This window comes from Telmatherina bonti (assembly GCF_933228915.1).
Source record: "Telmatherina bonti genome assembly, chromosome: 2".
Classification (NCBI taxonomy): Eukaryota; Metazoa; Chordata; class Actinopteri; order Atheriniformes; family Telmatherinidae; genus Telmatherina; species Telmatherina bonti.
In genome coordinates, this window is record NC_136620.1 from 42,097,329 (window position 1) to 42,158,276 (window position 60,948).

At 49.2% G+C, this 60,948-nt stretch overlaps 3 protein-coding genes across 3 annotated transcripts; 1 reads left to right on the forward strand and 2 right to left on the reverse strand.

Annotated features, from left to right (window-relative positions):
• Window positions 1–11,783: 11,783 nt before the first annotated feature.
• On the reverse strand, window positions 11,784–24,566 carry cotl1 (coactosin-like F-actin binding protein 1). The gene is made up of 4 exons (XM_079252699.1): window positions 24,208–24,566; window positions 23,539–23,621; window positions 13,795–13,952; window positions 11,784–13,654 (listed from the first exon to the last, which is right to left on the reverse strand). Exons 1-4 carry the CDS (start codon window positions 24,282–24,284, stop codon window positions 13,544–13,546), a joined length of 429 nt encoding a protein of 142 aa, XP_079108825.1. The 5' UTR covers window positions 24,285–24,566; the 3' UTR covers window positions 11,784–13,543.
• A 6,149-nt stretch (window positions 24,567–30,715) lies between these two features.
• klhl36 (kelch-like family member 36) lies at window positions 30,716–37,388 on the forward strand. Its single transcript, XM_079252215.1, has 8 exons — window positions 30,716–30,889; window positions 31,076–31,270; window positions 31,485–31,607; window positions 31,885–32,106; window positions 32,200–32,505; window positions 32,604–32,831; window positions 34,852–35,009; window positions 36,618–37,388. Exons 1-8 carry the CDS (start codon window positions 30,833–30,835, stop codon window positions 37,159–37,161), a joined length of 1,833 nt encoding a protein of 610 aa, XP_079108341.1. The 5' UTR covers window positions 30,716–30,832; the 3' UTR covers window positions 37,162–37,388.
• A 1,081-nt stretch (window positions 37,389–38,469) lies between these two features.
• On the reverse strand, window positions 38,470–60,202 carry LOC306765418 (aldo-keto reductase family 1 member B1; the record flags this gene model as incomplete). The annotated part of the gene is made up of 10 exons (XM_079252873.1): window positions 38,470–38,529; window positions 38,610–38,692; window positions 50,700–50,783; window positions 50,857–50,944; window positions 51,859–51,971; window positions 58,144–58,260; window positions 58,799–58,876; window positions 59,012–59,128; window positions 59,218–59,394; window positions 60,122–60,202. 10 exons carry the CDS (start codon window positions 60,200–60,202, stop codon window positions 38,496–38,498), a joined length of 972 nt encoding a protein of 323 aa, XP_079108999.1. The 3' UTR covers window positions 38,470–38,495.
• Between the last annotated feature and the right edge of the window lie 746 nt (window positions 60,203–60,948).

Consider the following 60,948-nt stretch of genomic DNA (forward strand, 5'->3'; position numbering starts at 1 on the left):
AGTATGGAACCAGGGGTCTGGAACCAGAGGTCTGGAACCTGAGGTCTGGAACCAGAGGTCTGGAACCTTGGGTCTGGAACCTGGAGTCTGGAACCAGAGGCTCGGAACCAGGGGCTTGGAACCAGAGTTCTGCAACCAGAGGTCTGGAACCAGGGGTTTGGAACCTGGAGTCTTAAAAAAGGAGTCTGGAACCGGGGGTCTGGAACCAGGGGTCTGGAACCAGGAGTCTGGAACCAGGAATCTGGAACAAGGGGTCTGGAACCAGAGGGCTTGAACCAGGGGTCTGAAACCAGAGGACTGGAACCAGGAGTCTGGAACCAGGAGTCTGGAACCAGAGGGCTGGAACCAGAGGTCTGGAACCACAGGTCTGGAACATGAGATCTGGAACCAGGAGTCCTGAACCAGGAGTCTGGAACATGGAGTATCAAATCAGAGGTCTGGAACAAGAGGTCTGGAACCTGGGGTCTGGAACCTGGGGTCTGGAACATGGAGTCTGGAACCAGAGGTCTGGAACCAGGAGTCTGGAACCAGAGGTCTGGAACCAGAGGTCTGGAACCTTGGGTCTGGAACCTGGAGTCTGGAACCAGAGGCTCGGAACCAGGGGCTTGGAACCAGAGGTCTGCAACCAGAGGTCTGGAACCAGGGGTTTGGAACCTGGAGTCTTAAAAAAGGAGTCTGGAACCGGGGGTCTGGAACCAGGGGTCTGGAACCAGGAGTCTGGAACCAGGAATCTGGAACAAGGGGTCTGGAACCAGAGGGCTTGAACCAGGGGTCTGAAACCAGAGGACTGGAACCAGGAGTCTGGAACCAGGAGTCTGGAACCAGAGGGCTGGAACCAGAGGTCTGGAACCACAGGTCTGGAACCAGAGATCTGGAACCAGGAGTCCTGAACCAGGAGTCTGGAACATGGAGTATCAAATCAGAGGTCTGGAACAAGAGGTCTGGAACCTGGGGTCTGGAACCTGGGGTCTGGAACATGGAGTCTGGAACCAGAGGTCTGGAACCAGGAGTCTGGAACCAGAGGTCTGGAACCAGAGGTCTGGAACCTGGGGTCCTGAACCTGGAGTCTAGAACCAGGAGTCTGGAACCAGAGGTCTGGAACCAGGGGTCTGGAACGAGGAGTCTGGAACCAGGAGTCTGGAACCAGAGGTCTGCAAACAGAGGTCTGGAACCAGGAGTCTGGAACCTGAGGTCTGGAACCAGGAGTCTGGAACCAGGAGTCTGAAACCAGAGATCTGGAACAAGGAGTCTGGAACCAGGAGTCTGGAACCTGAGGTCTGGAACCAGGATTCTGGAACCAGAGGGCTGGATCCAGGAGCGTGGAACCAGAGGTCTTGACCAAGAGGTCTGGAACCAGTGGTCTGGAACCTGGAGTCTGGAACCAGGAGTATGGAACCAGAGGTCTGGAACCAGAGGTCTGGAACCTTAGGTCTGGAACCTGGAGTCTGGAACCAGGGGTTCGGAACCAGGGGCTTGGAACCAGAGGTCTGGAACCACAGGTCTGGAACCAGACGTCTGGAACAAGGAGTATCAAACCAGAGGTCTGGAACAAGAGTTCTGGAACCAGGGGTCTGGAACCTGGAGTCTGGAACCAGGCGTCTGGAACCGGGGGTCTGGAACCAGGGGTTTGGAACCAGGGGTTTGGAACCAGGAGTCTGGAACCAGGAGTCTGGAACCAGGGGTCTGGAACCAGGGGTCTGGAACCAGAGGTCTGGAACCAGGAGTCTGGAACCAGGGGTCTGGAACCAGAGGGCTTGAACCAGGGGTCTGAAACCAGAGGTCTGAAACCAGAGGGCTGGAACCAGCAGTCTGGAACCAGGAGTCTGGAACCAGGAGTCTGGAACCAGGGGTCTGGAACCAGGGGTCTGGAACCAGAGGTCTGGAACCAGGAGTCTGGAACCAGGGGTCTGGAACCAGAGGGCTTGAACCAGGGGTCTGAAACCAGGGGTCTGAAACCAGAGGGCTGGAACCAGCAGTCTGGAACCAGGAGTCTGGAACAAGAGGGCTGGAACCAGAGGTCTGGAACCACAGGTCTGGAACCAGACGTCTGGAACCAGGAGTCCTGAACCAGGAGTCTGGAACCTGGAGTATCAAACCAGGCATCTTGAACCAGAGGTCTGGAACCTGGGGTCTGGAACCTGGAGTCTGGAACCAGGCGTCTTGAACCAGAGGTCTGGAACCTGGGGTCTGGAACATGGAGTCTGGAACCAGAGGTCTGGAACCAGAGGTCTGGAACCAGGAGTCTGAAACCAGAGATCTGGAACAAGGAGTCTGGAACCAGGACTCTGGAACCAGAGGTCTGGAACCAGGAGTCTGGATCCAGAGGGCTGGAACCAGAGGGCTGGAACCAGGAGCGTGGAACCAGAGGCCTTGACCAAGAGGTCTGGAACCAGGAGTCTGGAACCAGGACTATGGAACCAGAGGTCTGGAACCAGAGGTCTGGAACCTGGAGTCTGGAACCAGGGGTTCGGAACCAGGGGCTTGGAACCAGAGGTCTGGAACCAGAGGTCTGGAACCAGGGGTTCGGAACCAGAGGCCTGGAACCAGAGGTCTGGAACCAAAGGTCTGGAACCTGGGGACTGGAACCTGGAGTCTAAAACCTGGAGTCTGGAACCGGGGGTCTGTAACCAGGGGTCTGGAACCAGGAGTCTGGAAACAGGAGTCTGGAACCAGGGGTCTGGAACCGGGGGTCTGGAACCAGGGGTCTGGAACCAGGAGTCTGGAACCAGGAGTCTGGAACCAGGGGTCTGGAACCAGAGGGCTTGAACCAGGGGTCTGAAACCAGGGGTCTAAAACCAGAGGGCTGGAACCAGGAGTCTGGAACCAGGAGTCTGGAACAAGACGGCTGGAACCAGAGGTCTGGAACCAGAGGTCTGGAGCCAGACGTCTGGAACCAGGAGTCCTGAACCAGGAGTCTGGAACCAGGAGTATCAAACCAGAGGTCTGGAACAAGAGTTCTGGAACCAGGGGTCTGGAACCTGGAGTCTGGAACCAGGCGTCTTGAACCAGAGGTCTGGAACCTGGGGTCTGGAACATGGAGTCTGGAACCAGAGGTCTGGAACCAGGAGTATGGAAACAGAGGTCTGGAAACAGGAGTCTTGAACCAGGAGTATGGAACCAGGGGTCTGGAACCAGAGGTCTGGAACCTGAGGTCTGGAACCAGAGGTCTGGAACCTTGGGTCTGGAACCTGGAGTCTGGAACCAGAGGCTCGGAACCAGGGGCTTGGAACCAGAGGTCTGCAACCAGAGGTCTGGAACCAGGGGTTTCGAACCTGGAGTCTTAAAAAAGGAGTCTGGAACCGGGGGTCTGGAACCAGGGGTCTGGAACCAGGAGTCTGGAACCAGGAATCTGGAACAAGGGGTCTGGAACCAGAGGGCTTGAACCAGGGGTCTGAAACCAGAGGACTGGAACCAGGAGTCTGGAACCAGGAGTCTGGAACCAGAGGGCTGGAACCAGAGGTCTGGACCCACAGGTCTGGAACCAGAGATCTGGAACCAGGAGTCCTGAACCAGGAGTCTGGAACATGGAGTATCAAATCAGAGGTCTGGAACAAGAGGTCTGGAACCTGGGGTCTGGAACATGGAGTCTGGAACCAGAGGTCTGGAACCAGGAGTCTGGAACCAGAGGTCTGGAACCAGAGGTCTGGAACCTGGGGTCCTGAACCTGGAGTCTAGAACCAGGAGTCTGGAACCCGGGGTCTGGAACCAGGGGTCTGGAACGAGGAGTCTGGAACCAGGAGTCTGGAACCAGAGGTCTGGAACCAGGGGTCTGGAACGAGGAGTCTGGAACCAGGAGTCTGGAACCAGAGGTCTGGAAACAGAGGTCTGGAACCAGGAGTCTGGAACCTGAGGTCTGGAACCAGGAGTCTGGAACCAGGAGTCTGAAACCAGAGATCTGGAACAAGGAGTCTGGAACCAGGAGTCTGGAACCTGAGGTCTGGAACCAGGATTCTGGAACCAGAGGGCTGGAACCAGGAGCGTGGAACCAGAGGTCTTGACCAAGAGGTCTGGAACCAGGAGTATGGAACCTGGAGTCTGGAACCAGGAGTATGGAACCAGAGGTCTGGAACCAGAGGTCTGGAACCTTAGGTCTGGAACCTGGAGTCTGGAACCAGGGGTTCGGAACCAGGGGCTTGGAACCAGAGGTCTGGAAGCACAGGTCTGGAACCAGACGTCTGGAACCAGGGGTCTGGAACCAGAGGGCTTGAACCAGGGGTCTGAAACCAGGGGTCTGAAACCAGAGGGCTGGAACCAGCAGTCTGGAACCAGGAGTCTGGAACAAGAGGGCTGGAACCAGAGGTCTGGAACCACAGGTCTGGAACCAGACGTCTGGAACCAGGAGTCCTGAACCAGGAGTCTGGAACCTGGAGTATCAAACCAGGCATCTTGAACCAGAGGTCTGGAACCTGGGGTCTGGAACCTGGAGTCTAGAACCAGGCGTCTTGAACCAGAGGTCTGGAACCTGGGGTCTGGAACATGGAGTCTGGAACCAGAGGTCTGGAACCAGGAGTATGGAACCAGAGGTCTGGAAACAGGAGTCTTGAACCAGGAGTATGGAACCAGGGGTCTGGAACCAGAGGTCTGGAACCTGAGGTCTGGAACCAGAGGTCTGGAACCTTGGGTCTGGAACCTGGAGTCTGGAACCAGGGGCTCGGAACCAGGGGCTTGGAACCAGAGGTCTTCAACCAGAGGTCTGGAACCAGGGGTTTGGAACCTGGAGTCTAAAACCAGGAGTCTGGAACCAGAGGGCTTGAACCAGGGGTCTGAAACCAGAGGACTGGAACCAGGAGTCTGGAACCAGAGGTCTGGAACCACAGGTCTGGAACCAGAGATCTGGAACCAGGAGTCCTGAACCAGGAGTCTGGAACATGGAGCATCAAATCAGAGGTCTGGAACCAGAGGTCTGGAACCTGGGGTCTGGAACCTGGGGTCTGGAACATGGAGTCTGGAACCAGGAGTCTGGAACCAGGAGTCTGAAACCAGGAGTCTGGAACCACGAGTCTGGAACCAGAGGTCTGGAACCAGGAGTCTAGAACCAGGAGTCTGGACCCTGGGGTCTGGAACAAGGAGTCTGGAACCAGGAGTCTGGAACCTGAGGCGTGGAACCAGAGGTCTGGAACCAGGAGTATGGAACCAGAGGTCTGGAAACAGGAGTCTTGAACCAGGAGTATGTAACCAGGGGTCTGGAACCTGAGGTCTGGAACCAGATGTCTGGAACCTGGGGTCTGGAACCAGATGTTCTGAACCAGGGGCCTGGAACCAGAGGTCTGGTACCAGAGGTCTGGAGCCAGAGGTCTGGAACCAGAGGGCTGGAACCCGGAGTCTGGAACCTGGAGTGTGGAATCTGGAGTCTGGAACCAGAGGTCTGGAACCAGGAGTCTGGAACCAGGAGTCTTGAACCAGAGGGCTTTGAACCAGAGGGCTGGAACCAGAGGTCTGGAACCAGGGGTCTGGAACTATGAGTCTGGATCCTGTGGTCCTGAACCAGAGGTCTGGTACCAGGAGTCTGGAACCTGGAGTCTGGAACCAGAGGTCTGTGACCAGGAGTCTGGAACTATGAGTCTGGATCCTGTGATCTGGAACCAGAGGTCTGGAACCAGGAGTCTGTAACCAGAGGTCTGGAACCTGAGGGCTGGAACCAGGAGTCTGGAACCTGGAGTCTCAAACCTGGAGTCTGGAACCAGAGGTCTGGAACTATGAGTCTGGATCCTGTGGTCTGGAACCAGAGGTCTGGAACCAGCAGTCTGTAACCAGAGGTCTGGAACCTGAGGGCTGGAACCAGGAGTCTGGAACCTGGAGTCTCAAACCTGGAGTCTGGAACCAGAGGTCTGGAACCAGGGGTTCGGAACAAGAGGCCTGGAACCAGAGGTCTGGAACCAAAGGTCTGGAACCTGGGGACTGGAACCTGGAGTCTAAAACCTGGAGTCTGGAACCGGGGGTCTGTAACCAGGGGTCTGGAACCAGGAGTCTGGAAACAGGAGTCTGGAACCAGGGGTCTGGAACCTGAGGTCTGGAACCAGGAGTCTGGAAGCAGGAGTCTGAAACCAGAGATCTGGAACAAGGAGTCTGGAACCAGGAGTCTGGAACCTGAGGTCTGGAACCAGGATTCTGGAACCAGAGGGCTGGAACCAGGAGCGTGGAACCAGAGGTCTTGACCAAGAGGTCTGGAACCAGGAGTCTGGAACCTGGAGTCTGGAACCAGGAGTATGGAACCAGAGGTCTGGAACCAGAGGTCTGGAACCTTAGGTCTGGAACCTGGAGTCTGGAACCAGGGGTTCGGAACCAGGGGCTTGGAACCAGAGGTCTGGAACCACAGGTCTGGAACCAGACGTCTGGAACCAGGAGTATCAAACCAGAGGTCTGGAACAAGAGTTCTGGAACCAGGGGTCTGGAACCTGGAGTCTGGAACCAGGCGTGTGGAACCGGGGGTCTGGAACCAGGGGTTTGGAACCAGGAGTCTGGAACCAGGAGTCTGGAACCAGGGGTCTGGAACCAGGGGTCTGGAACCAGGGGTCTGGAACCAGAGGTCTGGAACCAGGAGTCTGGAACCAGGGGTCTGGAACCAGAGGGCTTGAACCAGGGGTCTGAAACCAGGGGTCTGAAACCAGAGGGCTGGAACCAGCAGTCTGGAACCAGGAGTCTGGAACAAGAGGGCTGGAACCAGAGGTCTGGAACCACAGGTCTGGAACCAGACGTCTGGAACCAGGAGTCCTGAACCAGGAGTCTGGAACCTGGAGTATCAAACCAGGCATCTTGAACCAGAGGTCTGGAACCTGGGGTCTGGAACCTGGAGTCTGGAACCAGGCGTCTTGAACCAGAGGTCTGGAACCTGGGGTCTGGAACATGGAGTCTGGAACCAGAGGTCTGGAACCAGAGGTCTGGAACCAGGAGTCTGGAACCAGGAGTCTAGACCCTGGGGTCTGGAACCAGGAGTCTGAAACCAGAGATCTGGAACAAGGAGTCTGGAACCAGGACTCTGGAACCAGAGGTCTGGAACCAGGAGTCTGGATCCAGAGGGCTGGAACCAGAGGGCTGGAACCAGGAGCGTGGAACCAGAGGCCTTGACCAAGAGGTCTGGAACCAGGAGTCTGGAACCTGGAGTCTGGAACCAGGACTATGGAACCAGAGGTCTGGAACCAGAGGTCTGGAACCTTAGGTCTGGAACCTGGAGTCTGGAACCAGGGGTTCGGAACCAGGGGCTTGGAACCAGAGGTCTGGAACCAGAGGTCTGGAACCAGGGGTTCGGAACCAGAGGCCTGGAACCAGAGGTCTGGAACCAAAGGTCTGGAACCTGGGGACTGGAACCTGGAGTCTAAAACCTGGAGTCTGGAACCGGGGGTCTGTAACCAGGGGTCTGGAACCAGGAGTCTGGAAACAGGAGTCTGGAACCAGGGGTCTGGAACCGGGGGTCTGGAACCAGGGGTCTGGAACCAGGAGTCTGGAACCAGGAGTCTGGAACCAGGGGTCTGGAACCAGAGGGCTTGAACCAGGGGTCTGAAACCAGGGGTCTGAAACCAGAGGGCTGGAACCAGGAGTCTGGAACCAGGAGTCTGGAACAAGAGGGCTGGAACCAGAGGTCTGGAACCACAGGTCTGGAACCAGACGTCTGGAACCAGGAGTCCTGAACCAGGAGTCTGGAACCAGGAGTATCAAACCAGAGGTCTGGAACAAGAGTTCTGGAACCAGGGGTCTGGAACCTGGAGTCTGGAACCAGGCGTCTTGAACCAGAGGTCTGGAACCTGGGTTCTGGAACATGGAGTCTGGAACCAGAGGTCTGGAACCAGGAGTATGGAACCAGAGGTCTGGAAACAGGAGTCTTGAACCAGGAGTATGGAACCAGGGGTCTGGAACCAGAGGTCTGGAACCTGAGGTCTGGAACCAGAGGTCTGGAACCTGGAGTCTGGAACCAGAGGCTCGGAACCAGGGGCTTGGAACCAGAGGTCTGCAACCAGAGGTCTGGAACTAGGGGTTTGGAACCTGGAGTCTTAAAAAAGGAGTCTGGAACCGGGGGTCTGGAACCAGGGGTCTGGAACCAGGAGTCTGGAACCAGGAATCTGGAACAAGGGGTCTGGAACCAGAGGGCTTGAACCAGGGGTCTGAAACCAGAGGACTGGAACCAGGAGTCTGGAACCAGGAGTCTGGAACCAGAGGGCTGTAACCAGAGGTCTGGAACCACAGGTCTGGAACCAGAGATCTGGAACCAGGAGTCCTGAACCAGGAGTCTGGAACATGGAGTATCAAATCAGAGGTCTGGAACAAGAGGTCTGGAACCTGGGGTCTGGAACCTGGGGTCTGGAACATGGAGTCTGGAACCAGAGGTCTGGAACCAGGAGTCTGGAACCAGAGGTCTGGAACCAGAGGTCTGGAACCTGGGGTCCTGAACCTGGAGTCTAGAACCAGGAGTCTGGAACCCGGGGTCTGGAACCAGGGGTCTGGAACGAGGAGTCTGGAACCAGGAGTCTGGAACCAGAGGTCTGGAAACAGAGGTCTGGAACCAGGAGTCTGGAACCTGAGGTCTGGAACCAGGAGTCTGGAACCAGGAGTCTGAAACCAGAGATCTGGAACAAGGAGTCTGGAACCAGGAGTCTGGAACCTGAGGTCTGGAACCAGGATTCTGGAACCAGAGGGCTGGAACCAGGAGCGTGGAACCAGAGGTCTTGACCAAGAGGTCTGGAACCAGGAGTCTGGAACCTGGAGTCTGGAACCAGGAGTATGGAACCTTAGGTCTGGAACCAGAGGTCTGGAACCTTAGGTCTGGAACCAGGAGTCTGGAACCAGGGGTTCGGAACCAGGGGCTTGGAACCAGAGGTCTGGAACCAAAGGTCTGGAACCAGACGTCTGGAACCAGGAGTATCAAACCAGAGGTCTGGAACAAGAGTTCTGGAACCAGGGGTCTGGAACCTGGAGTCTGGAACCAGGCGTCTGGAACCGGGGGTCTGGAACCAGGGGTTTGGAACCAGGAGTCTGGAACCAGGAGTCTGGAACCAGGGGTCTGGAACCAGGGGTCTGGAACCAGGGGTCTGGAACCAGAGGGCTTGAACCAGGGGTCTGAAACCAGGGGTCTGAAACCAGAGGGCTGGAACCAGCAGTCTGGAACCAGGAGTCTGGAACAAGAGGGCTGGAACCAGAGGTCTGGAACCACAGGTCTGGAACCAGACGTCTGGAACCAGGAGTCCTGAACCAGGAGTCTGGAACCTGGAGTATCAAACCAGGCGTCTGGAACCAGAGGTCTGGAACCTGGGGTCTGGAACCTGGAGTCTGGAACCAGGCGTCTTGAACCAGAGGTCTGGAACCTGGGGTCTGGAACATGGAGTCTGGAACCAGAGGTCTGGAACCAGGAGTATGGAACCAGAGGTCTGGAAACAGGAGTCTTGAACCAGGAGTATGGAACCAGGGGTCTGGAACCAGAGGTCTGGAACCTGAGGTCTGGAACCAGAGGTCTGGAACCTTGGGTCTGGAACCTGGAGTCTGGAACCAGGGGCTCGGAACCAGGGGCTTGGAACCAGAGGTCTGCAACCAGAGGTCTGGAACCAGGGGTTTGGAACCTGGAGTCTAAAACCAGGAGTCTGGAACCAGAGGGCTTGAACCAGGGGTCTGAAACCAGAGGACTGGAACCAGGAGTCTGGAACCAGAGGTCTGGAACCACAGGTCTGGAACCAGAGATCTGGAACCAGGAGTCCTGAACCAGGAGTCTGGAACATGGAGCATCAAATCAGAGGTCTGGAACCAGAGGTCTGGAACCTGGGGTCTGGAACCTGGGGTCTGGAACATGGAGTCTGGAACCAGGAGTCTGGAACCAGGAGTCTGAAACCAGGAGTCTGGAACCACGAGTCTGGAACCAGAGGTCTGGAACCAGGAGTCTAGAACCAGGAGTCTGGACCCTGGGGTCTGGAACAAGGAGTCTGGAACCAGGAGTCTGGAACCTGAGGCGTGGAACCAGAGGTCTGGAACCAGGAGTATGGAACCAGAGGTCTGGAAACAGGAGTCTTGAACCAGGAGTATGGAACCAGGGGTCTGGAACCTGAGGTCTGGAACCAGATGTCTGGAACCTGGGGTCTGGAACCAGATGTTCTGAACCAGGGGCCTGGAACCAGAGGTCTGGTACCAGAGGTCTGGAGCCAGAGGTCTGGAACCAGAGGGCTGGAACCCGGAGTCTGGAACCTGGAGTGTGGAATCTGGAGTCTGGAACCAGAGGTCTGGAACCAGGAGTCTGGAACCAGGAGTCTTGAACCAGAGGGCTTTGAACCAGAGGGCTGGAACCAGAGGTCTGGAACCAGGGGTCTGGAACTATGAGTCTGGATCCTGTGGTCCTGAACCAGAGGTCTGGTACCAGGAGTCTGGAACCAGAGGTCTGTGACCAGGAGTCTGGAACTATGAGTCTGGATCCTGTGGTCTGGAACCAGAGGTCTGGAACCAGGAGTCTGTAACCAGAGGTCTGGAACCTGAGGGCTGGAACCAGGAGTCTGGAACCTGGAGTCTCAAACCTGGAGTCTGGAACCAGAGGTCTGGAACTATGAGTCTGGATCCTGTGGTCTGGAACCAGAGGTCTGGAACCAGGAGTCTGTAACCAGAGGTCTGGAACCTGAGGGCTGGAACCAGGAGTCTGGAACCTGGAGTCTCAAACCTGGAGTCTGGAACCAGAGGTCTGGAACCAGGAGTCTGGAACCTGGAGTCTGGAACCAGGAGTCTGGAACCAGAGGTCTGGAACCAGAGGTCTGGAACCAGAGGGCTGGAGACAGAGGTCTGGAACCAGGAGTCTGGAACCAGAGGTCTGGAACCAGGAGTCTGGAACCTGGAGTCTGAACCAGGAGTCTGGAACCAGAGGTCTGGAATCAGAGGTCTGGAACCAGAGGGTTGGAGCCAGAGGTCTGGAACCAGGAGTCTGGAACCAGAGGTCTGGAACCAGGAGTCTGGAACCTGGAGTCTGGAACCTGGAGTCTGGAACCAGAGGTCTGGAACCAGGAGTCTGGAACTATGAGTCTGGATACTGTGGTCTGGAACCAGAGGTCTGGAACCAGGAGTCTGGAACCAGGGGTCTGGAACTATGAGTCTGGATCCTGTGGTCTGGAACCAGAGGTATGGAACCAGGAGTCTGGAACCAGGGGTCTGGAACCAGAGGTCTGGAACCAGAGGGCTGGAGCCAGGAGTCTGGAACCAGGAGTCTGGAACCAGGAGTCTGGAACCAGGGGTCTGGAACTATGAGTCTGGATCCTGAGGTCTGGAACCAGAATTTATATGAAGCAGCATTTTGATGCAACTTTCAGACGTTGAAACTCTTTATACTTTCTTTTCTCTTTAATCATTTTAATTTGATGATTTTGATTTTTTTCTACTTTCTGATGATTTTTTTTCAGCATCTGTGATGTTTTTAATGTTTAATATAATAATAATATATAAAAAACAGAAAAACGGAAACTCCAGGCGTCTGCAATGCTACATCAGCACAACAAACAACCAGCAAATGCAGGATTTTAGCAGCTTTTCCTTTTTTCATGGAATTATTGCCTTGAATTTTCATGAAAATCCATTTTCCTTGTCAGGCTGGAAACATTTCTGAATGTTTACGTCTGTCCTCATTCCTCCTGTAAGTCCAAGCAAAGGGGAGCGATGCTGAAAACATCTGCTTTGCAAACCAACTTCTTCCCGTCACGTTCGCTTTCATTCTGCAGAAAATTCTCATGTTCACACATAAAAAAAGACACTCTAAAAAGCAGGTTTTGGAAAAACAAAACATCAATTTTTATTTTGAAATGACTGATCTTTTTCTGGAAAATTTTTCTGGAAATATTTGTCACCAATGTTCAAGATAAGATCTTTAAAAAAAAAAAGTCATCTGAGGAAATAAAATTTGATCTAAAAAAAAACAACACAAAGAACAAATGTACAAGAGAAAAAAACTAATTTCTTTATTTTATCTTCTTGGATGGGGGAGGGAGGGTGGAAAGGACAGAAACAGATGCTACAACTGAGAAACGGCTCATCCTGCGATGACGAGCCTCAACCCTCATCCTGTGCCATGTTTAAAAGGACAGCCAATCACAGTGTAGAGTCTACAAGCTCCCATGATGCCCTGCTCTCCACAGGAGGCTGAGCAGCCACACAGCAGGTTACAGTACAAACGTAGACATGCAGAATATGACATGAGACCTAGATGAAAAGACCTCCATTCTCCAACATGAAGGATCAATAACAGTTATCCTCCTCCGTCATCCAATCAGCTACGGACTGGAGGATAGAAGGATCCAATCAGCTCTGCAGCTGGAATCCAAACAGCTATCAGACCGAGACGCGGCAATGAAACGCTGGAAAATGGAGATCTTTCCATCCTGGAGGTCCAGTGCGTCCTGACTACAACAGAAGGGGGATATTTCAGAACATCAAGTCCAGTTTTCTGGACCAACGGTTCTGCAGCCTGAAGGCGACGTCACGTTATTCTACTGCGACGGAGCGGAGATGAAGAAGACAACGAGATGAAGATTCAGTAGAGACCAGGCTGACTGAGAGAGGGCTCAGAGCGGAGACCAGTCTGTCTTCCAGGACACTTAGGAGCCAGGTTTAGACAGGCTCTCTGTGAGGACCGGTTCTCATGCAGGTCCTCCTGCAGAGTTCGAACATTAGCACCAGCTGTCTGCAAGGTGGGGCACTTAAAGACATTCCCTACGATTTACAGGACGAAAAAAGGGGAAGTTTAACCACTTCAACAAACTTCTTCTGCAGTCAACCAGCTTAGCTGAACGGAAAGACTAGAAGTCATCTGACAAAGGCTAAATATCGCACATTTATGCATCAAACACATTTAATTTGCACAAAAGCTAAAGTGTAAAAAACACATCTGCACACAAGGAAGAAAACATGAAAACTAAAGAAAACGAGTTATGATCCAGACGTTCCCTCTGTTCCTGTGCTAAGCTAAGCTCAGCTAGCTAAGATCAGCTAAGCTCACCTCAACTTAATTAAGCAAAGCTCAGCTAAGTTTAGCTCAGCTCAGCTAAGCTAAGCTCAGCTAAGATAAGCTATGCTCAGATAAGATAAACTAAACTCAGTTAAGCTAAACTCAACTAGCTAAAATCAGCTAAGCTCAGTTAAGCTAAACTCAGCTAGCTAAAATCAGCTAAGCTAAGTTAGCTGTGCTAAGCTAAAATCAGCTAGCTAAGCTCAGCTAAGCTAAGCTATCAGCCAGCAGAGATGTAGATCTTTTGGTGTTCTCAGACTAAACGAACAAAGTCTTGATCTTCTACATCCGAGCCGACGTGATCCAAGCAGATCAGAAACTGACTTATTTCTGGATTCTTGCCGACGTTTCAGCTTTCATCCATGAGGGATCAGAATTCAGGAACTGGGTCCAGTTCCGGTTTTGGGATCCATTGCAGACGTGTAACAACAGGAACAGTTTCTGGTCTGAATAAACTCGATTTAAAGGCCTGGAACTGGTGGAAAACAGACTAATCCCACCTCGCCCTCTCCCAGAGAGGTAGCAGCTCTGCCCCAATACTCCCCACCCCCATCCGGATCCCCGCCGCTTCCGGCGGATCGTGGCACCGCTCTACTCGGCCTGGGCGTCGTAGTTGGCTCCGCCAGCCTTCTTCAGCTCCATTCGGATGTAGTCCTCGTCCAGTTCCCGGGGGTCGCTGATCATGAACTCCTTGGCGAAATTCTGCAAACACAAGACGAATGTTGGGGGGGGGGGTTAGCATGGAAACCAGAAGTAAACATCACCTGTATTATTGTTCATCGTTAATGTTCAGGTTCTGCATGGTTCTGTATAGTTCTAGGAAGTTCTACAACGGCGCTGACCTGCACCACATCCTTCACCAGCGTCTTGTCGGTGCTGATCTTGGCCCGTTGCAGCCCACTGACGTTCTCGCCAATCCAGGTGATGAGGGTGAACTTGGCTCGCTTGCTCATCGCATCTCCCGTCGTGATTCTGACGAAGCCGAATAAACGAGCGTCGTCTGGGGGGAGACAGACAAACAGACCTGATGGTGGTTCTGGATCGGATCAGATGAGCTCACAGAGGAAACAGTAAAAACCAAACCAGAACCAGACCGCGGGTTGCAGCAGGACGGAAACATGAAACAGTTCCTGGAGTTTTACGTTTTCCTTCGTCGTCTAACAGAAAACCCAAAGAGAAAGAGCCAGCTGGTCCACACCGGTCAAAACCGGTCCAAACTGGTCCAAACTGGTCTAAACTGGTCCAAACTGGGTCAAACTGGTCCAAACTGGTCCAAACTGGGTCAAACTGGGCCCAAGTGGAGACTTTGAACAAACTGTAACCTCTTTCATTTTCCACATATTAATAAACCTGGTATTAGCTGCCGTTGCTATGGAGACAGTCTTCATCTCTGGAGCTCCATTTCTGCTTCCTTACGTACATAAATGTGGACGTCCATTGCAAACGTCAAACGTGTCTGTCCACGTGCATTCATGTGTTGCCATGGTTACTTAGTCAGCTCATCCACTAGTGGGCAGTGCTGAGCTCACTTTCGCATTATGACGCCAGTTCACAACGTTTTTGTTATTTTCTTCTTCAGGTGCTTTTTTTTTCTCTGTTTCTGTATAATTCTACAAACTTTCCTGATTGGTTAGAAAAGGAACTAATTAGCATAAGTTCTTTCAGAATAAAAGTTTCAGTCAGTTTAAAAAAAAAGAGGAGAAGTCCAGAAACCTGGACTTTGCTTTGTAATTAAAATTCCTCATGCTGCCGATGCAGCGTTCAGGTTAATCCGCTTGGAGAAAAGCTGCAAATGTTATTCATCAGCGATGCGATCAGAATTCAGACGTACATGTTCCCACACTGAGACACTGTGTGTGGAAACAACAAGGAAGTTTCTGCAGTGAAGCTTTCAGAGCGAGCAGGACGCATTCAGGTCAGCAGGCTCCATGAGTCAGTCGCCACGCCTGCAACAATACATCTGCTGCTGCCTTCGTCTCCGACTGTCAGAGATTTCACAACAACACCGACTGGATTCAGTCCAGACGGTGGACTGAATCCAGTCAAGGAAAAATGGGAAATCTGCCTTTTCCGTTTCCAACTTCATCTCAGATAAAATGCCTCTGCTGATTCATTCATTCCTTTTCCTAACCGCTTATCCAATTCAGGGTAGCGGGGAGCTGGAGCCTATCCAGCAGGCTTTGGGCGAAAGGCGGAGAACACCCTGGACAGCTCGCCAGTCCATCGCAGGGACGCATCTGTTGATTCATAAAACTAGAAGGTTTCTGTACATGGCAGATAATAAAAGAAAGAAAAGGTGATAAAAGAATAAATTATGAAAACGGAAAATAATCCTTTATTGCAGCTCAAGCCAGTGTGAAGGTTCCTGCAGAACCAACATGCTGAAGTGATCTAGAACGCCGGTTCCATGCAGTACTGGGTACTTTCTCAGCCCAGTTCCTCCAGAACCTGAAGCAGGACTTTTACTTCCGTCATGGTCCAGGTTACAGACGTGGGTTTGTGTTCCACACGGGGGTCCGGGTTCCACACATGGGTCTGGGTTCCACACGTGGGTTCGGGTTCCACACGTGGGTCCGGGTTCCACACGGGGATCCGGGTTCCACACGGGGATCCGGGTTCCACACGTGGGTCCGGGTTCCACACGTGGGTCCGGGTTCCACACGGGGATCCGGGTTCCACACGTGGGTCCGGGTTCCACACGTAGGTCCATGCGGCCTCCAGACGGCCTGATATAATAGAAATGCCACATTTTCTTTGTTTTTGCACAAGAAAATATCAAACATTTCTTGATTTTATTAAATGTAAACATGTATAAAATGTTAAATATATGGAGGAACTAAGCTGTTTATTTTTTATTTTAAGAACTTTAGAACTAAATGTTTCATGAACTTCTTATTTTGTGTACATACGTGACGAAGTTGTTTATCGCAGCTTCCAGATCGGCATGAATTTGTCAAACCAGAAAGATTTCATTCCAGAAAGATCCAGAATTTCGCATGATGATCAGAGGAACGTTCCTGCTGCTCTTTCAAAATGGACATACGTGCACGTTTCCACACGCGTGTAGGGAACCAGACCCGCAGGACTGACTCGCCTTATCATACAAACTGAAGTCACATCTGTTCTCATGCACGCCTGGAGTTCCTCCAAATACCCCTGCAGGGCCACATGCACAGGCGTGCATGTGCAGGCGTGATGTGCATGTTCAGACATGCAGGTGCACGTGCAGAGGTCCTTGGACAAATAAGGTGCCTCGTCATCATCAGGCTACATTTTCACCTTTTAATTCTCAGCTGTGTCTGAACTCGTGTGAAATCCTGCATTTATTCCTCTGAGTTTGTTCTGGTTTCTGCAGACTCCTGGAGGAGTCCAGGTCCTCCAACGGAGCTGCTCCTCGCCTCCAACGGAGCTGCTCCACGCCTCATCCAGACGTCCAGTTTGGGACTGACTGGTCCATTTCTCCTTTCTACAGATGTTTTTATGTGTTTTACTTCGTCTACTTCTCTGTAAAACTGACCTAAGAAGGTGTTTATGCAGGTAAGTTATAATCTTCCAGGTGACTGACAGAAACTCTGAATGCCGTCTGAGCTGCAGGGCAAAGATCCTCGGTTCTGTCCTCACACAGGATTTCTGCTGGAAATCCATCTCAGATCAATCACAAGGTCAAAGAGTGAAAAGACGAGGCAGAATATTGATCTAAAGTCAGATTTCTGGTTGATTTTTACCTCTGCAGCATCACCCCAGACCCGACAGCAGGAACTAATTCCCTGTTGACTCGGATCAACACGTAGTTAGCTTGACAACAAGGCCCGAGTCGGGTCTGTTGCAGCAGGGAAACTTCTAAAAACCTGCAGGACTGAACCAGGGCCGAACATCCCTGAGACTGAGAGCTTCTCACGCCGACCAGATGTTATTTTCTCCTGATTTCCTGTTTGTTAAGTCTGTGGTGACACCAAGCGGTAAAGATCCGGGATGAGACGAAGCAAACAGCGGCGTTTTAACACGAAGCTGACCAGAAGGAAACAGAACGGCAGCGATCAGATTTTTCCAACGCGAAGCATAACTTCGGCCTTCTTTTGCTTCTGGTTTGTTGAATCGTGCTCAGAGCCAGATGTTTTTTGGAATCTTTGCTTTCTGTCGTCCCTTCTGCCAGGTGGACATCAGGATCAAGAATTTGTTTACATATATTCTAGACTCTTTTAACGTTGTTTTATTTATTTCTTAATTGTTTAAACTGCTTTTTGGTGACTTGATTTTAGTCGAGATCCTGGACTTACTGTGGACACCAAACATGTCCATATTTACGTTACTGACTGACACTTGGAAACTGGTTTCGTCTCAGAGCACCTGCAGGCTTTGGGATGGAAGAAGTTAATTATCTGGAATTTTTAATGAATACTTTCATTGTTACAGTAAGAGAATCTCATGGAAACAGCAACAATGTTACTGGGAGTAAACTGGAACAGCTGGGATTCGCCCTGCAGACAAATTCTTCTTTATTTTTCTGGATTCTTCCTGAAAACTGGAAAATTGTGTTTAATCATTGGCTTTCTTAGAGATGAAGAGGTTAAAAATCACATCTAACATTAGCAGCAACTGCTAAGACCGCGGGCTCAGACAGCAGCTAATGCTAGGACTACAGATACATTAGCAACTAACGCTAAGAAGGTGAACTCTCACATTAGCAGCTAACGCTAACAAGGTAGACTCTCACATTAGCAGCTAACGCTAACAAGGTAGACTCTCACATTAGCAGCTAACGCTAACAAGGTGGACTCTCACATTAGCAGCTAACGCTAAGATGGTGGACTCTCATATTAGCAGCTACTGCTAAGATCGCGAGATCAGACAGCAGCTAATAATAAGACCACAGATTCTCACATTAGCAGCTGACGCCAAGACGGTCAACTGTCTCATTAGCAGCTAATGCTAAGATCATGGACTCTGAAATTAGCAGCTAATGCTAAAATGGTGGACTCTCACATTAGCAGCTAGCGCTAAGATGGTGGACTCTCACTTTAGCAGCTAGCGCTAAGATGGTGAGCTCTCACATTAGCAGCTAGCGCTAAGAAGGTGGAGTCTCACATTAGCAGCTAATGCTATTATGGTGGACTCGCACATTAGCAGCTACTGCTAAGACCACGAGATCAGACAGCAGCTAATACTAGGACCAGAGATTCTCACATTAGCAACTAACGCTAAGATAGTGAACTCTAACATTAGCAGCTGACGCTAAGACGGTGAACTGTCTCATTAGCAGCTAATCCTAAAATCGTGGACTCTGAAATTAGCAGCTAATGCTAAAATGGTGGACTCTCACATTAGCAGCTAGCGCTAAGATGGTGGACTCTCACATTAGCAGCTAACGCTAAGATGGTGGACTCTTACATTAGCAGCTGACGCTAAGATGGTGAACTGTCTCATCAGCAGCTAATGCTAAGATGCGTACAACCTTGGAGAATGTTGCTCCCCTAAAGAAGAAGAAATTAGGTAAAATTATGAAGGCTCCCTGGTGTAATTCCCAGCTTCGAGCTCTAAAACAGGCGTCAAGGCGTTTGGAAAACAGATGGCGTTCATCAGGACTAGAGGAGTCTCACTTAACCTGGAAAGAAAGTTTAATTGTATACAAAAAAGCCTTACGTACGGCAAGAACAGCTTATTATTCATCATTGATAGAGGAAAACAAAAACAACCCTCGGTTTCTTTTCAGCACTGTAGCTAGGCTTACTAGGAACCGGAGCGCTGTGGAGCCATGTATTCCTTTCTCACTTAGCTGTGATGATTTCATGTATTTTTTCAGGAACTTGAGGAAATTGATACTATCAGAGATCAAATCCACAATATTCTTCCTTCTACTTATAATGTTGAGCCTGTTGTGGTCTCCGAAGCATCCTTAGAACCAGGATCTGACTTGTGTCTAAATAGTTTCTGTCCTGTCCAACCCTCTGAATTAACTAAAATAATAGCTTCATCTAAACCATCCACCTGTATCTTAGACCCTCTCCCAACGAGCCTCTTTAAGGACATTTTCCCTTTAATTAATACATCACTACTAAATCTTATCAATATGTCTTTAGTGACAGGATATGTACCACAATCATTTAAAACTGCTGTAATCAAGCCTTTACTTAAAAAGCAATCTCTGGATCCAGAGGTGATAGCAAATTATAGACCTATATCTAATCTCCCGTTTATGTCCAAAATTCTGGAGAAAATAGTTTCCGCTCAGCTACATGCCCACCTGAGCAGAAATAATTTATTTGAAGAGTTCCAGTCAGGATTTAGAGCTCATCATAGCACTGAGACAGCATTGGTGAAAGTTACTAATGACCTTCTTATGGCCTCAGACAAAGGACTTGTGTCCGTACTTATCTTGCTTGATCTTAGTGCTGCATTTGATACAGTCGATCATAACATTCTGTTACAAAGACTAGAACAGGTGATTGGAATTACAGGTACAGCGTTAAGCTGGTTTAAATCATATTTATCTGATAGACTTCAGTTTGTTCATGTAAATGACAAGTCCTCCTGACAAACTACAGTAAGTCATGGAGTTCCTCAAGGTTCTGTACTTGGACCAATACTCTTCACGCTATATATGCTCCCTTTAGGCAAAATTATTAGACAGCATGGAATAAACTTTCATTGTTATGCAGATGATACTCAACTATACTTATCCTTTAAACCAGATGAAACAAATCAGCCCAATAGGCTACAAAATTGTCTCATAGAGATAAAGACTTGGATGTCTAGAAATTTTCTCCTCTTAAACTCAGATAAGACTGAAGTAATTCTCGTTGGATCTGGAAAACTCAGAGCTAAATTTCCCGGTTTTGTAATGAACCTGGATGGCATTACTTTAGCTTCCAGTGCTACAGTGAGAAACCTTGGAGTAATATTTGACCCTGACCTGTCCTTTGGTCCACATATTAAGCAGGTTACTAAAACAGCCTTCTTTCATTTACGTAATATAGCCAAAATTAGGGACATTCTGTCTCAGAGTGATGCAGAAAAACTGGTTCACGCTTTTGTTACTTCGAGACTAGATTACTGTAACTCTCTATTACTGGGCTGTCCTAAATATGCCCTGAAAAGCCTTCAGCTGATCCAGAATTCTGCAGCCAGAGTCCTGACCAGAACCAGCAGGAGAGATCATATTTCTCCAGTTTCAGCCTCTCTTCATTGGCTGCCTGTTGAATCTAGAATAGAATTTAAAATCCTTCTCTTTACATATAAAGCCCTCCACAACCAGGCACCACTATATATCAAAGACCTCATAGTTCCTTATATACCAAGCAGAGTACTTCGTTCGCAGACTGCAGGCTTACTTGTGGTTCCTAGAGTCTCAAAGAGCCGAGCAGGAGGCAGAGCCTTTGGTTATCAGGCCCCTCTCTTATGGAATAAGCTCCCAGTTAGTGTTAGGGAAGCAGACACCCTCCCCACCTTTAAGACTAGGCTGAAGACTTATCTTTTTGATAAGTCCTATAGCTAGGGATGGTTAGCATCCCTTAGTTATGCTGCTATAGGTTTAGACTGCTGAGGGACATTTCCTGATACACTGAGCTTCTTTCTCTTTATCTCTCTCTTTTATCCCCCCCCATAACAGTGTTGCATCATTAACATGTATGTCTCCTGTCTCAGCAGGTCTCCCTGGCCGGGAGTAGCAGTTCCTGTTGTCTGTTGTCTTTCTGTCCTCTTCCCCCCACACAGCAGAGGCAGATGGCTGCCTGTCCTTGAGCCGGGTTCTGCCGGAGGTTTCCTTCCTGTTAAAAGGGAGTTTTTTCCTTCCCACTGTCGCCAGTGTGCTTGCTCAGGATGGGAGATTGAGTTGGACTCAACTCAATCTATTGATTTCCTTATATAGGCTGTTATGAATTGGCCTTCATTATGTTTTCCCCTCTGTCTGTAAAGCGTCTTGAGATGGCATTGCCGTGATTTGACACTATATGAATAAAGTTGAATTGAATTGAACTGAATTGGTTGACTCTGACATTAGCAGCTAATGCTAAAATGGTGGACTCTCACATTAGCAGCAAGCGCTAAGACGGGTACTCTCACATTAGCAGCTAGCGCTAAGATGGTGGACTCTCACATTAGCAGCTAGCGCTAAGATGGTGAACTCTCACATTAGCAGCTAGCGCTAAGATGGTGAACTCTCACATTAGCAGCTAACGCTAAGATGGTGGACTCTCACATTAGCAGCTAACGCTAAGATGGTGAACTCTCACATTAGCAGCTAGCGCTAAGAAGGTGGACTCTCACATTAGCAGCTAACGCTAAGATGGTGAACTCTCACAATAGCAGCTAGCGCTAAGATGATGGGCTCTGACCAAGCAACAACCTCCAGCAGTTAAAAGTGAAGTCAATCCCCATAAACTTCCACATTAAAAAGAAATAAAGATGTTTACAGCCTCCAAAAAAAAAAAAAAAAAGTTAGCTTCGATAGGTCAACTTTACCTTCATGACAACGGAGGGGGTGGGGTGGGGGGCTGTGGGTTAATAGTCAGCCGGTTACAATTTTAATCTTGAAATTTGACATGATTATGAGCACGTCCTTTTGATTGACAGGTATCGGATATCCTTTAACTCCAACTATTTCCCCACTTTTGCTTTTTCCCAGAATGATGCCGCTGAGATGGCGATGTGGGGACCTCCCACCCAGCTTCACTTCCGCTCTTCAGAAACTTAGGAGTGACGTCACAAAGGCTTTGCCCATCTTTTATCTGCAGTCTATGCTCACATTAGCAGCTAACGTTAGGACCTCAGACCGCAGATAACGATGCACCCGGTCAGAACACAGATCAATCCGTCACTACTTATTACATCACCTGGGACATACCTGGTCTCTCTGAGGTATTTGTTCACCCATTCATGTCATAGTTTCCCTCCGTCAGTGTTCGAGCTGCCAAAGAGGAACAAGCACCAACAAAACTCTTCGTCTCACCCACTTCCTCCTTCATGTTCCCTTTGAAGCCATGCTGACTCTGCAGCTAACCCCCCACCAGTCGCTGCAGAGGAAACGCTGGCAGTGACACGGCAAAAAGAAAGATGTGCCTGAAGCGGTGTAATTTTACCGGATTAGAGGCCGAAGGTGCAGCTCTTCATGTCACCTGATCAGGATTCACCTGCACTGTTCATGTCATGACTAAACGTTTCCCACCTGCTGGTTCATTTATCAGAGGAACTTTATGGGCGACAATGTGCACACATGCAATAAAACAGTCAAACCCGACTTTACTATTAAATCGAGGATTACTTGTGTGTCATCTCAGCCTGCCGTGATCTATCGACGTATTGATCCATCTGATGTCTGACATTGAAATATCTCCAAACAAAATGGGGAAATGCATCAACAAAAAGTAATAAACTGCATTTATTTTAATGGGATCGCAATCGATAGGTTTCAGTTTGTAATACTTGGTAATAATCTGTTTTATCTCTGTATGAATACGTATCGAACTGGGTTAAAAAGTCTCACATTAGCAGCTAACGCTAACACCACAGGCTCTGACAACAGACTGCATATAAAAGATGGGCGGAGCCTCCGTGACGTCACTCGTAGGTTTCTGAAGAGTTGAATTGAAGCTCGGTGGGCGGTTCCTACCATCACCATCTTGGCAGGGGCATGCGCGTCATCTCACCCGGAAAATACAAATATGGGCAAAGAGGTGGAGCTGAGAGGGGGGCTGTGAGCGTCATGGTGGATGATTGACATCGAGCGAACTCCGAGCTTTCTGTATCTAAGAGCTAACCGAGCTAACAGGAGCTAACCGAGCTAACAGGAGCTAACATGAGCTAACCAGCTAACATGAGCTAACCAGCTAACGGTAGTAAGCAGCTAAAGCTAAGTCACGCTTTTAAGCGTCTAAAAACCGCGGTTGTTCTACGTTCCTCCTTCTTGCAGCAGGAGATCGGGTACCTGTCAATCAAAAGGACACGCCCCTAAAAATACTGAATTTTGAGATCAAATTACTTCCAACCATATCTGGAATATTTCTGAAGTGTTCTGAGAACATCTTGTGTGCATTGTTGCCTGAATATCTGTAAATGAACTGATGGATGCGGGGTGTCATTGATGATCCTGCTGTAAGTGTCTGGAAGTGACCTGGTGGTGACCTGTGCTGATAAAGCCGGGCGGAACTGGACCTCCTTGTGTCTCACACAGGTGGTGTCTCAGCTCTCAGTGTGGTAAAAAGTTAAAGATAAATACTCTGATCGATCAGTCTGAATCAGCTCCTTCTCCAATCACAGCAGAGAAACGACTTCATGTCTAAAAAAGGAAAACAAGCCCAAAGATGAGCAGGAAGCAATGCGCGAGGAGGAGGGCGCTGTGAAGCACCCCCAGCAGACCTCCAGCAGACCCCCACTAGACCCTCAGCAGACCCCCAGCAGACCCCCAGCAGACCCCCAGCAGACCCCCAGCAGACCCCCAGCATCTCACAGCTACACAACAAAGCTGAAAGTCTCCACAAAGTGCTGAGCTGCACGTGAAGCCCGGAAACAGCCAGATTATCCGGCCGGAGGCCGGCGGGCGACAGTCCCGACCTGAGCCGAGCCGAGACAGGCAGAAGAAGAACAGCTCTTACCTGTGCACAGTTGCTTGAAGTCCGCGTACTCGGTCCCCTGTCCCGCGGGCACGATGGTCGAACCCTCGTACTTGAAGGCGGTCCTGGAGGAAGCACACTGCGTTATTACCATACAGTCTGCGTTATTACACGTCTCACCAGGCGGCTCTGCGTGCACGAGCCCCTAAAGCGCCCGTGCACGCCTCAGCTGTGCGTCAGCCATGTGTAAATGTCCCCACAGTGAGGTTCTCCTCTCTGAATACAGGACAAAGGAAATTACTTCCAGCCTGCTGGGCCTCGGAGCCGCGCGCGGCGAGGCCGTCCACCGCGCGCGGGGGCGCGTGCCCCGGTTCTGGCCGCTTTCACTGCAGGTTCGCCCAGAGTCAAACTGGTCGCGTCCGCGCGCTTCCAGAGCGAGCAGGTGCAACTCTGCGCCTGAAGTTAGCGCATCTAAAACCAGAATCACGCAGATCGATCTGATCAGTTATCGATCAGCATCCCGCGGATCCACGTTTTCCTCCATCCATTCATCAATAAACACGTCCGTGGACAAATTCACTGCTGCTCGTGTCTCGCGCGTGGGCTTGTGTGGATGAGGGGACCGGGACCGGGACCGGGACTCGGACCCGGACCCGGACCCAGACCTGGACCCGGACCCGGACGCGGACCCGGACCAGGGGAAACCCTTACCAGTTGGTCTCCGTGTTGTCATCTCGGACCTGGTTGTAAGCTTCTCTGCAAGCCTCCTTATCGATGGTGGTGGCCATGATCCGGGTGGTCGGGCGTCCGCGGGTCTGAAGTGGCTGCTGGGCGGTGAGGAAGACTCGGTGGTGAGGAAGACTCGGCGGTGAGGAAGACTCGGTGGTGAGGAAGCAGCAAAGTTGAAGGTCTGGACCTGGTCTGGACGTGGATCCGGGACTTCAGCGCGAGGACACGAGTGCGCGTGAAGAAGCTCGTTTCATTTCCTGGATGTCTCCACTTTATGGGCGTTGGTGCTGTTAGTCAATCAGGTTCCCAGCAGACAACACCAGCTTCCACCTCGTCCTGAGGTCTGTCAAGTCCAACACAAGGAGTCCTTTCTGCTTCCGGAAAGTCTTTTCAGAATAACAGTCTTTCTGTCAGGTGGAAACGAAAAGAACTTTTTCTTTTCGTTCTGACTTCAGACATGCGACTTGAGTTTGCATGATGAGGCAGTATTCGTGGAAATGTACACGAATGTACATTTAAAATAAAACTAGAATAATTCAAATTTAACACATGTGCATAAAATAGAAAATAGTTGAAAACTTTATATATGTAGAAAAAAATATATCTGATATTTATAAAATAATTTAATACTTCTAAAGGTGATGTAATGTGTTTAATAAATACATTAAATTGCTTAATTTATTGATCAATAAAACAATAAAATAAAAAAAACTTTACATTTAAAATATATTCAATAAAAATATAAAATGGATCAGGGCTGCACGGTGGAATAGTGGTTCGCACAGCAAGAAGGTCGCTGGTCTGATCCTCAGCTGGGCAAGGCTTGGACAGTGGCCTTTCTGTGTGGAGTCTGCATGTTCTCCCCGTGTGTGCATGGGTTCTCTTCGGGTTCTCCGGCTTCCTCCCACCATCCAAAGACATGCGTGTTAGGTTAATTGGTCACTCTAAATTGCCCCTGGGAGTGAGTGTGAGCGTGAGTGGTTGTTTGTCTCCGTGTGTCCCTGCGATGGACTGGCGAGATGTCCAGGGTGTACCCTGCCTTTCACCCACAGCCTGCTGGGATAGGCTCCAGCTTCCCCGCCATCCTTCATCAGACTAAGAGGTTAGGATGATGAAGGAATAAAATGGATCACATTTTATATGTGGAATATATGCAAACAATATTTTAAAAAGGAAGTAAATTTTAAAAGCTAAATATTGTTAAAACTTTATTTTTATCCAGAAATGTCAGGTTGTTTGTGGTATTTTTTAAAAAGACTTGGTAAATACATACTTGTCCTTCTTTGTACTGAAACAAAGAAAAAATGTGGCATTTTTATTATTTCTATGTTATTATGATGTTGTTTTCCCGGTCCGACCGTCTGGAGGTCACATTGTTCTGCATGTGGAACCTGGACCAGGATGGAAATGAAACTCCTGCAGCAGGTTTAGGGGGAACTGGGCTGCAGGGTTACATCCTTCTAATGATGGGAAAAGGTTGAACATCGCCGCCACAGCACAGTCGGTCCTTCAGACAAGTGGTTGATGATTTATTTGTAAGAATGGAAGGGAAAGTCAACACACTTTACTTTGTTTTTTTATCCAGATAACTAAACTTATTTCTTCCCTCAATGGCTCCAAATCAACTGTAACAAACAAATACAGGAACAGATGCACAAAACGTACACGTCGATCAAGCTAAAGCAGTTTCTCACCCAACACCTCATAATTCACCAGGAAACATGACTTTCTGTCTAAAGCACTCAAAATGTTTCTTAAATGTAAATTACAAAAAGTCATCTCATTGTAACTTACGAATTAGTACAAGAAGAAGAAACAACTTCCTGCTATAAAATGTTTACAATAAATTCAACTTTAGCAAATAAATATGAATGAAATCAATTAAATGTGTATTGATTGTCTTGTATTATTGTTTTTCTTTTCTTTTCTGTACATGGTTGTTTTATTCTGAAAAACAATCCCATCATTCTCATTTAGTACATTTAACTAATTAAAGTAACACAAAGCAAACATGAAGTACTTACAAAGAAAGAAAAAAAGACTTAATTTTACAACTAAAAATATTCATTTAACAGAATATTTTCATTCATTCCAATAAGAAACCAAACACGTACCTGGAAGCTAGAGTGAAGGCTTGATGAGTAAAATTATAATAATATGAAGAGGTAGTCTCCCTAAAAATGGTTTTATCACCATCTCGTGTCCAGACCCTGCTCTGCAGGGGAGCTAGCGATCCAGTGCTTTTATTTTGAAGGCAACGCCGTTTATTTCCGGTATTGTTTTACAACACAGCAGAACTTTACACACTGTTCAGATTCATTTGCATATTTTTATCTCAGTTGATCTGAAATCACAAAATCAGTCAGTGATTTTGGTTTTACAAAGTATAAATGTGCAGGTTCTGCAGAACCGTTGGTCCTCCTTCATCTCCAGCAGCTGAAGGTCCTGATCCACCACGCAGCAGGCTTGTATCGGCAGGCTGCATGTGAACCAGTTAGATAAGCTTCTGGGCTTCATGGAGACCTGAGACCACATCCAGTCCATCAGCTTCTTCCAGGTGGACCTGATGTGGATGAAGAATCTCACCAGAAACCGCTCAGTGTTTCAGTCTGATCCAGCTTCGTCTTGCTCGTAACATCTCTCCAGACTTTGATGAAAAACGACTTCTTAGCAACTAATCTGGTCCTCAGAGCTCAGAGCTTAAACCTTCTGCAGCGTGAACATCTCTCTTCTACAATGTGTTAGCAGATGTTCTGAGCTCCTACCGCCCTGTAACACAGAAACCACCCATGGTACACCATTAAAGCTGGTCTCCTGAGGACTGAAGACCTCCATCCAGCATCTGCAGACCTCCATCCAGCATCTCCAGATCTCCATCCAGCATCTGCAGACCTCCATCCAGCATCTGCAGACCTCCATCCAGCATCTGCAGACCTCCATCCAGCATCTCCAGACCTCCATCCAGCATCTCCAGACCTCCATCCAGCATCTGCAGACCTCCATCCAGCATCTCCAGACCTCCATCCAGCATCTCCAGACCTCCATCCGGCATCTGCAGACCTCCATCCAGCATCTCCAGATCTCCATCCAGCATCTGCAGACCTCCATCCAGCATCTGCAGACCTCCATCCAGCATCTGCAGACCTCCATCCAGCATCTCCAGACCTCCATCCAGCATCTCCAGACCTCCATCCAGCATCTGCAGACCTCCTTCCAGCATCTCCAGACCTCCATCCAGCATCTCCAGACCTCCATCCGGCATCTGCAGACCTCCATCCAGCATCTGCAGACCTCCATCCAGCATCTGCAGACCTCCATCCAGCATCTGCAGACCTCCATCCAGCATCTCCAGACCTCCATCCAGCATCTCCAGACCTCCATCCAGCATCTGCAGACCTCCATCCAGCATCTCCAGACCTCCATCCAGCATCTCCAGACCTCCATCCGGCATCTGCAGACCTCCATCCAGCATCTGCAGACCTCCATCCAGCATCTGCAGACCTCCATCCAGCATCTGCAGACCTCCATCCAGCATCTCCAGACCTCCATCCAGCATCTGCAGACCTCCATCCAGCATCTGCAGACCTCCATCCAGCATCTGCAGATCTCCATCCAGCATCTCCAGACCTCCATCCAGCATCTGCAGACCTCCATCCGGCATCTGCAGACCTCCATCCGGCATCTCCAGACCTCCATCCGGCATCTGCAGACCTCCTTCCGGCATCTGCAGACCTCCATCCAGCATCTGCAGACCTCCATCCAGCATCTGCAGACCTCCTTCCGGCATCTGCAGACCTCCATCCAGCATCTGCAGATCTCCATCCAGCATCTCCAGACCTCCATCCAGCATCTGTAGACCTCCATCCAGCATCTCCAGACCTCCACTTAGCATCTCCAGACCTCCACCCAGCATCTCCAGACCTCCATCCAGCATCTGCAGACCTCCACCCAGCATCTCCAGACCTCCATCCAGCATCTTCTGACCTCCATCTAGCATCTGTAGACCTCCATCCAGCATCTCCAGACCTCCACCCAGCATCTCCAGACCTCCATCCAGCATCTCCAGACCTCCATCCAGCATCTCCAGACCTCCATCCAGCATCTTCTGACCTCCATCTAGCATCTGTAGACCTCCATCCAGCATCTCCAGACCTCCACCCAGCATCTCCAGACCTCCATCCAGCATCTCCAGACCTCCATCCAGCATCTCCAGACCTCCATCTAGCATCTGTAGACCTCCATCCAGCATCTCCAGACCTCCACCCAGCATCTCCAGACCTCCATCCAGCATCTCCAGACCTCCACCCAGCATCTCCAGACCTCCATCCAGCATCTCCAGACCTCCATCCAGCATCTGTAGACCTCCATCCAGCATCTCCAGACCTCCATCTAGCATCTGTAGACCTCCATCCAGCATCTCCAGACCTCCATCCAGCATCTCCAGACCTCCATCCAGCATCTGTAGACCTCCATCCAGCATCTCCAGACCTCCATCTAGCATCTGTAGACCTCCACCCAGCATCTCCAGACCTCCATCCAGCATCTCCAGACCTCCATCCAGCATCTCCAGACCTCCATCTAGCATCTGTAGACCTCCACCCAGCATCTCCAGACCTCCATCCAGCATCTCCAGACCTCCATCTAGCATCTGTAGACCTCCATCCAGCATCTGCAGACCTCCATCCAGCATCTCCAGACCTCCACCCAGCATCTCCAGACCTCCATCCAGCATCTCCAGACCTCCACCCAGCATCTCCAGACCTCCATCCAGCATCTCCAGACCTCCATCCAGCATCTGTAGACCTCCATCCAGCAGGTTCTTGCTGAGGCCCTTCGGGACTCTGTGGTGACACTAGCATCACCAACTGGGACACGAGGAAAAAGACAGTCTGGTGAGGAGGACCATCCTGGGCGGCCTCCTGGACTCAGTGGAGGTTGTGGAAACGATGTCCTGTCTGAAGGACATGTAGAACATCTAAACAATGATGTCCTGTCTGAAGGACATGTAGAACATCTCAACAATGATGTCCTGTCTGAAGGACATGTAGAACATCTAAACAATGATGGACACACTTTTCCCTGGACTCTGCGTGATGACATCATAACTCTCCTGCTTGACACACAGCTGGAATATTATATATATCCTCAGACATGCTCCTCTCTGTACAAGTTAATTATCCAGAATTATACCATGGCCTGGGTGAATACTCAATTCTGATTGGTTGCAGGGTGTCGGTTAAAAAGTGATAATGAACACCAGCAGTTGGTAACCGTGGCAACAGAAATGTTAGCGTTTAAACATCCTCCCCAATTTCCTTCAAATTGTGAAGAAATATGCATTTCAGGCAAAAAAAAAAAAAAATCATATTTTCACTGGAATCCGTTAAGAGGAGGGGGCGGCACTTCCGTTCAACACACTTATCTTTCAGACTCGATCACCTGACGGCGCGCCACACATACACACACACACACATACACACACACACACACACACACACACACACACACACACACACACACACACACCTTCATACACACCGAGCTCCCCACCATTACCCCTGGCTGCAGTGTGCAGACTGAAGAGCATCATCGGGTATTTGTTCCAACAGCATCTGCTGCCGAAGGCGCTGCAGGTGCTCTCAAAGCCGGTTGCCTTGGAAACGACACAACAAAAGACATTAATAGTCCGTTCTGCTCTTTCTTGTCAAAAACATTATTTTAACAGCAAAAACAACATTAGTAACTGATCTTATATTATTTCCTTTGTGAGAGACCATGGGAAATAATATACGCTTCGCGTTGGACGGTTCACGCCTGCAAAGTCCATTAATTTCTGATAATGGACACCTCGTCGGGCATTATCCCTTACTCATTTTATCTATCTTAATATTCTGTATTTATATTTTTCATTGTGTCTTTTATACTGAACGGCTGGTTCTTCTCCTGGTTTTCTCTGCTGTTGCACCATGAATAAAGGAATCTTGGATCTTTATTGTTGTTTTACCTTTGTTCACATACATTAATAACCTGCTAAAAGCTCATTGGTCCGCCAGCCAGTCAGCTGACATAAACAGCATCCGGTTAAACTTAAAAATAAAGCTGTAGAGTAAGACGTTAAACAGGAAGTAAGAGAAATGCGACATTTTCAGGAACTGGTACGAGACGGGAAATTATCCATATGCAGCGTTTATTTTCAGTGGTTATTAGAAGCTAAATTTCCTTTATTCACACCCAGAATCCACAGATTCCTTCGCCAGGGATTTTACTCTGAAAGCCTCCATCGGAAGCAGAATTGTTTAGCATGTAGCTAAGCTAGCTGGGATGCTGTGTGCTTTAACTGCTTCTGCAGTGGAAATAAAACTAGAAATGTTCTTTTAAAGCTGCAAGAAGCGCGTTGTTTGGGAGAAGAGATAGCTTAAAGCTTTTATTGTTTATTAAACGGTCATTTGGAGTCTTTTTAAAGAGAAAATGCGTGTAAAAACCTGCAGTTTCTGGTAAAATGATGCTATTTGCAGGTAAAGCACCTGTCAGCTGATCCTCTACATGTCAGATGCTTCATGTGGTTTAAAGTCTGGACGAACAGTATAACAGCAGATGACAGACGGACATGATGGACAAACCGAACCGGACCTGCAGGCCGCAGAAGATCAGCGAATCATCCAAAGTCTGTTCCTCTTTAAATTCCACAAACTGGGTTTTAATTTGCTTTATTTTCAGGAAATCGTTGCAGTTAGTCAACATGATGATTTTGCCTTTAAAATGATGGGAATCATGTTGATATAAAATCGTTTCTGGAGTTTATTTTAGTTTCTATCAGGTAAAATATTGATGGAAAGTTGATCTGATGCAGGTTTTCTGCTGGGTGGACCGGGCCGTGGAGCTTCTGCATGGTCTCAATGAGCAGCGGCAGCACAGCCAGCTTTGTGATGTGGTACTGATCGCTGATGAGCATCGGGTCCCAGCCCACCGGGCCCTGCTGGCCGTCTCCAGCTCATACTTCCATGCCATGTTCACCCTGGGCATGAAGGAGGAGAGCCAGCAGGAGGTAAGGCTGCAGAGGGTTCAGGCTTCTCTTACGTTTCCATGACAGCAGGTTTACTGAGAGTCTGATGGACGGAGGATGAAACGGTCCCAGAAAGCAGCGGGGAGACCGGGCCGTGGTGGGGGTGCGTGGGGGTGCGTGGAGAAAAGCTGAGGAATCTGGTCCAGCTGTCAGGATGAAGACAAGACAGATGGACTCATACTCTGGCTTCTTGCAGGTGGAGCTGGTTGGGATGTCCCCCGTCGGTCTGAAGGCCGTGGTGGACTATCTGTACAGCGGCGAGCTGCTCCTGGACGGCGGGAACATCGACTACGTGCTGGAAGCTGCACACCTACTGCAGGTAAGAAGCTGGAGAAACGCAGCTGAATGGCTCGGCCGACCATTACTCCCTCCTAGGATTACTTTACTCAACCTAGGATTACTTTATTCCCTTCTATGATTACTTTACTCATCCTAGGATTACTTGACATGTAACTTTAGTTTACAGTTGACATGTCTGAAGCTGCTGGAAGTCCGGCGTTACGGATCATTTCTAGCAGATTAAAGGTCGTAACGACTGATTGTCTGAATCCGGCTGCTCTCCTGCCAGTATAACCTACAGCAGCAGGTGTGTTCAGGTGTGGCGGGTGGTGGATTTCTGCTGCCAGTATTTGGAGCAGGAAGTGAGCGAGGACAACTACCTGTACCTCCAGGATCTTGCTCAGCTCTACAGTCTGGAGCGACTCGACGCTTTCATCGACCAATTCGTCCTCGCTCGCTTTGCCATGCTTTCGTTCACCCCCGACTTCCTGCGAAACGTTTCTCTCCACAAGATCATCTCCTACCTCTGCAGTGACCAGGTAACATCTCCATCAAACACTCGTGCTGTCTGACGTCAGAGTCGCTATCGGCGACGTCAGAGGCGACGTCAGGGCTCCGTCTTTCGTCTCCAGGTTCAGCATGACGGCGAGCAGGCGCTCCTGCAGGCCTCCCTGCAGTGGCTCAGCCAGAGCCCCGAGCGGACCGTCCATGCCAGCCAGCTTCTGCCCCACATCCGGTTTCCGCTCATGCCTGCGGGCGACCTGGTGAGTCGGGTGCTGCCGGCAGTGCGAGCCCTGCTGCCGGAGGAGGCGTGTTGCGAAGCTCTAGTCGAGGAAGCACTGGGGTACCACACTAGGCCGACTGCCCAACCTCTCCTGCAAACTGGACGGACCAGGCTGAGGGGAGGAGTGGAGCGGCTGCTGCTCATCGGAGGGGAGGTACCAACATCTGATCCAGGCTCTGGGAGTGCTTTGCAGAACGTGACCTTTGACCTGTGAGACGAGCTCACCGTGTCCTCGTCTCTTGGCTTGTTCAGGTGTTCGAGCACGGGGAGGAGCTGAGCGCCAACGTTTGCCGGCTGGACGGCGAGACGGGAAGCTGGGAGGTGGAGACGGAGCTGCCGGCCCAGCGGAGCCACCACTGCCTGGCGGTGCTGGGGGGCTTCATCTTCGCTGCGGGGGGCAGTTCGTCCAGGGACAACGGGGGAGATGCTGCCTGTAACTTGCTGTACAGATACGACCCCCGTCACAACCAGTGGACCAGGGTACGGGCCTGTTTCCATCCTTTCTGCATAGATCGCTGCACACATCGGGACCCAGACGTCAGCATCATCCGCTCCCATCATCTAAAACTCAGCGAAAATGTCCGATAAGAGAAGAGCAAACGGTTTTTCTGATCCCTTCAGAAGCGTCTTAAACAGCTCCTGTTGTGATTGTGAGGCTCGACCCGTTGACCTGTCGACCCGTCGACCCGTCGACCCGTCGACCTGTTGACCCGTCGACCTGTCGACCCGTCGACCCGTCGACCTGTCGACCTGTCGACCCGTTGACCTGTCAACCCGTTGACCCGTCGACCCGTCGGCCCGTTGACCTGTCGACCCGTCGGACCGTTGACCTGTCGACCCGTCGGCCCGTTGACCTGTCGACCCGTCGACCCGTCGACCCGTCGACCTGTTGACCCGTCGACCTGTCGACCCGTCGACCTGTCGACCCGTTGACCTGTCAACCCGTTGACCCGTCGACCCGTCGGCCCGTTGACCTGTCGACCCGTCGGCCCGTTGACCTGTCGACCCGTCGGCCCGTCGACCTGTCGACCCGTCGGCCCGTCGACCCGTCGGCCCGTTGACCTGTCGACCCGTCGGCCCGTTGACCTGTCGACCCGTCGACCTGTTGACCCGTCGACCTGTCGACCCGTCGGCCTGTCGACCCGTCGGCCCGTTGACCTGTCGACCCGTCGACCTGTCGACCCGTCGGCCCGTTGACCTGTCGGCCCGTCGACCCGTCGACCTGTCGGCCCGTTGACCTGTCGGCCCGTTGACCTGTCGACCCATCGGCCCGTTGACCTGTCGGCCCGTCGACCTGTCGACCCGTCGACCTGTCGACCCGTCGACCTGTCGACCCGTCGGCCCGTTGACCTGTCGGCCCGTCGACCCGTCGGCCCGTTGACCTGTCGACCTGTCGACCCGTCGGCCCGTTGACCTGTCGGCCCGTTGACCCGTCGACCCGTCGGCCCGTTGACCTGTCGACCCGTCGGCCCGTCGACCCGTCGGCCCGTTGACCTGTCGACCCGTCGGCCCGTTGACCTGTCGACCTGTCGGCCTGTCGGCCCGTTGACCTGTCGACCCGTCGGCCCGTTGACCTGTCGGCCCGTTGACCCGTCGACCCGTTGACCTGTCGACCCGTCGGCCCGTTGACCTGTCGACCCGTCGGCCCGTTGACCTGTCGACCCGTCGGCCCGTTGACCCGTCGACCCGTCGGCCTGTCGACCCGTCGGCCCGTTGACCTGTCGACCCGTCGACCTGTCGACCCGTCGGCCCGTTGACCTGTCGGCCCGTCGACCCGTCGGCCCGTTGACCTGTCGACCTGTCGACCCGTCGGCCCGTTGACCTGTCGGCCCGTTGACCCGTCGACCCGTCGGCCCGTTGACCTGTCGACCCGTCGGCCCGTCGACCCGTCGGCCCGTTGACCTGTCGACCCGTCGACCCGTTGACCTGTCGGCCCGTTGACCTGTCGACCTGTCGGCCTGTCGGCCCGTTGACCTGTCGACCCGTCGGCCCGTTGACCTGTCGGCCCGTTGACCCGTCGACCCGTTGACCTGTCGACCCGTCGGCCCGTTGACCTGTCGACCCGTCGGCCCGTTGACCCGTCGACCCGTCGGCCTGTCGACCCGTCGGCCTGTCGACCCGTTGACCCGTCGGCCTGTCGACCCGTTGACCTGTCGACCCGTCGGCCCGTTGACCTGTCGACCCGTCGACCTGTCGACCTGTCGACCCGTCGGCCCGTTGACCTGTCGACATGTTGACCCGTCGGCCCGTTGACCCGTCGGCCCGTTGACCCGTCGACCCGTCCGGGGCGGAAAGTAGAACTGACCCAGGAAGTAGATTTCCCAGAAACGTTGCTGATTTTCCGAAACGACGAGTTTCCATGACCGTCGTATGAAATCTGCTGTCATGGAAACATGTCAGACACACAACAAGCGTCCGTCCCGTGTCCTCTGTAACACGGAAGCGGGTTCTGCTACATCCAGGGTCCCCTCCATCTTGACTTGTCCCGGATGCTTTACAGGGAGCGCCAATGAACCAGCGGCGGGTGGACTTCTACCTGGGGGCAGTGGGGGAGTGTCTCATCGCCGTGGGAGGGAGAAACGACACCGGAGCCTTGTCTTCTGTGGAAGTTTACCGTCCCGCTGAGGACGGCTGGACCTACGTCGCGGGACTACCCAGGTACTCTTTAGGATGTGTGGTTTTACCTGCTTCTGCTGCCCCACGCTGCAGGGGGGGGTAGTTTGTTGTCTTCATGTGCTGCCGTCCTGTTGGACTCGTACACCAAAGTGTCTCCCCGTCCTGAGCTGCAGGTTGACTTCTGAGGTTCAGAGGAACCAATAAATAAATGATTTTTTATAATTAGGTCGATTATTTGCACGATGAGAAAAAATCCGTGCAGTAAGTTTGCTGGACAATAATTTTCATCGGTCTCTTTTCTCTGTCCAGTGTCACATTAGTTGTAAGACAATATTAACTAAACTCTGCAACACAACAAGCTTCCATCTGCACCTGAAACACGGCAGTTTTCCCAGCTGGGAAACAAAAACCAGGCTAGCTCCATCTTCCCGACGGTCCACCATCACCGCGGTGTTTAACCTGCAGATTAAACACCAACAAGACAATCTTTGCGTGCACTCAGACAGCGTGGTCGGTAACGCCACGCCGCCATTTAATGTTGTTAAAAAGGCGACATTATGAAAAACGTTGCAAACGTTTCACAGCCAAGATGAACATTCATGTTACAAACGGTAATTCCACAACTTTACGATGACATTTTACCGTTCCACCTCCGGTCCGGTCCACACATGTCCCCTCATACGACCACAGACTAACGGTGCTACATGGTGTTCAGAGACCAGATGTTCCAGATAAACATGTGGCCAAAACTCCAGGAGAAATCCTGATGTGTTTTAACAGACTGGATGAGTCTAGTCTGCACATCCAGATAAATTTTCTGTAGAGATTAAAGTATGTTGATCTCTGAAAGGGTGTTCCTGCATTATTACGGCATTTTTGTTATTTTAGTTTAAAATTGTCTCAAAATGGCAAAAATAATCGCTTAGAGCAATTTTATCGTTTATCGGGATGTATTTCCACGTTAGTTTTCTTTTATCAGTGAAATAGTCCTGAAAGTTGCTGCATGAATGAAGCTTTTCTGCTCGGCTCGTTCATGAAGTGAAAACATGCCGACTGTGATGCAGGATGAAGCTTGTTCCGTCCTCCACCAGAAGACAGAACTTTCTTCTTGTTCTCGAGGCTCCGAGAAGAAAATGATGTCATTTTGTTCCCGCGGACGTGTTTGAAGACAGTTCTCGACACATTGTGTTCCGAAGAGTATCGTGTGATTGGTCGGACATGTGAGGTGGGCGTGGTTAACATGGGTGGGCGTGGTTAACACGGAGAAAGCAGGAAGCGGAGTTGCTGCTATGCGTTTTTACTGCTGCAGGTGAAACGGATTGTTTTGATAAAACAGCTGATCGAGGTGGTGAGAAAGTACAAACATTTTTACATTAAAACACTCGGACCCAGCCGCGTGCACGACCCGGCCCGCTGCGTGCACGACCCGCCGAGGATGGAACAAGCTTTATCTTGCTGAGTTAAAACTTGACTTTGCAACCCGGCAGGGAATCCCGCTCGATCTGGAACACTGCACCTTAACTTCCACCATTAAAGCGAAAGTTTGAGGCGACTGCAGCATAAAAGTGTTTTTGGGAGATGATCCGTCGTTTTCGCTCTTCTGATCCCACAGCAGCAGAAAAACTCTGTTTTGCTTTGGGACTTTTTCAGGTTTACTTACGGCCACGCAGGGACGGTCCACCGCGGTGTCGTCTACGTCTCAGGAGGTCACGACTACCAGATCGGTCCCTACCGCCACGATGTCCTGAGCTACGATCCGTCCAGGGAAAGAGACGTGTGGGTGGAGCGCCAGCCCATGTCCCTGGCCCGCGGCTGGCACTGCATGGCCTCGCTGAACCACCTCATCTACGCCATCGGAGGCAGCGACGACCACGCCGACACGACGGAGCGATTTGACATCCTGCAGGTGGAGTCTTACGATCCCCGCTGTGGTCAGTGGACGCAGGTTGCACCGCTGCTCCTGCCCAACAGCGAGGCGGGCCTGGCGGTCTGGGCGGGGAGGGTCTATGTGCTGGGGGGCTACAGCTGGGAGAGTATGGCGTTCTCCAGGGTCACGCAGATATTTGACCCTGATAAAGGCTCGTGGTCCAGAGGGCCGGATCTGCCCAAACGCATCGCAGGAGCGTCAGCATGTGTGTGCACCGTGAAGCCCTCACCGCATTCAGAGACACCAGAGAAGAAGAAAAAGGGGTGAGGCATGACAGAAAGATAATGGTGTCCGTAGGATCATGAGAGAAAACCGTTCAGGAGACCAGATGGACGCAACGACCTCCTGAAAGCCATTTAGAAACAACCAGACGGGAATTCTTTCGCGTGTTCCCGCGGGATGACCAGCAACGCGTCGCTCGTTACCGCGGGATGACCAGCAACGCGTCGCGCGTTGCCGCGGGATGACCAGCAACGCGTCGCGCGTTGCCGCGGGATCACCAGCAACGCGTCGCGCGTTCCCGCTGGATGACCAGCAACGCGTCGCGCGTTCCCGCTGGATGACCAGCAACGCGTCGCGCGTTTCCGCTGGATGACCAGGAACGCGTCGCGCGTTCCCGCTGGATGACCAGCAACGCGTCGCGCGTTCCCGCTGGATGACCAGCAACGCGTCGCGCGTTCCCGCGGGATGACCAGCAACGCGTCGCGCGTTCCCGCGGGATGACCAGCAACGCGTCGCGCGTTCCCGCTGGATGACCAGGAACGCGTCGCGCGTTCCCGCGGGATCACCAGCAACGCGTCGCGCGTTGCCGCGGGATCACCAGCAATGCGTCGCGCGTTCCCGCTGGATGACCAGCAACGCGTCGCGCGTTTCCGCGGGATGACCAGGAACGCGTCGCGCGTTCCCGCGGGAACACCAGCAACGCGTCGCGCGTTCCCGCGGGATCCCCAGCAACGCGTCGCGCGTTCCCGCGGGATGACCGGGAACGCGTCGCGCGTTCCCGCGGGATGACCAGCAATGCGTCGCGCGTTCCCGCAACAGGTGAGGCTTCACAGTCTGAACAAACACTAGATCTGCTCAAAAGTGGTCACATGGTCTGATGAGTCCAGATGGACCCTGGTCCAGAGTGGTGGGACCATCAGGGTTTGTCTAGGTTCAGGTCTAGGTTCAGGGAACTCTGTGGAGATCCACACGGCTCTCCGAGCTTCCCGGCGGTGACGAGCGTGGCGATGACGTCTGGATAAATGATGAAAATTGTTTATTAAGTGAGACCAAAGCCTCATGCAGACGGTCGGTTTTATTCATGTCCAGCAGCTTATCGGCTCATAACTCATCTGAACTTTATTTCATATGTCTTGTTTTCTGAGTTCCTGTGTGGAAGGTCTGAGCTGATCTGCAGGACAAACAGCATCTCCTGCTGCACAAAATCTCAGAAGATGCTCCAGACTGTTGTAAAAAAAATATCTTAGAATAACTGGATGGTAAATTTTTTTTTTTAATTAAAAGAAACAAAAACTACATGAGTGCATGTTTGTCTTATTTCATTGCGTTCCCATGGCAACAGTCAAACATCCGGGGCGGCATCGTGTCTTCTGGCGGCTTCATGTGAAGGGGTAGTAGGGGTGAGAGCTGATCCTGGAAACACAACATCAGGGTGAGAGCTGATCCTGGAAACACAACATCAGCCTTCACTATCTGCTCCACAGGTGACTTACTCAGCGAGTATGCAGGCTTTCCAGCCTCGGTCCAGACCTCGCAGCGCCTCCATGTCGTCTTCAGTCAGCCTGAAGTCAAAGATCTGCACCCAACAACAACAGGAAGGCTGTACAGCGTCAGCATGAAGGTTTCCCATCATCATACAGTCTTTAATATTAAAAATACATTTTATTGGATGATGGTTTCCAAAGAATGCAAACTTACCAAAATAAAAGCACAGGAGAAGAAATAAAACCCAAACTGAGAAGCAACAAATAGAACTTAAATAGACAAGCAAACAACTACAACTACACATAAAAAGAAATAGCACAAACAAAAGAGCAAAAACAAAAGCCCTAAAGGGGGGGGGGGGGGGGGAGGCGCAGGTAAGTGAGAGAGGCGCAGGTAAGTGATGTGGCAGTGACGTAAATTTTGCGAGACGGCAGATTTAGTCAAGGCGCGTGAAAACAAATATTCATTCTACATCATATTCTTGCCAATATAATCTTAAAACTGTTTCTGGAAGCAAATAATTAAAAAGTCTTATTCAAGGTAAACTCTGGAGCAAAGCGAGGAGGATCTCACCAGCTTGTCGGAGTTTATTGACGAGTGTTTCCACCGCATCGTCATGGGCAAGACAAGCCAAACACCGACTCCGTCTGCGCCCAGATCCGCTTCAACCTCCAAGAGAAGCCGGAAAGAAGACTCACCCGGAGCGACGTCCTCTAACGGGGACGACACCTCGGACATCCTGATGTCCATTGACAAAAATCTCGCCAGCTTCGACGCTCGTCTGGGCCTGTTGGAAGTTCTCCACCGGGAGTTTCAGTCGCTGCGGGAGTCGCTGGAATTCAGCCAGAAGCAGGTGGAGTCTCTGGCCGCAGAGAACGCCAGCCTCAGGGAGACGGTGACTTCTCTCAACGAGGGAATGACTCGACTCACAGAGGAAAATAAAAAAATAAAGGAAACTGTGATCGATCTCCAGGCGCGCAGCATGAGGGACAACCTGGTCTTCGCAGGAATCCCGGAGCAACAAGAAGAGGATCCAGAGCAAACAATCAGATCCTTTATCCAAACCAAGCTGAAGCTACCCGAAGACGCGGTGAGGAACATCTCATTTCACCGAGTTCATCGCTTAGGTGGGAAAAGACCGGACAGCCGCAGACCCAGACCGATTGTAGCCAAGTTCGTGAGCTACAAGCAGAAAGAGCAGGTGAGGGATCGAGGTCCGGAACTCCGCGGGACCGATTTTAGTGTAAATAATCAGTTTCCCAAAGAGATTCTGGAGAGACGCAGGGTCCTGTTTCCCATCCGGAAGAAGCTCAGAGACGAAGGATCCTGTGCAGTCATCGCGGTGGACAAATTGTTCGTCAATGGACAGCTTTACCGTGACAAAAATACCACCCCCTGGCTCTACTAACCTCAGGTAATATCTATCACTCATACAGCTAATTATTGTTCAATTTACATGTTAATCTGCTATAAGCACATTAATTATGGTAATTCAGAACTGTACATTTACTGCCAGTCTTTGTAAATTTGCTGTTGTTGTTGCTTTCGTTTTGTTCTGTTTTTGTTTTTTGCCCCCCCCCCCCCCCCCCTTTAGGGCTTTTGTTTTTGCTCTTTTGTTTGTGCTATTTCTTTTTATGTGTAGTTGTAGTTGTTTGCTTTTCTCACTCCTTTCCTTTCTAGCTGCTCTTTCATTCTATTATGCCATAACAACAATAATAGGTAGGGTACGCACGTACATCCACATGACACAGACACTAAATGTCATGCACATAACACACCTACAACACAGAGCACGTTTAATCACATCAACACTCACCCCCAACTCTCACACACACAGTCAAAGCATGTGGACAGACATATAGGAACATTGTACACACAGATGAATTTATATACGCACACAATCTACACGCAGCATGCATGCATTAATGTGGGCTTGCACACACACAAACACACACATACTTTTATAGAAACACTTCAGTAGCTTGAGCATGACCACCCTGAGGTTTGTTACGTGGAATATACGTGGAGCTGGTTCCAGGGAGAAGAGGTTGAAGGTGTTTAGCAGATTGAATGATCTACAGGCAGACATTGTCCTGCTACAGGAGACTCATTTATTAAAAACAACAGCTAACGTACTCTCTACAGTACAGTTCCCTCACGTGTACTCGGCCTGCTTCAACTCAAGACAAAGAGGAGTAGCCATTCTGATAAACAGGAAAATTCATTTTACTGCTAATAATATAATTTTAGACCCAGGTGGAAGATTCATAATAATGACATTATCTATCCTAAACATGAAGTTATGCATTGCAAATATTTATGGCCCAAACACTGATGACCCCTCCTTTTTTCATTCCTCCTTCTCCTTCTCCTTGATAATACACTTATCATTGGGGGCGACCTCAACATGACCTTAAACTCTGGGATGGACAAGGGGGGCGGAGCAGGGAAACATAGGGTCTGGCAGTCAGCAAGAGTTGTTAAACAATATATGGAGGATTTTGGTCTTTGTGATGTCTGGCGCTCACAACACCTCACTGCTAGAGAGTACACTTACTTTTCATCTGTCCACCACTCATACTCCAGAATAGACTACTTCCTCACTAACAGCTCTATGATGAACAATATCTCAGAAACTAAAATCCATTCCATCACTATCAGTGATCACGCACCAGTATCATTTACCCTAATGAATAAGAAAACTAAACCATCTTATAGCAAATGGAGACTTAATACATCATTACTTAAAGATCCTGATTTTATCAGTTACTTCAAACGGGAGTGGTCTTTGTATATAGAAAACAATGACATACCAGGAACATCAGCTTGTGTTCTTTGGGAGGCAGGAAAAGCAGTAATGAGAGGGAAAATAATTTCATTTTCATCACATAAGAAAAAGAAGGAGAGTTCAAAAATATCTGAACTAGAGCTTAAAATAAAATCACTAGAAGATGCCTACAAGGCTTCTCCAGAAGAGCAAGTGCTGAATCACATAAGAAAGGCTAAACTAGAGCTGAATGAAATAATTAACCAAAAAACCCAGTTTTTGCTACAAAGACTTCGCTTAGAGAATTTTGAACATAGCAACAAATCTGGAAGATTTCTCGCAAATCAATTAAAAGCAAACAAGGAGAAAACAACCATCTCCTCTGTTAAAGATTCAAGAGGAAATATCCTCCATGATCTTGATGGAATAAATGACACATTTAGGGATTTCTATAAAACATTATATTCCTCAGAAACAGATCCATCAGACAACAGCATTGAGGAATTTCTCAGCTACCTCAATCTTCCAAAGTTACAACAGGATCAGGAAATGGTTTTGGACGCACCCATTTCAGTAGGGGAACTACATGAAGCTTTAAAACACATGCCCAGCAATAAAGCTCCAGGACCAGACGGTTTTCCAGTTGAATATTATAAAGAATTTTGGTCTATACTAGCACCCACTTTTTATAAAATGGCTTCAGAAATTAAGGAAAAAGGTCGAATATCTCAAAACATGAATTTGGCTCATATTACAGTAATACTAAAACCAGGAAAAGACCCCAAACTCCCATCTAGTTATCGTCCAATATCACTAATGAACGTAGATCTTAAAATAATCAGTAAAGTGCTTGCTACAAGACTAGAAAAAATAACTCCACTTATCATACATCCTGATCAAACAGGATTTATCAAGGGACGACATTCCACCACTAATACGCGCAGACTAATAAATCTAATTGATTATGCCACCATACATAACCTGGAAACTACAATAATCTCTCTAGATGCTGAAAAAGCATTTGACAGGGTGAACTGGAAATTCTTATTTGCAACATTAAGAAAATTCGGGTTTGGCTCATCGTTTATCGACTGGATAAAGATACTGTATAGCAATCCAAATGCATGCGTCAGGACAAATGATCAAACTTCTCACAGCTTCAGATTGCAGAGAGGCACCAGACAAGGCTGTCCACTCTCCCCCTCACTTTTTGCAATCTTTATTGAACCCTTAGCAGCTAGCATTAGACAAAACAAAGACATTAAAGGCATTAACTGTAGAAATATGGAGCATAAGACCAGTCTTTATGCTGATGATGTATTACTTTTCCTTCAAAATTCACAATCATCCATCTGTCAGACAATCGCACTCATCAATAAATTCTCATCAATTTCTGAATATTCCATTAATTGGTCTAAAACCACCGTTCTACCCATCAACTGTTCCTTCCATAATACTCCTGACACTGCTTTACAGTCAGGAGATATTAGATACTTGGGAATAAACATCTCACCCAGACTGTCAGACCTTATAAAGCTAAATTATGTCCCTCTACTAAAAACAATTGAGGACGATCTCACACGGTGGAAATCTTTACCCATATCACTAATGGGAAGAGTTGCAACTATAAAAATGATGATTCTACCTAAAATCAATTATCTGTTTTCAATGATCCCCATTAAACCTCCCTCCACCTGGTTTAAATCACTGGACTCTAATGTTACTAGATTTCTCTGGAAAGACAAACCACCACGGATTAGTCTAAAAACACTCCAGAAGACTAAAGATAGCGGTGGCTTAGACTTGCCTAATTTCCAAAATTACTTTATAAGCAATAGACTACAATACATCTCTAAATGGCTTAAACCTAGCTATCTAGATGAACCATGGCTTAATATAGAAGAAGCTATGTGTGAGGATATGGCAATTTCAGACCTGCCATTTATCAGCACAGCTGTCAAACGCCAAAAATGCTTTAAAAGCATTAATATCAGCTCCTCACTAATGGCCTGGTGGGAATTTCTTAAACTAACCAAATCCTTGCTTATTCCATGCAAACTTACACCTATTTGGAACAATCCCGACATCCAGCAAAACCGGAAAATGATAAACTTCCCTCAGTGGAAGAATAAAGGAATAAAACAGTTAGAACATTTAATAGAAAATGGGAACTTTCTCCCTTTTGATACAATTACTTCACGATATGAAATCAGCAGCACAAAATTCTTAGAATACCACCAACTTAAATCTATTATAGGTAAGAAATACACCCCTGATCAATTAAACTTGCAGCTACCTATCAGGGCTGCAGAATTCTTAAATCTCAATGCCCCGAAACTGTTATCCAAAATATATAGATTACTATCAAAGCTAGACGATTCCATATGTCTCCCAACTTCTAAATGGGAAGCAGACTTATCCAGTAACTTTGACCAAAATGAATGGTCACAAATCTGTTCAAATACATTTACAATGACTAAGAATTCAAACATGCAACTAATACAATTTAAAATTCTGCATAGAACTCATTATACAGGACACAGGATGTTCAGGATGGGTCTGTCACAATCAAACATCTGTCCACACTGCACTGGCAACACAATTGACAGCTACTACCATGCTTTGTGGTCTTGCCCACCTGTCCAGGAATTCTGGTTTCAGGTATGTAAAGATCTGTCAAATTGCTTCAAATGTAACATCCCTACAAACCCCAAACTGGGCCTACTGGGTTACTTGGGTGAAATTAACATAGAATTTAATTCTGCAAACTTAATCCTCACCAGTTTATGTATCGCAAAGAAAACTATCCTTCTAAACTGGAAAAGCAAACAAAGTCTGTGTATCCAGCAGTTCAGAAATCTCTTATTAGATCACATCAGTGTCGAGATGATGTCTGCCTCCTCAAGAGATCAGTCAGCTGAACTTTATTCCCTCTGGTCCCCTGTGATCAGCTCCATCACTTAGTATGGGGGGGAGAATGTGACCTTATTGCGCTCGGGGTTGGTGGCCGGTTGGGGTTCTCTGGGGGCTGTGGGTCTGTGGTGGGCTCCTGGGGGGGGGATTTTGACTGCTCCATTGCTGGAGTGGCTAGGTTTCTAGCCCTACTGTGGACCTGGATGGGCCAGCGGCTGGAGTTGCCGCGCAGCGGCGGGGCGAGGTCGCTGGCGGGGGATGGGTTGGCGGGCGTGACTCCGTAACGGGCGCCTGTGCCGCCGTGGGGTGGGCTGGGCGGGGTCCCGGGCTCCGGTGCCCGGGGTTGTCCCCTGTCTCTTGGGGGTGGGGGGTCGGCTTGTGCCGGGGGGGGGCTGGGCTGACCTGGACCTGCCGCTGCGGCGGCGGGCAGGTACGTGCTCTGGTGCCTGGTTGCGACCCTGGGACTTGTTGAGTGGGGGGTGTTTGATAGTGTGGATGGGATGTGAGTGTGTATGGAGGGATGTGTGTAGGGGGTGTGCGTTGAGGACTGGTGGCGGTACATAGGTATGTGGATGTGTGTGGGTGGGGAAGTGTGATGATGCGTGTGTGGGGGGGGTGTCGTGGTGTCTGTGGGGGGGGTAGTGCCGTGTGTGTAGGGGAGTGGGGTGATGCGTGTATGTGGGGAGTGGCGGTGGTGCATGTATACGGGTGTGTGTATGGGGGGGGAGGAGGGGGGAGGGGGGGCGTGCTGTCTGTGTGTGTGTGGGGGGGGGCAGGGGTGTATGTATGGGGGAGTGGGTGGTGCATGTGTGTGGTAGGTTGGTGGATAAGTGTAGATATGATGGATGGGAGTGGGGGAGATTTGGATGTGACGTGGGGGTCAGGAGGATGGTTTTAAGGGTGGGCTGAACGGGTGGCTGGGTGGACCTGAATGTGTCCGGAAGTGTGTGTGTGTGTGTGTGGCTGTAGGTTTGTGCTGAGACAGTGTGAGGTGCCGATGTGTGGACAAGGTGGGGACTTCATGTCCCCAGGTGGGGGTGTCCTCTGTGAGTGAGGGGGCGGTGGACAATCGGTCTGGGATTCCCCTTCTGCCGCCCCGCCTCCTCTTTGTCCTCATGCCCCCCTTCTGCATGTGGTGAGTTGGTCCCCTCTTGGGTCAGTGATGACTCTCTGGTTAGAGTCGCCGAAGGCTCTGGTTACGGGGATGGCTGTCCCCGGCTTGTCCTGGTCCTTGGGGGGCCCTGGGAGTAGGGGGCATGCCCAGTGCTGCGGGCGGCTCACCTTCTGGAGGAAAGCTCACTTTCCTCCAGACTTAAATCCCTCAACCCCTCTTCCTCCCCGCTCCCCATCACACACAGGCAGGGTATTGGGAGGTGTGCACGTGGCGCTGGGTGGTGAGAAAGGCCATCAAGGTGGTCTTGATCGCTGCACCCAGCCTCGGCTCACCTCCCAGTTTTAATTACACTTAGACACCAAACACCAAAACACTGACGACTCACATGATTAGGGGGAAGAGCATGCGGTGTATGGTGGGCGGGGCTGCTTAGGTGGTCCCTCTCCCAGCACCGCGTGGCAATTCCCTCAGTTTTAATTGCAACTAATACATACTTCACAATCAGTCATAAGCGGGGGGGAGGCAGGGACGATAGGGTCTTCTCATGCCCCTGCTCTCGGGGCTTTACTGGGGGGGGGTACGGGTGGGGGAAGAGTGCCGTCCATTAGGCCTAAGTCTGGGCTGGCCTGGCTGTAGGAGGGTTGTCGCCGGCCCTGGGGGGGTGCTGGGTCGGCTGCATCTGTGGGGTGGTGGGGGGGACGCTGGGAGTGGTGGGCGGTAATTATGGGGGCCCTGATCGGGGCCATCCTGTCCTCTGCCCCCTCTGAGGTATCTCACATGGGACATGATGGAGGGGTGAGGTGAGGATGTGTGGGAGTGGGTGTATGGGGTTACAGATGGATGGTGGGATGGCTGGGGGGGGGATTAGGGTTAGGGATATAGGTGGGTAGGGGATAGGGATGTGTGAGGATGAGTAGATGTGTGTGTGGAGGGGTATGTTGGCGCGTGGGTTGTATTGGGGTGTGCCTGTGTTGGAGGAGTGAGGGTATGTGTGTGTGTGTGTGTGTAGGGGGGGGTGTATATGCGGAATGGGATGTGTGAGTGAGGGTGAAGTTTGGAGGGGGGCTATGGGTGGTGGAGGGGTGTTTGGTGGGGCATGTGTGGTTGGGTAGAAGTAGAGGGATGGGGTGGCGGGGTGTGAGCGTGTGTGTGTGGGGGGGGGGGGGGGGGGTGAGCGTGTGTGGGGGCGGGGGCGATTGGGGTTCGTGTGACTTGGTATGGGTGAGTGAGTAGAGGTGGGGTGGGGTTGTATATGTTATGGATGATGTGCATGGATTGCAGAGGGTTGTGTGGATGGGGGTTGAGAGGGGAGTGCGTGTTTGGGGGGGGGGGGGGGGGGGGGTATGCATGTATATGTGTGAGGGGAGTGCGTGTTGGGGGGGGGGGCGGGGTATGCATGTATATGTGTGTGTGGTTTGGTGGTGGGGGGGGTGGTGTCCTGTACCCGGGGGCGCAGCTGGTGCGCTGGGGTGCGACCTGGCTGCCGCTGGGTGGCGGTCTGGGGATCCTGGTCCTCCGTCGGTGTGGGCTGTGCCCTCTGCCTGCGGGGGCGGGGGGCTGCTCACGGGCTCTTGGGGCCCTGGGGCCTGCGCTCTGTCTGCCCTAGGTGGCCGGTGCCCGGCGGGATCGGCCCTTGCCGGCCTGGGCCTGCTGGGGCCTGTTCCCCCTGACTGCGGGGGACTCTGGTTGGGCACCTCCTTCGCCACCTCCTGGGCAGATGCATGGCTGGCTCTGGAGTGGGGGGGTTGGGATCTGTACCTGGGGGTGACTGTCGGTTACCCGGGTCTCTGGGTTCTCCTGGCCTTCCTCTAGCTGTAGGCGGGCGGGGTCACATTGGCATGATCACTCTTCTCTAAACACGTTCCACTCTGAATGTTCTGCATGAATGTTCTGCATGTGTCACAGTCACTGAGTCATCCAGCAAGTTTATTCACTAACAGCAGGTACCTCTCTTTCTGTCTTTTTGACTTAACTTGCTAGTTTCTGGTCTTCATGATTGTCAACGGTTTTGTTCTCCACGAATCTAGAGTTGGCTTGTGTGGGTGTATATATTTATGTGTGTGGGTGGGTATGTGTGTGTACTTATGTGTATGTGTATGTGTATGTATGTATGTGTATGGATATGTATATATGTATGCATATGTGTGAGTGTATGTGTATGTATGTGAGTATGTATATGTGTATATATGTATATATATATATATATATATATATATATATGTGTGTGTATGTATGTGTATATGTATGTATGTATGTATATCTATCTTTATGTATGCATGTATGTGTACATGTGTGTGTATGCATGTGTATGTATGTGTATATGTATGTATGTATGTATATATGTATATATATAATGTATGTGCGAGTGTATATACATATATATGTAGGTGGGTATGTATGTGCATATACATGTATGCATTGATCTCTTTCTTTTGTATTTTTTTTTTTTGTTTTTTTTATGTTCTCTTTTCTGTTCTCTTTCTGCCCCTTTCCTGTCCTTTCCGGTCGGGTCCAGTAGCATAAACTCTGTAATACAAGCTATTATCCAAAACAAATTGAAAAATAAAATAAGAATCAAGAAATACAAGGGGATCATTACATCTACAAAAGTTCCCCTTGGCAAAATAAATTTGCTCAGCAGCATCCAGAACATCAGTCTGCTTGCTTAAATGCTGGACAAGACAAAAAAAAAAAAAAAAAAAAAAAAAAAAAAAAAAGAACTTAAATAGACAAAAATAATGTAGAAAGGATAAAAGCAAAGTGAGACGACACTAACGGGAGGGAACCTGAGCTAACGGGAGGAAAACTGAGCTAACGGGATCGAACCTGATCTAATGGGAGGGAACCTGAGCAAACGGGATCGAACCTGATCTAACGGGAGGGAACCTGAGCTAACGGGAGGAAAACTGAGCTAACGGGATCGAACCTGATCTAATGGGAGGGAACCTGAGCAAACGGGATCGAACCTGATCTAACGGGAGGGAACCTGCGCTAGCGGGAGGGAATCGGCGCTAACGGGAGGGAACTGGAATTAAGTGGCGTAACAAGCCATTTGCCAGGTTTAGTGAGGGGCGGTTGAGTTCCAGGGTCTGGGGACAGAACCACACCTTCTGATTGGTTGGACAACCAGACAGAGATTTCTTCAGCAGGTGCATCACTTGGTGTTTTCAGTCTGAGGAAGGGCTGCAGCCCGAAACATCACTCGCTGTTGTTAACAAAACGCATCGGGGAGCTGCTTCTAGTGAGCAGAACTAATCTTCTATTTTTGTGTTTGTCTTTGGATCCGGCACCCAGTTTTATCTCAATGAGGATGTGGGTCATTAAACTTTTTTCTACTTTACGTTGACGAAGACACAAGAAAGAGCGGTAGAAGGGTCGAACTGGGCTTGCTAATCCCAGAGAGAAATAAAAATTTATTGTATTTCTGCAAAACATTACCTGGAAGGAGGCAAGTAATGAAAAGACGGGTCCCGGGACAAATACCTGTGAAGTGCACCAGCGCTAATTGGAGGGAACCTGCGCTAACGAGAGGGAACCTGCGTTAACAGGAGGGAACCAGCGCTAACGGGAGGGAACCTGCGTTAACGGGAGGGAACCGGCGCTAACGGGAGGGAACCTGCGTTAACGGGAGGGAACCTGCGTTAAACAGGAGGGAACCAGCGCTAACGGGAGGGAACCTGCGTTAACGGGAGGGAACCATCGCTAACGGGAGGGAACCAGCGCTAACGAGAGGGAACCTGCGTTAACAGGAGGGAACCAGCGCTAACGGGAGGGAACCTGCGTTAACGGGAGGGAACCTGCGTTAACGGGAGGGAACCTGCGTTAACGGGAGGGAACCTGCGTTAACGGGAGGGAACCTGCGTTAAACAGGAGGGAACCAGCGCTAACGGGAGGGAACCAGCGTTAACGGGAGGGAACCATCGCTAACGGGAGGGAACCTGCGTTAACAGGAGGGAACCAGCGCTAACGAGAGGGAACCAGCGCTAACGGGAGGGAACCAGCGCTAACGGGAGGGAACCAGCGCTAACGGGAGGGAACCAGCGCTAACGGGAGGGAACCTGCGTTAACGGGAGGGAACCAGCGCCAACGGGAGGGAACCTGCGCTAACGGGAGGGAACCAGCACTAACGAGAGGGAACCTGCGTTAACGGGAGGGAACCAGCGCTAACGGGAGGGAACCTGCGCTAACTGGAGGGAACCTGCGCTAACGAGAGGGAACCTGCGTTAACAGGAGGGAACCGGCGCTAACGGGAGGGAACCAGCGCTAACGGGAGGGAACCTGCGTTAACAGGAGGGAACCAGCGCTAACGGGAGGGAACCTGCGTTAACGGGAGGGAACCGGCGCTAACGGGAGGGAACCTGCGTTAACGGGAGGGAACCTGCGTTAAACAGGAGGGAACCAGCGCTAACGGGAGGGAACCTGCGTTAACGGGAGGGAACCATCGCTAACGGGAGGGAACCTGCGTTAACAGGAGGGAACCAGCACTAACGAGAGGGAACCTGCATTAACGGGAGGGAACCAGCGCTAACGGGAGGGAACCAGCGCTAACGGGAGGGAACCTGCGTTAACGGGAGGGAACCAGCGCTAATGGGAGGGAACCTGCGTTAACGGGAGGGAACCTGCATTAACGGGAGGGAACCTGCGTTAACGGGAGGGAACCTGCGTTAACGGGAGGGAACCGGCGCTAACGGGAGGGAACCTGCATTACCGGGAGGGAACCTGCGTTAACGGGAGGGAACCAGCACTAACGGGAGTTAACCAGCGCTAACAGGAGGGAACCTGCGTTAACGGGAGGGAACCAGCGTTAACGGGAGGGAACCTGCGTTAACGGGAGGGAACCTGCGTTAACAGGAGGGAACCATCGCTAACCGGAGGGAACCTGCGTTAACGGGAGGTAACCTGCGTTAATGGGAGGGAACATGCGTTAACAGGAGGGAACATGCGTTAACAGGAGGGAACCAGCGCTAACGGGAGGGAACCTGCGTTAACGGGAGGGAACCTGCGTTAACGGGAGGGAACCTGCGTTAACGGGAGGGAACCGGCGCTAACGGGAGGGAACCTGCGTTAACAGGAGGGAACCTGCGTTAACAGGAGGGAACCAGCGCTAACGGGAGGGAACCTGCGTTAACGGGAGGGAACCAGCGCTAATGGAAGGAAACCTGCGCTAACGGGAGGGAACCAGCGCTAACGGGAGGGAACCATAGTTAACGGGCGGGCTGGGGTGGATAATAGAAGCTGGATGGACTGAGTGTAGCTAGGTAAGGTGTGAAATTTGGAGTTGAATCGGTACAGAGAGGTTTTTACCTTTGTGTTTTCCAGGATGTGATGAGGTTTGTCACTCTTAGGGATGACTGCAATTCCCTGCTGCACATGAAATCTCAGCAACACCTGAAAAACGCTGCTGTTACAACGGGAACAAGCCACACCGACAAAATCCACAAAGACATCAACCTTCTCCAACCTGTGCAGGGCTGTGTCGGTGCTTTTTGGCTATTTCAGCCACCACCGCGTCCTCCAGGAGCTTATGTGGATCAGTGTCACCCCTCATCCTACAAAAGGCAAAAGGATCTGAGTCCAGATGTCACGGACAAACAAAGCGATGCAAAGTGGCTCCAAACGTTCAGCTGGAAGCTCAAACCAAATAAACTGAAAGGAATACACAAGACTTCCAATGCAAAAGAGACAAACTACAGTGTTTACAAAACTGCAGAAATGAAATGTATCACAGGGACACAGAATCCCTCCGAACTCCTGCAAAGAGAAAAGAACCAAAACAAGATGCAAAACATGTGGAACCATGAAGAGATTAAACATTTCTCAAAGTATCCCAGGCTTGTAAATTCAGACTTTAGGCTTCAGGGGAGGGTGCGTTCACACCAACTGATTCCAGTCCAGGTCTGTTTGCTGGGAAAGTGACTTGATTTGGGGGATTGTGTTAAACTACAAAACAAAATGCATCATGGGTAAACCAGAACATACATGTATGTGGGACAGTTCTGGACTACAGATATGTGTACGCTGATAGACCCCAGACCACCGATGCAGCTCCATGTTTAGCTGTTATGGACCCACGTTGCTCTGATTAACCAGCAGATGAACCAGTTCTCTTCTTTGTTGGTTATCATGGTCTCCTTCAGTAAATCCTGCTGCAGCACCTCCTCTGGTGGAGAGTAGAATGCGTTTTTAAAAGGTCTGATTTGTGCTGCAGGAATGGAGTCGTGGTATGAAAGAATGTTGCACCCCCAAACTGGACCAAGTCCCGAGTTGGGCCGAGACCCCAGTCGAGCCACATCCCCAGTCTGACCGAGACCCCAGTCAGACCGAGACCCCAGTCGGAACGAGTCCCCAAATCGGACCGAGTCAAGCGGACTGACAGACGCTGCAGTCTGTCCAGATGACACGAAGCCCGTTTGATCGGGGACTTTCTGTGAAATATGTTTGTTTTGATGCGTTTGTATCTTACAGTTCTGGTGGTCGTTCAGGTGATCCAAAAGGGCTGTAGGCTGTCAGAGCGATGTTTTTTGATTTGCAGAACTCGATCATGTCGGTCTGAATCAGGTAGGGATGTAGCTCCACCTGCAGGAGACACAACCTTTTAGTCGTACCACTTGTGGCTGCTACACTGAAGCAGAATCTGTATTTACTCCAGTTTGACTCTTCAGAAATTTGATTCAATCATTCTAGACTCAAACCTCTAAACCCAGATATGACGTTAGATGGAGAAACTAGAGAGAACCTATCTGAACCATCACAACCTGGTCCTGGAGGACCATGATTTAAGGCAAGGTAGGTTTATATGTAGACCAGTTTTTATAGATATCACTACTTAGTGTTTTGCAAAAGACAGGGTTCCAAATTCCGTCCTCACGGACTGCAGTCCTGCAGGTTTTGGATGCTGCATCTGAATCTGATTATTGGGTCGACATGTGTGGTGGAATTATGCATATAGTGTAGTTTTAATATGTTACTCATTTATTAAGTTTCTTTTAAGTAGTACAAGATAGATATTCTGCATAGTTAGAGTAGTTCAGTAAGCTTGCTTTGGTAGATTCATGCATAAAACTAAGTGTTCTGTTCAAGGCCTGTTTCAGCTTTGACTGTTGTTATCTCCAAGCTAGCAGCTGTTTTGACTAGTGCTGCCAGGCAAAGGTTGTTTGTGTATGCTTAAAGAACACTGTAGCACTCTGAGCAGGGGCAGAGCTCTCCAGACCTCTCGCCCGCAACATCTGTACATGCCCAATAAATTGAACAGAAAACAGTTGATTAATAGATTTATTTCTCATCGGATAAATTCCATGACACATGTTTTGGAAGAATTTTACGTCAAGGTTTTGAGGAGAGACGTATTTTGAAACAGTGGAGCAGGGAAACATCTAAAACCTGCAGGACGTAGAATAAGCTTCTGACTCTAAAATACAAAATATATTTAACTTTTGTTTCAATCGACAGCAATAAATGTGAACGGGCAGCTTTGTGGAGTCCCCCAGAGACCAGTTCTTGGACCTCTTCTGTTCACCTTGTATCGGGATCAGATATGATGCCAGTTCACTGTTATGCAGATGATGCACAACTTTACGTCTCTGGCAGCAGAAGCCTGCAGTCCTGCAGACGTTCTGAGTCTGGAACCAAAAAACATCTGGATGGAAGAAAACTTCCTGCATGAAGACTGGACTTCAGAAAAAACAAGGAAATTCGCCCAAAAGGCATCTGAACCGGATCCGGATACTGCTGGACGTTAACCGGGAATACATTCAGCTTCACACTGGCTTCCAGTTTATACTGGTTTCCAGTTTACACCCAGACCAGAATCCAGTCCAGTCCAGACCAGAGACCAAACCAGACCAGAGTCTAGATCAGAGTCCAGACCAGAGACCAGATACACCTGCATGTGACCTACAGGTGAACCTGCGTTGCCGAGGTAACAAGAAGCCGTTTCATCTGTTATCTAAATATGTTTTTTCGTTTATTGAAGGAAATAAATAATGATGATCAATAACTGGATGGAAGAACTTGGTGTTAGTAGTACTTGGAACACTGATGTTGCGGTAACGTATTGTGTCATTTCCTGTTTCCCTAGCGTGTGTCACTGCGGATTGCTACGAGCCGTTGGCTCCTTTAACTTCTTTCTAACTTCTATCTATTGTTAACCAACCACTCACTTTAGCGCACAATATCTTCCCAAACCACTGTTCTATATATTGCATGTATTTTTGGGATCTTTGGCTTTCTGTTTACTGACTTAAACAGCTCAAGCACTCGGTTTTAGCATGGCTGCTAGCTCTCTTCCCACACCCCGGTCCCCTGCCTTTTCTTGCTCGGTGTGTCTGATGTTTAGCTACTCCTCCGCCTCCTTTAGTGATAACGGTAGGTGTATTAAGTGAAGCAGCTTGGCAGCTTTGGAGGCGAGGCTCTGTGAGTTAGAAGCCCAGCTCCGCACTCAGTTAGGGAAGCAGTGAGTCAGCAAGCCCCCATCCCAAGCCGTCCCTCGGCGGGCTGGACGACAGTCAGGCGGAAGCGTAGCCCCAAACCAAAACCCACTGGCCACCACCGACCTGTTCACGTTTCTAACAGATTTTCCCCGCTCGGCGACACACCCGCTGAGGCAGAAACCCTGATTATAGGTAGTTCCATAGTCAGAAACGTGGCTCTAGAGACACCGGGGACCATAGTCAAATGCATTCCTGGGGCCAGAGCGGGCGACGTCAAATCGTATTTGAAACTGCTGGCTAAGGCTAAACGTAAATACCGTAAGATTGTAATTCACGTCGGCGGTAACGACACCCGGTTACGCCAATCGGAGGTCACTAAAATTAATGTTGCTTCGGTGTGTAACTTTGCCAAGAGCATGTCGGACTCCGTAGTTTTCTCTGGTCCCTTGCCAAATTTAATCAGCGATGACATGTTCAGCCGCATGTCATCTTTCAACCGCTGGTTGTCTAGGTGGTGTCCCGATAACAACGTGGGTTTTTATAGATAATTGGAGCGCTTTTTGGGGAAAGCCTGGTCTTATTAGGAGAGATGGCATCCATCCCACGTTGGATGGAGCCGCTCTCTTATCTAGCAATATGGACTCTTTTATTAGTCAGCTAAATTGACAACTCAGGGTTGGGACCTGAAGGCAGAATTGTAGTCCTACACACTTTTCTGCAGCTTCCCACCTGCCGCCGCCCACCCAAAACCCCATTCCGACCTTATACAACTTCCCAGCAGTAAGAATTAAACAACACAAAAACACTTCTGGGGTTAATCGTGAAAACCTCATAAAAATAAAAACAATGGATCTAATAAAATCTGAAAATAAGACAATAAAGTGTGGCGTACTGAATATCAGTTCCCTCCCAAATAAATCTTTATTAGTCAATGACTTGATAGGTGATCACCACATTGATTTATTCTGTCTTACGGAAACCTGGTTACAGCAAGAGGATTATGTTAGTATTAATGAAGCTATGCCAGCTAACTATTTAAACTTTCACATTCCTAGAACTACAGGCAGAGGAGGAGGTGTTGCAGCTATCTTTAAGTCTGAATTTTTAATTAATCCTAAGCACAAAACTAACTATAAATCCTTTGAATTCCTGACATTAAATTTATCTCATCCAAAATGGAATTCAGAGAAACCGCTGCTTTTAGCATTAGTGTATCGCCCACCTGGACCTTACTCCGAGTTTCTGACCGAATTCTCTGATCTCTTGTCTGAGTTAGTGCTGACTACTGATAAGGTCATTGTACTAGGTGATTTTAATATTCATGTTGACCATGAAAATGATAGTTTAAACATTTCCTTTAGCTCTATTCTAAACTCAATTGGGTTTTCACAAAATGTCAATGGAGCCACTCACTCTCATGGTCATACTCTTGATCTGGTTCTAACATCTGGTATTGAGACTGATAAGCTCAAAGTATTTCCTCAAAACCCTGTCTTGTCCGATCACTTCTTATTAACCTTTGAATTCACTTTATTTGATTACTCACTGACCAAAAATAAATTCTACTATAGTAGATGTTTATCAGACAATAATATTACAAAATTTAAACAATCAATTGAATCCATTTTTTCACATCTACCATGTGTTAGCATGACTGAGAGTCCCCCTTTAAGCCTTACTCCTGCTCAGATTGATCAACATGCTGATACTATAACAGCTTCAATGCGTACAACCTTGGATAATGTTGCTCCCCTAAAGAAGAAGAAATTAGGTAAGATTATGAAGGCTCCCTGGTTTAATTCCCAGCTTCGAGCTCTAAAACAGGCATCAAGGCGTTTGGAAAACAGATGGCGTTCATCAGGACTAGAGGAGTCTCACTTAACCTGGAAAGAAAGTTTAATCGTATACAAAAAAGCCTTACGTACGGCAAGAACAGCTTATTATTCATCATTGATGGAGGAAAACAAAAACAACCCTCGGTTTCTTTTCAGCACTGTAGCCGGGCTTACTAGGAGCCGGAGCGCTGTGGAGCCATGTATTCCTTTCTCACTTAGCTGTGATGATTTCATGTATTTTTTCAGGAATAAAATTGACACTATTAGAGATCAAATTCACAATATTCTTCCTTCTACCTATAATGTTGAGCCTGTTGTGGTCTCCGAAGCATCCTTAGAACCAGGATCTGACTTGTGTCTAAATAGTTTCTGTCCTGTCCAACCCTCTGAATTAACTAAAATAATAGCTTCATCTAAACCATCCACCTGTATCTTAGACCCTCTCCCAACGAGCCTCTTTAAGGACATTTTCCCTTTAATTAATACATCACTACTAAATCTTATCAATATGTCTTTAGTGACAGGATATGTACCACAATCATTTAAAACTGCTGTAATCAAGCCTTTACTTAAAAAGCAATCTCTGGATCCAGAGGTGATAGCAAATTATAGACCTATATCTAATCTCCCGTTTATGTCCAAAATTCTGGAGAAAATAGTTTCCGCTCAGCTACATGCCCACCTGAGCAGAAATAATTTATTTGAAGAGTTCCAGTCAGGATTTAGAGCTCATCATAGCACTGAGACAGCATTGGTGAAAGTTACTAATGACCTTCTTATGGCCTCAGACAAAGGACTTGTGTCCATACTTATCTTGCTTGATCTTAGTGCTGCATTTGATACAGTCGATCATAACATTCTGTTACAAAGACTAGAACAGGTGATTGGAATTACAGGTACAGCGTTAAGCTGGTTTAAATCATATTTATCTGATAGACTTCAGTTTGTTCATGTAAATGACAAGTCCTCCTGACAAACTACAGTAAGTCATGGAGTTCCTCAAGGTTCTGTACTTGGACCAATACTCTTCACGCTATATATGCTCCCTTTAGGCAAAATTATTAGACAGCATGGAATAAACTTTCATTGTTATGCAGATGATACTCAACTATACTTATCCTTTAAACCAGATGAAACAAATCAGCCCAATAGGCTACAAAATTGTCTCATAGAGATAAAGACTTGGATGTCTAGAAATTTTCTCCTCTTAAACTCAGATAAGACTGAAGTAATTCTCGTTGGATCTGGAAAACTCAGAGCTAAATTTCCCGGTTTTGTAATGAACCTGGATGGCATTACTTTAGCTTCCAGTGCTACAGTGAGAAACCTTGGAGTAATATTTGACCCTGACCTGTCCTTTGGTCCACATATTAAGCAGGTTACTAAAACAGCCTTCTTTCATTTACGTAATATAGCCAAAATTAGGGACATTCTGTCTCAGAGTGATGCAGAAAAACTGGTTCACGCTTTTGTTACTTCGAGACTAGATTACTGTAACTCTCTATTACTGGGCTGTCCTAAATATGCCCTGAAAAGCCTTCAGCTGATCCAGAATTCTGCAGCCAGAGTCCTGACCAGAACCAGCAGGAGAGATCATATTTCTCCAGTTTCAGCCTCTCTTCATTGGCTGCCTGTTGAATCTAGAATAGAATTTAAAATCCTTCTCTTTACATATAAAGCCCTCCACAACCAGGCACCACTATATATCAAAGACCTCATAGTTCCTTATATACCAAGCAGAGTACTTCGTTCGCAGACTGCAGGCTTACTTGTGGTTCCTAGAGTCTCAAAGAGCCGAGCAGGAGGCAGAGCCTTTGGTTATCAGGCCCCTCTCTTATGGAATAAGCTCCCAGTTAGTGTTAGGGAAGCAGACACCCTCCCCACCTTTAAGACTAGGCTGAAGACTTATCTTTTTGATAAGTCCTATAGCTAGGGATGGTTAGCATCCCTTAGTTATGCTGCTATAGGTTTAGACTGCTGAGGGACATTTCCTGATACACTGAGCTTCTTTCTTTTTCTCTTTATCTCTTTCTTTTACCCCCCCCCCCCCCCCCCCCCCCCCCCCCCCCATAACAGTGTAGCATCATTGACATGTATGTCTCCTGTCTCAGCAGGTCTCCCTGGCCGGGAGTAGCAGTTCCTGTTGTCTGTTGTCTTTCTGTCCTCTTCCCCCCACACAGCAGAGGCAGATGGCTGCCTGTCCTGAGCCGGGTTCTGCCGGAGGTTTCCTTCCTGTTAAAAGGGAGTTTTTTCCTTCCCACTGTTGCCAGTGTGCTTGCTCAGGATGGGAGATTGAGTTGGACTCAACTCAATCTGTTGGTTTCCTTATATAGGCTGTTATGAATTGGCCTTCATTATGTTTTCCCATCTGTCTGTAAAGCGTCTTGAGATGGCATTGCCGTGATTTGACGCTATATAAATAAAGTTGAATTGAATTGAATTGAAGAAATGAAATGAAGTGAAGTGAACAGCGATCAATGTGACCTGATTGACAGCTGGGGGAACCCTGCACAGAGCCAGAAGCCTCTCCAGCTGCAGGATGCTGAAGTTGGAAACACCAATGCTCTTCACCTTCCCCGAGGCCTGCAGGGCCTCCATCCCCTGCAAAACAATCTGCATCAATAATGCACTTTATCAGAAAAACAACTCATTTAGTTTCTAGTTCATATTTTTCCAACAGAGTTAAAACATTGAGTGATTATCTATTTAATATATCTGTGTAAATAAGAGTCATCTTGAAACCTTTTTGTTAGTAAATTCTTGTGTAAATAAAGGTTAAACTAACAGTAAAAATGTCAACATGTAAAAAGATTTAAGCAACAAGAAACATTTATTCATTCATTTTCTGAACCGCTTAATCCAATTCAGGGTGGCGGGGAAGCTGCAGCCTATCCCAGCCGGCTTTGGGTGACAGGCAGGGTACACCCTGGACAGCTTGCCAGTCCATCGCAACAAGAAACAGTTAAACTCTATTTTAATCTTCCTTATTTTCTTCCTCGTTGCAGTTTTGTTCTTATTTAAACTAAACAATATTTTAAGAGGAAATAATTCCAAGGAGAAACAGCAGCTCAGATTATTTTATTATCTTTATTTAATCTGCGTAGCCGTGGGTCTCTGTGCAAACAGATGGAGTTCTTACCCTCCAAACATCCAAATAATCTACATCTGAGGTCAGAATCTTCCCATCCTTCTTTGGAAAAAGCTCATCGCCGACTTTCTGCAGTGAAATCAGAAATCATGGAGATTTTCAGTGTAAAAGTTTCATCTCAGGGACATTAAACAATCTAATAAACATACTTTAATCTTCAGTTAGACTGCATTAAGAATTTCTCAGCGTTGTGATAAAAACAACCTTCAGTCCGACAGGGAAGTGCACCAGGTAAAGATCCAGGTAGTCCAGCTGGAGATCTTTCAGCGACTTACGGAGACATTCTGGGATGTCTTCTGGAGCGTGATAGGTGCACCACAGCTGGGAGAAAAATCCCATTATACACCGTTTACAACAGCATTTCAGGCTGAACTCATGTCAGATTTCATGTTCTGAACCCTTTTGCCCACCTTACTGACGATAAACATGTCCTCCCGTCGGATGATGCCCTGCTGCATCTTGGAGGACAGAGCCTTGCCGATCTCCACCTCGTTGTTGTAGCTGTAAGCGGTATCGATGTGCCGGTATCCAGCTGCGATGGCCGTCTCCACCGCACCCCGCACTGAGCTCTTAGGCAGCAGGGAGGACTGTGGCGATACAGAAGATGCAGTCATGGGATGTTCACCTACCTGGAGCAGGAGCCAGAGTCTGGTTCGGTTCCCAGTTTAATAAAGCTTCATTTCTGTTGGAACACTTTCACGGTACACTTACGTTTAGTCAGCACTGTGAGTCATGTTCACAACTGGACCACAACTGGACCCCAACTGGACCACATCTGGGCCACATCTGGGCCACATCTGGACCACATCTGGGCCACATCTGGACCACATCTGGGCCACATCTGGACCACATCTGGTGAGGTAGATCCGAACCCTGACCCCCGTTTGTCCCTTGGAGATCATTTAACCATTATATTTCAGACTTCCAACCAGGAGGACTGAAGCTTTTACATCTTACTGTTTAACACAACATTCCACGACATATACAATAAAAGGAAAAATAGCACATACATATATATATATATATATATATATATATATATATGTATATGTATATATATATATATATATATATATATATATATATATATATATATATATATATATATATATATATATACATATACATATATATATATATATGTGTGTGTGTGTGTGTGTGTGTGTGTGTGTATAAACCTGCATGCATTTCAGTAAAATGAAAGTAAATGTTCATTTTTATCTGCTGACAAGGGAAATGTTTGCAGTCCTTCATACACAGAAAAAGCTACATGATGGAAGCTGAAACATGAAGTTTCTGCAGGTGAGTAGATACCTTCCATGTCCCCAGACCCAGAAGAGGCATACGAGTCCCGTCATTCAGGTCTACGTGTCGCAGCTCTTCAGTCTCCTCCATGGAGACGTTAAGTCGCCTCAGCGAGGAGAAACTCTGAGCTACTCTGCTTTCCTCTTCCTGTTCCTCCTCTCAGTGTTTCTGCTGTCTCAGCGTCCTGCCTTCATTTGTCCTCTTCTGGTTCTGTCCTCGGACTCGTCTGTCCTCTTCTGGTTCTGTCCTCCAGCTTTCTCTTCTGCAAGTTAATTATTGGACAACGGTCAAAGTTCTTCAGCAGCGTGAAGAGTTTATGAGTAAATACTGCCTGAGTGCGGGTAGGTTGCAAAGGTCACTTTTCTCCTACCGGCAGCCACACATGCACACACACAGACACATGCACACAGACACATACACACACGCGCACACACACACACAGACACATGCACACACACACACATACACACACGCACACACACATGCACACACACACATGCACACACACACATACACATGCACAGACAGACACATGCACATACACACACAATCACACAGACACATTCACGTGCACACACTCATGCACTGTGCAGATGACAACAGGCTGTAATGTTCTCACTGCAACATCAGGTGGCGACTTTGTTCCACTGCAGATTATTTACCTGCCAGGTTTTGTTTTAATAAAAATTGTTTTTCCTGCCATAATAAAACAAAGAATATCAAATAGATATTGTAAATGATACATTATTATATAATTATATAAAAAACCAATATGAAAAAATGTAACATAAATTTTCTGCAAAGATTTTTTGTTTAAATATAATAATTGTATTATT

Coding starts and splice junctions, on each gene's coding strand:
- cotl1 (XM_079252699.1), bottom strand. CDS start 24,284: ATGGCCACCACCATCGATAAGGAGGCTTGCAGAGAAGCTTACAACCAG. Junction 23,622..24,207: donor GACAACACGGAGACCAACTG/GTAAGGGTTTCC, acceptor TGCTTCCTCCAG/GACCGCCTTCAAGTACGAGG. Junction 13,655..13,794: donor TGGTGAAGGATGTGGTGCAG/GTCAGCGCCGTT, acceptor TTGTGTTTGCAG/AATTTCGCCAAGGAGTTCAT.
- klhl36 (XM_079252215.1), top strand. CDS start 30,833: ATGATGGACAAACCGAACCGGACCTGCAGGCCGCAGAAGATCAGCGAA. Junction 31,271..31,484: donor AGGAGGAGAGCCAGCAGGAG/GTAAGGCTGCAG, acceptor GGCTTCTTGCAG/GTGGAGCTGGTTGGGATGTC. Junction 32,107..32,199: donor CCTACCTCTGCAGTGACCAG/GTAACATCTCCA, acceptor TTTCGTCTCCAG/GTTCAGCATGACGGCGAGCA.